The 60948-nt window shown below is 42.3% G+C and overlaps 2 protein-coding genes and 1 pseudogene across 2 annotated transcripts in view; 1 reads left to right on the top strand and 2 right to left on the bottom strand.

The window, feature by feature from the left end:
• Window positions 1–12652: 12652 nt before the first annotated feature.
• LOC139010987 (zinc finger protein 709-like) lies at window positions 12653–33313 on the bottom strand. The gene is made up of 4 exons (XM_070416130.1): window positions 33226–33313; window positions 15607–15733; window positions 15143–15203; window positions 12653–14700 (listed from the first exon to the last, which is right to left on the bottom strand). The coding sequence occupies exons 1-4, from the start codon at window positions 33226–33228 to the stop codon at window positions 13137–13139; spliced, it is 1755 nt and encodes a 584-aa protein (XP_070272231.1). The 5' UTR covers window positions 33229–33313; the 3' UTR covers window positions 12653–13136.
• LOC139009843 (proteasome subunit alpha type-3 pseudogene) lies at window positions 17626–18152 on the top strand (annotated as a pseudogene).
• A 13069-nt stretch (window positions 33314–46382) lies between the features above and the next one.
• The window catches only part of LOC139009842 (zinc finger protein 670-like), a 22297-nt gene continuing 7731 nt past the window's right edge, over window positions 46383–60948 (bottom strand). Inside the window, 4 exon segments of the mRNA XM_070413960.1 lie at window positions 46383–48174; window positions 48176–49169; window positions 49806–49866; window positions 50067–50193. Coding sequence (XP_070270061.1) covers window positions 47797–48174; window positions 48176–49169; window positions 49806–49866; window positions 50067–50193 — 1560 coding nt within the window. The 3' untranslated portion in view covers window positions 46383–47796.

The following is a 60948-nucleotide window of genomic DNA, read 5'->3' as shown; positions in this document are numbered from 1 at the left end:
TGATTTTTTTTACAGAGAGGAAGGGAGAGAGATAGAGAGTTAGAAACATCGATGAGAGAGAAACATCGACCAGCTGTCTCCTGCACATCTCCTACTGGGGATGTGCCCACAACCCAGGTACATGCCCTTGACCGGAATCGAACCTGGGACCTTTCAGTCCGCAGGACGACGCTCTATCCACTGAGCCAAACCGGTTTTGGCTAATTTTAACTTTGATGTAGGGAGTGGCTATAGGGTCAAGCCTTGGACTGACCTGTGGCAGGGCCACATACAAGTCCCAGCTTGGAGGGCAGAGCCCTCCTAGTACAATTAAGCTTGACCTTATAGTCCTCCCTTGTTCCCAGGTAGCTAATGGGCTGTGGGAGGTGCAGCAAGTGCTGCCAAAACAAGGCTTGAGTAATGAAATAGATTTGAAACTCGCAAGAACATTGTAAACATATTGACCACTCGCCTAGTGTTGCTTTCTGTGATCTGATTATAAAATAAAGCTTCAGCTCACAGGCTGGGTCACTGTTTCCTCATCCAGGCAGTGATCCACCTGGTCCCAACTGTATTCTCTTGTCTGTCTTTAATCCTTCACCATCCCTCCTCAGGTTCACCCCTGGCCGTGCTGGAGGCAGTTCACTTTTATACAAGGAAAACCACTCAAAAACGTAATCCTTTAAACATTAAAAGATATAATACTGCTGACTATCAAAAACTTTCAAATCTCTTTCTGATAGAAAACATAAAATACATTCTAATATATTTCACACTGAAGATATATACATAATGAGTACCATATTATAATGCATTAGGAGTTTGTAATTAACACCACCAAAATGAAGTAGAAATTCCAAAACTTTCCATGTTTTGACATGGTTTCCTAATTTCAATGAATACAGAAATTCAATTGCTTTTATCACATCCATTAAAATAGGAATTCATTTGCCTTAGGATTAGTATGACCTTTTAATTGTCAAACTTCTCTAGAGATAAAAACATACAAATAATGAACAAAAAGTGAAAAAAGCACCTGAGAACTTGCACCCATCTCACCCCTCAGGTTCTCTTGCCTAAATAGAACCAAATTTCTGTTTCACAGTTTTATTGCCTTAATCAACTTACATTTTAAACGCCCAAGTGCTAATGTAAAGTAAAATTAAAGAGCTGTAATATTCAATGGAGAAAAGAATCCAACAAAAATAAACCCAAATCTTGGCAAGAAAACACAGCAGTCTGCTTCCCTAAAATTCAGAAGAAAAACGCACACCAAGAAAATCGAACATGTTCCCAATGTGAATGAAAAAGAGCTCCGTAATAAATCTGACATAGCTCAGTGAGGAACACTCACCTCACAGGTTGGTCAGATCAAATTCCTACTGGGTAGGTGGGTCAGGTAGGGCCATCCAGCCTCAGCCTGTAACTCCCTCATACAAGATTTATCTTCGCCTTCGCAAGCCCTGTCCATTACTCTTGTGCATCCAGGCTAGCAGACCTTTGAAATGCCAGCGTTGTCTTTTTCAGACCCCTGAGGTGTAACCACCTTCAAGGGAGCACATAATTCAATCCTGGCTTTGCTGTCTTTCACCTTCATGTAATCTTCTGTATGTTCCCGCCTGAACGCCAAAGGTGTTAAAGGAACTGCAAGCTGTCATTCTTAGGAGAGCATTTTCTCAGTCTTTTGAGATCTTGCTCCCAGGCATATACTCTATTTGGACCAAATAAACTCTAATAAACTCTTTTTAAAATTTTCTACAGATGTGGACTTTTTGAGGGCTAGACACCCCTAGTTGAGACAGAAGCCCTAGAGCGAGTCAGTCCTTGGGGAAGGAGAGTGGGGACACCTGAGCAGCCACAGGATTGGACCCTGGGAGCTCCACACACCCTCCCCCTCACCTGTAAGCATGGAAGTGCCCCTTCCCCAGGCTTCCATTCCCACAGTGAGAAAACCAGAGACAGATTCAATTTAAATTCTGACCCAAATGAACCCCCAAACTCATAAACCACTTGTCCATGAGATAAAACACCTCATCATCAGACTTTCTCAATGTACACAAAGTATAATCTGAGGGCAAAACAACATAAAATCAAAAATTGTCCAAGCCTAAAAAGCCATAACCACAACCTCTGAAAGGGCATCACCACGGCCACCCTACCCCAACCCTCCCTGTGGTGCTCCCCATCCCCACCCCTCCTCGCACCCCCAGCTTTCCAGGGCTTCCTGGCTTTTCTCATGAATCTAACTTGAACGATTCAGCTTTGCAAGACTAAGCACTGAAAATATATTTTAAAACTCTGAAAATAAAACAAACCTCTGAAACTTACTATACATGCTCAGGAAGAAAGACTGAAAGAATGCTACAAAACTTGAATCTAATATTGCAATATTTTATTTTTACTAAGTACACAGCAGTTTGTGCCTGGTTGGAACCATTTTATACTGTCTTTAGAACTCTATTGATTGGGTGCATTTTACTTGTATTTTAAAAATGAGACTTAGCTGAAACTGGTTTGGCTCAGTGGATAGAGCGTCGGCCTGTGGACTGAAGGGTCCCGGGTTCGATTCCGGTCAAGGGCACGTACCTGGGTTGCGGGCACATCCCCAGTAGGAGGTGTGCAGGAGGCAGCCGATCGATGTTTCTCTCCCATCGATGTTTCTAATTCTCTATCTCTCTCCCTTCCTCTCTGTAAAAACTCAATAAAATATATTTTTTAAAAAAAAATGAGACTTAGATCAATAAATGTTTTCAAGTGACAAGTCCAGAGAGAGGCAGTGCTGACAGGAGAGAACACCCAGGAAAGTTTCCAAAGAGAAACCTCCACCCAAAACTTCCCATAGGATGTCTGTGCCCAGGGAAGATGGGGGGGATGGGGGGGGCCGGGGGGACGAGGGGGGAGAGAGACACGCGGATTTCAAACATCTTTCCAGTGGTTACTCTCAGCTTTCTTCTCATATAAAACAAATATAAATCCTTTAAAAACAGCATTTCATTACTCTATTAAATATTTCTACAACTATTAAAATATGAGGTCCGTTTGAAATGCACCTGAAGGGCTATTAAGTAGTTGATGCCGTGACTCAAAGAGGGATAGTTATTTGGCTTTGGGATTTCCTGAAGGGATCTAAAAATGTAGGGACTTCTTGCCAGTCCTATAAGAGCCAATTTCGGAGAATGGGGTCGGGGATTGGAGACCCTGCTTCCAAAAACTTTTGGAAAACTTAGGAGAAAACGCGCCCCTCGGAGGAGAAGGAAGGAACTGGGGAGCACAGACCACAGCTGCTCCACCGCACGAATCCCCGAAGACGAGTCACCTCCCCGTGGTCCCCGTGCCATCTGGGAGACGAGGGGCTGCGGGCGCAGAGCTGCCTGGCGAGGCTGCGGGGCCGAAGTCGCCTCGCGCAGTAACGGAACGGGACGCCAGGGTCCTTTCTAACGGCCCAGCCCCCAGGCCTCAGGTCCATGTCGGAGTGGACCGAGGTGGTAGCGGCGCCCCCGGGGGAGTAGGACCCGCAGACTCCGAACTTGACCGAGAAGAACCGGGTCCCTGCCACAGCCGATCCAACCATCTCCTCCCCCCCTCCCCCCCTTCTCCGCACCCGGCCCGCACACTCACCATTTCTAGGTGTCCTGGGTCTCCCCGAGTCCTTGCTACCGCTCCCACCACCTGTGCACATCACAGCACGACAGGGTAACCAGCAGGGCCACCGGGGAACGCACGGTCGCCAGCAGGGAAGGAGCAGAGTTCAAACGTCATAAGGGGGCCCGAGTCAGAAAGTCCACAGAGCGCATTGCGTGACCCCACCCACCTGTCCCAGCGGCGATCATGATTGAACAGAAATCAATGCACATCCCCTTCGTGCCTGATTGACAGGACCAAGAAGTACCTGACGGGAAGGAGTCCCCCCACCTCCGACCCCGCCAGGCCCATCTAGCCTAGGCCTCCAGGAGGCTCCCTCATCTGCCTCATGCTTGCGACACAGCTTTTTCCTGACTCTACTGTATTAGCCCAGCTATTTTATTTTATTTTATTTTATTTTATTTTATTTTATTTTATTGATTTTTTACAGAGAGGAAGGGAGAGAGATAGAGAGTTAGAAACATCGACCAGCTGCCTCCTGCACATCTCCTACTGGGGATGTGCCCGCAACTCAGGTACATGCCCTTGACCGGAATCGAACCTGGGACCCTTCAGTCCGCAGGCCGACGCTCTATCCACTGAGCCAAAACGGTTTCGGCGTAGCCCAGGTCTTTACGAACACGTGCGCGCAGGTAGGCATAGGGAACTCATGATTGAGTTTCCAAGTGGAGCTGGTATAAATAACAATGCTTATAAAATTAATGTACAAATATTTGTTCAAACACGTTTCCTTTTCTCATGGGCATATACCTAGAAGAGGAATTGATGAGTTATGTCATATTTCTAGCTTTAATTTTTGGGTCTGCCAGACTTTCAAAGTGGTTGCACCATTTTATATTTGCACCACCAGTGTATAAGGGTTCAAATGTCTCTCTCTCTCTCTCTCTCTCTCTCTATATATATATATATATATATACTCAACATTTATTATCTCACATTTTGATTCTAGCCATCCTAGTGATTGTGAATTGGTGTCTCATTGGGGTTTGACTTGAATTTTCTAATGACACTGATGTCAAGCATATTTTCATGTGCTCTAGGCCATTTGCATAACTTCCTTGGAAAATGTGTATTTCACCCTTAAACATTTTTTTTAGTATTTGACTTTATATTTAACTTATAAAGCGTCTTTAATCATTTTCTTTAAATATAACTAGCCACTTGGCCCAGCACCAATTTACACAAAGAATATTCTTTTCTCCATTCTTGGCCCTTGAGACTTAAAAAAAAATTTTTTTTTAAATTTATTTCAGAGAGGAAGGGAGAGGGAGAGATAGAAACATCAATGATGAGAGAGAATCATTGGTTGGCTGCCTCCTGCATGCCCCCCATTGGGGATCTAGCCGCAACCCAGGCATGTGCCCTTGACCGGAATTGAAGCCAGGACCCCTCAGTCCGTAGGCCGAGGCTTTATCCACTGAGCCAAACCAGCTGGGGCGGCCCTTGACACTTTTTAAAAATATCACTTGACCACAGATATGTGGGCTTGTTTATAAAGCTGTATGTCTATCATTGTGTTAGTACCACACTGTCTTGATTGCCATTGCTTTGTACAGTTTTGAAGTCAGAAAATGTTAATGCAACCAATTTGTTTTTCTTTTTCAAGAATGGTGTGGCTGTTCTGATTCTGGGGAATTCCATATAAATGTATTAACCTCCTTGCCAATTTCTGTAAGAAAATTATCTGGTATTATGAGAAGTGTACTGACTCTTCAAATCATTTTGAGCAGTACCATTACCATGAAGTTAAGTATCTTGATTCATGAAATTGAAAACTTTCCAGTAAGCTGAGATGGCTTTCAAAGTATTTATACCTATCTTTATTAATTTCTTTCAATGTTTGTATTTCTCATAGTATTTTTGGACTTTTTTGTTAAATGTATTTCTTAGTATTTGATTCCTGTGATGCTATTGTAAATGCATTTGTTTTCTTAGTTTCATTATATGAATATTCATTGTAGAAATAAAACTGATATTTATACTTTGACATTGCACAACTCAATTATTAGTTCTAATAGTGTTGTGTGTGTGTGTGTGTTTTAACTCCTTAGAGTTTTCTATATGCAAATGAGGGGACAAGGCAGGATAGTAAGAAGCTAGGAAAAGTTCCTTGGCAAGTAGAATGTAGAAACCCAGACAGCTGAAGAAACCGGGGAGCAATTTAAAGCCAGACACAGAGATAACATCTAGGCCTCAGTTGTATTTCAACTCCAGGCCCAGAAAAGCAGCAAAACCAGGTGGGCAATGACACCAGGGCCAGCTGCAATGATTAATGATCCCCTGCCATGGTGCTGACCAATCAGTGGGACCAGGACCCTGAAATGGTACACCTGGAAAACTGATGAATATTTTGCTGAAACCCTTCCCTGAGACCTCCCTTAAGCTTTCCACCTGCAAGAGAGAGATAAAGCCCTCAAGACAAGGGACCCAGGAGCACACCTGTATTTTTACCTTTCCCCTCTTCTTTTCCCACAGCTAGGTATCTCCTAAACCAGTAGTTCTCAACCTTGGCTGCACATTAGAATCACCTGGGAATCTTTTTAAAATCCTGATTTCTGGGCCTCATCCTTCGGAAATTCTGTTTCTTTGTTACTAATGTTGTGGCCCCAAGAAAGGAGATCTTGGGATGATGTTTTAGCGTAATTTGCATTCAGTATGGTAAACAAGAGGGCTTTAGGCAGGGACCTATTAGCTAGATACTTGTGTGTCCCACTGTTTCTGCGTTGCCTAGCAAGGATTTTTTCTTTTTAAGGTCAGAACTTTTTGTTTCGATCTTCATTTTTTAAAAATATATTTTATTGATTTTTTACAGAGAGGAAGGGAGAGGGATAGAGTTCGAAACATCGATGAGAGAGAAACATCGATCAGCTGCCTCCTGCACACCACCCACTGGGGATGTGCCCGCAACCAAGGTACATGCCCTTGACTGGAATCAAACCTGGGACCCTTCAGTCCGCAGGCCGAGGCTCTATCCACTGAGCCAAACCAGTTAGGGCACCTAGCAAGGATTTTCCTGCTCTTTGTGTTCTTTCTCAACCACCTGAAAATTGTCCATTCTCGCTTCTGAAATCCAATACCTTATTTCCCCCTTCTCCTTTGTACAAAGAAATGCCTTATACACCTAATATTGCCCCACTGCCTTTACGATTTCCATGCCTATGTAAATTCCCCATGTACATGCATTAAACTTGGATTTTCTCCTGTTCATCTGTCTCTGTTAGATTATTAGCCCAGTCTAGAAGAACTTCGAAAGTGGGAGGAAAAGGTATTAATAATTTTTTTAGCATCCACAATTTGGTGCACGGCTGGCTTTCTGGACTGCAGCAGCTGAGCGGTCATGAAAGTCTGACCACAGCGGGCCGAGGTGGTTACATTTCACCATGTCAGTTTCTTAGACCTGGTCTGCAGGGTTCGGTGGAAGTTAAAAGTGGTGAGCCTTTTTCTCTTTCTAAAATATTTATTGGCAACAGAGATTATTTATGAAGCTAACTTCTTGAGCTTTTATTTTATTAGTATTTTCAGTGATTCTTTCCTCCCAGAGATGGTTATTTTGTTTTTCTATGTCTATGTCTATTGTGTTGTTTTGTTATAAGAAGGAAATACTATAGGGATGGGACACAGACATAAATTTCCTATAAGCCTGATGTTCAAGCTGGCCTAACTGGCTGGGGAGTTAGGTGGTTTTCTTTGGACCAGCATCTGTTCAGACAAACGTTGCTGTCTTTCTTGTTAAGATTTTAAAAATAGCCCAGCCATGGTGGCTCAGTGGTTGAGCATCGACCTATGAACCAGGAAGTCACAGTTGGATTCCCAGTCAGGACATATGTCCAGGTTGCGGGCTTGATCCCCGATCATGCAGGAGGCAGCCAATGACACTCTTTTCATCATTGATGTTTCTCTCTCTCTCCCTTCCTTTCTAAAATTAATAAAAATATATTTTAAAATATATTTTTTTAGCCCTGGCCGGTTTGGCTTAGTGGATAGAGCGTCGGCCTGCAGACTGAGGGGTCCCGGGTTCGATTCCGGTCAAGGGCACATGCCTGGGTTGCGGGCTTGGTCCCCAGTGGGGGGCGTGCGGGAGGCAGCCAATCAATGATTCCCTCTCATCATTGATGTTTCTAGCTCTCTCTTCCTCTCCCTTCCTCCCTGAAATCAATAAAAAATTTTAAAAAATAAAATAAAATATGTTTTTTAAATAATATATTTTTAAAAATATATTCTATTGATTTTTTACAGAAAGGAAGGGAGAGAGACAGAGAGCCAGAAACATTGATGAGAGAGAAACATCGATCAGCTGCCTCCTGCACATCTCCCACTGGGGATGTGCCCGCAACCCAGGTACATGCCCTTGACCGGAATCGAACCTGGGACCCTTCAGTCCGCAGGCCGACGCTCCATCCACTGAGCCAAACCGGTGTCGGCTATTTAAAAATATTTTTAAAACATGTATTTTGATTTTTAGAGAAAGAGGGAGAGGAAGAAGAAATATCAATGTGACAGCGACATGTCTATTGGCTGATCGGCTGCCTTCTGCACGTCCCCTACTGGGAACCGAACTAGCATCCTGGGAATGTGCCTTAACCTCCTGGTGCATGGGATGATGCTCAACCAATAAAATCAATTTTAAAAACATGTATTTTTAAAATTGTATGAATTTGAATCATTCCCCTTTTTCTATAGATCAACTTAAGCTAAAGATTAGTTCATTTTGTTAATTTTTCCATTAAAAATTTCCACTTTTTATTTCATTGATGTTTTATGTGTTTTTCTAACTCTACATTTTATTAATTTCTGCTCTCATTTTTATTTGGTATTCTCCTTGCTTTGGAACCTCACCTTTTCAAGGTTGAAAGGTTAGGTTATTGACTTGAGATCTTTCTTCTTCACTAGAATAAGCATTAATGGCTATAAATATTTTTCTATGTTGTTTTAAATTCAAGTTATAAACCTGAAAACTTTAGGCATGATACAATGTCCTTTACAATCTCTAGTAATAGTTTTGGTTTTAAGTATCTTTTGCTGGATATTTTTATTGCCTCTTCACTTTTGGTCATTGCTGTTTACACATGTATCTTTCCCATGTTTTTACTTTTAATATATTTCTACCTTTGAAGCTACAGTGTGCTATACATAGCATATCTTTAGATCATGGTTTGGCTCCGTGGATAGAGCATCGGCCTGCAGACTGAAGGGTCCCAGGTTTGATTCTAGTCAAGGGCACATGCCCAGGTTGCGGGTTCAATTCTCAGTAGGCAGCCAATCAATGATTCTCTCATCATTGATGTTTCTCTCTCTCCCTCTCTGAAATCAATAAAAATATATATTTTTTAAATGTCACCATTTTAAAAAAAACATGTTTATTGATTTGAGAGAGGAAGGGAGAGAGAAACATTGATAGCCTGCCTACTACACACCCCCTACTGGGGTTCCAGCAACAACCGGGGCATGTGCCCTGCCCGGGAATCCAACCAGTGACCTTTGGGTGCATGGGACAATGCTCAACCAACTGAGCCACACTAGCCAGGGCCGGTTCTGCTTTAGTGCCAGGAACTGGTTCTGCCAGCAAAGGCTTGATAATGCTGTGGGGCAGCTTGGCCATCTTGTCAGATCCCAAGTTCAGCCTCTTGTCTAGTCTCTGGTCTGCTGGCTTCATGCATGAGTAGCGTCCCAGTCTCCACTTCCAGGGGACATTGCTGTGCCCTGTGTAAGGAGGCCCCTCAGGAAAGATAGTCCCTGCTCTGGGTGGACACAGGTGGGCTTCCCTCAGACTTGGCCCCTCCAAAAGAAACTTATACCCACCCTCCAAAAAAGCAGTCAGTAAAAAGGGAGAACATGATATTCATAACGATATTTCATAACCATATCTCTAAAAATGGTAAAACATAGTTCCAAATCATAACAATGACCACTAGTCCCCTCTTCATATTGATATCACTGATGGAGCTTTTTACAAGTTAAAGTTAACATCATTACATAGTTGTTACCTTCTAGAAAACAAGCATTATGAATGGCCATGACAGGATACAGTTTACCTCTTCACAGCAATCAATATAAAAAAAGGTCTCATTCCCTTGAATAGGAATCATACCCTCTTAACAGAATAATACTTGTTAACATTCTATTGCTTAAAACAGTGGTCACCAATCGGTGGTCCTCAGACCACTGGTGGCCTGTGAAGTCCGAAAGGTTGGCGACCGCTGGCTTAAAACAGTTAATAAAATGTGTATGAAATCTTTGTTTGACAGAAAATGCACATGGTTTTAATTACATGCACTAAAACATAAATGAAACCATTCTGAAGGATTAGTCACCTAAAAGTAACAGAAAATACCCAGCATTCCTGACAGGAGGGAGGTGCTTACTGTGCCATTGAAAGACCAGGTCAAGCCAACCACGGCACATTGCAGTAGAGAAACAAACTCCATGTTCTTTTGATCAATGCACCATTGTGAATGTCATGGGGAATCAACAAAACATACCCTCCAGCACTATTAACAGCATAAGATGTTTCCTATACAAAGTAGATCTTATACAGATATAACCTAAGGAAGAAAACAATCAGACATAGTCCCATGCATAAAGAGCTGAACTAGTTTACTGATGAACAAAAGAAAGCTTACAGAAAAAGCCACTCTGATGGATCTTTGATGTGAATCTTGTGAAGAAATCACTGGAAAACTACACCTCTAAGAAAATGGAAATCAAACAGATTGTAGTTGTTTTGAAGATACTCTTGACTGGAAGAGAAAAGAATTCAAGAAAATGAGCTGGGAAATGGTGCCCTATGTTAAAGCCCCTGTGTATCATTCTATTGCCATACTAGAGGCCTGGTGTACGACATTTGTGCACTTGGGTGTCGGGGCTGGGGTCTCTTCTCCACCTCCCCCACGGAGAGAGAGATGTGAACCAGTTTGTATAAATTAGGAGGCACTTTTGGGATTAAAGAAAAATGAACAGGACACAAAATTAGATTAAAAGTTTGGGCTGGGTGTGGCGTCTGCCCTCTCATGGAGGGACAGAGAGAGCCAGCACTAGAAGGAGTTTATTAAATACTCCAATTATAGGAAGTTACATCACATCTGGGTGGGCCTTGAGTTCCTGGTGACATCATGAGATCCATCCCCTTAACACTGGGTGGGAAAATCAGACTGAGTGGCGTCCAATCTCTTAACTGGGCCCGCCCTCAGGGCATGGCTATGCCTTTGCTCTTTCAGCTGACATCATTAAACCGAGTGTTCTTTGCCAGCGGCACTTAACACTGAGGGGGCGGGGGGGGAGGGGTCTCTGTGCCCTCTTACAGTCTGGGATCCCTTGGGGGATGTCCACCTGCCTGCTTAAGCCTGTTCCCTGGAGGCAGAAGAGGCTCCGGCCACTGCTGCTGCCCTCTCCAGCTGTGAACCTAGCCTCTAAGCGGTGTTCCCATTGTGGGAGTGCACTGACTACCAGGGGGCTGCTCTTGCATTGAGAATATGCCCCCTGGTGGTCAGTGCACGTCATAGCAACCAGTCATTCTGCCATTTGGTCAATTTGCATATTAGGGTTTTATTATATAGGATATGATGGCTCCACAATTGAATGCCTATTTTGCTTATGCCTTCCATACTCAGGCAAGTGAGGTTACTGGAAAAGTCTAATATGGAATCTCAGAGACTATAAATCCTGGAAAATCTAATTCCTAACATTACCTACAAAGCGATATTCCAAACATAGATTTTGGGTCATATCACAGGTCTCTCCTCTTAAACCAAAATATATCTAACATGCCAGTCAGGAAAAAAAGCACAAGATCAAATAACAAAGTAACAATTCACATGGAAATATAATCTTCATAAAATTGACACACATAAATATTTACTCCCCTGTTTATTGCTAAGGAACATGAGGAAAAAGCTCTTATACCCATCACCTCCCCCCCTCCCCACCCCCCCATCAAAAAAAAGCACTGTCAGTAATAAAGGGATATATGAGATATACATATATATACACACATATACATAAAGGGATATATGAGATATATACATATAGATATTAAATTTCACAAGGCCAGTAAAAAAATCCAAATACCAAAATAAAAAAAATATTGAATTCTAATTTTTTAATGCCATTTGAACAAAAAACAAATAAAACATCATTTAAAAATAAACTATTTCCATATTAAAAATACATTAGAATTCACACACTTTAAATCTAACAGGCTTCAAAAAGTCAATAGATAATATTACTAACTGACTTAGTAAAAAATCACCAGTTACTAATATGTAATATTGTAGAAAGTTATGTCCCAGAATTATTTCATTGTAATATTCATTTCTAAAAGAAATTACAGTTGACCCTTGAACAACACAGGCTTGAACTGCAAGGATCCACTTTTTAGCAGCAGTTCAAACACTTGTTTTTAAAGGATGAACTGCCATTTCAATTTGTGGTTGGGAAACCCATGGAGGACTGGCTTAAGTTCTACAAGGGTTTTGGAGTATGTGGGCAGTTGGTGCCCTTAATCCCTGAGTTGTTTAAGAATCAACAGTATTAGAAAACCACATCCTAATAACACACTTAAAGAAACTTGGTAAACAAAAATATTTATAATTTAAAAAATATACATATTTTTTAATGATTTTTTACAGAGAGGAAGGGAGGGGGTTAGAGAGTTAGAAACATCGCCGAAACCAGTTTGGCTCAGTGGATAGAGCGTCGGCCTGCGGACTGAAAGGTCCCAGGTTCGATTCCGGTCAAGGGTATGTACCTGGGTTGCGGGCACATCCCCAGTGGGAGATGTGCAGGAGGCAGCTGATCAATGTTTCTCTCTCATCGATGTTTCTAACTCTCTATCTCTCTCCCTTCTTCTCTGTAAAAAATCAATAAAATATATTAAAAAAAAAAAAAAAAAGAAACATCGATCAGCTGCCTCCTGCACACCCCCTACTGGAGATGTGCCCGCAACCAAGGTACATGCCCTTGACCGGAATCGAACCTGGGACCCTTGCGTCCGCAGGCCGACGCTCTATCCACTGAGCCAAACCAGTCAGGGCCAAAAATATTTATAATTTTCAAAACAACTCTTTAACCTTGAACATTTTCCAGAACATTATACAAACATTAATTTCCATCAGCCTTATCAGGTTATTTACATTTCTATTCCTTTCAGTGAGAGTTTTCAAATATAAAGATGTGGGCCCAGCCCAGCCAGCATAGCTCAGTGCTTGAGCATCAACCTATGAACCAGAAAGTCACAGTTTGATTCCCGGTCAGGGCATATGCCCGGATTGCAGGCTGGACCCCCCAGTGTGGGGCATGCAGGAGGCAGCCAATCAATGATTCTCTCCCATCATTGATGTTTCTGTCTCTCTCTCCCTTCCTCTCTGAAATCAATAAAAATACATTTAAAAAAAATATAGACCAATGAAACCTTTCTCACACTCTTTACATTCATGAGGTTTTATCCAGTGAGTCCTCTAATGCCTCCAGAAAGAAAAGGAATAACTGGTCTTTTCCACAATATTTACATTCACTAGGTTTTATTCGTGAATCCTCTTATGCCTTCGTAAGGATGAGCCATCAACGAAGGCTTTCCCACATTCTTCACATTTATACGGTTTGTTTCCATTGTGCCTTTTCACGTGCAGTTGAAGGTTTTTGTTACAATTGAAGGCTTTTCTACATTCTTTACATTTAAAGGGTTTCTCTCCAGTATGATTTCTTTCGTGTGTTTGTAAGTTACTGTGATCTTTATAGGTTTTACCACATTGTTTACATTCATATGGTTTTTCACCAGTGTGAGTTCTTTCATGTCTTTGTAACAAACTAAGGCAAGTGAATGCTTTCCCACATTCCTTACATTGGTAAGGTGTGTTTCCAGTGTGCATTTTCATGTGTCCTTTAAGGGAGCTGGGATAGCTGTAGGCTTTCCCACAGTGTTTACATTCATAGGACTTCTCTCCAGTGTGAAACTTCTTATGTATTTCTAAGGAGCTGTAGTATCTGAATGTCCTTCCACATTCCTTACATTCATAGGGTTTTTCTCCTGTGTGAGTCATTTTGTGTGGTTCTAAGGATCTGAAATACTTGAAGGACTTTCCACATATCCTACATTCATATGGTTTCTCTTCAGTGTGAGTTCTCTCATGTCTTCGAAGACAACTAGGATACATGAATGCTTTGCTACATTTTTCACATTGATAGGTCTTCTCTCCAGTGTGGTACCTTTCATGATTTCGATAGGATCTGATAAGAGTGAATGCTTTCCCACATTCCTTACATTGATACGGAGTATTTCCTGTGTGCATTTTCATGTGTCCTTTAAGGGAGCTGTGATAACTAAAAGCTTTACCACAGTGTTTACATTCATAGGACTTCTCTCCAGTGTGAAACCTTTTGTGTATTTCTAAGGAACTGTAATGTCTGAATGCTCTTCCACATTCCTTACATTTATAGGGTTTTTCTGCTGTGTGAGTCATTCTGTGTGGTTCTAGGGATTTGAAATATTTGAAGGCCTTTCCACATATCCTACACTCATATGGTTTCTCTGCACTGTGGGTTCTTTCATGTACGTGAAGTTGGCTGGGATGCCTGAATGTTTTACTACATGTTTCACAGTGATAGGCCTTCTCTCCAGAGTGGGTTCTCTCACCTGTCTGAAGAGAAGTTGAAGAACTAAAGGTTTTCGTACACACCTTACCATTATAAGGAGCATCTGCACTATGTTTGGTCATGTGTTTCTGAAGAATTTTGAGCCACATAAAGGTTTTCCCACATTCCTTACACTTATAGGGTTTCTCTCCATAGTGAGTTCTTTCATGATTTTCAAAGCACTGAAGATAACTAAAGGCTTTCCCACATACATTACATTTATATGGCTTCACTCCAAATCTCTGATACTCAGAGAAGTTTTGTCCATTGTGACAGCTGGTGTGACTACTATGGGATGAATGATCTGTGAAGGCTTTGTCAAACATTCTGCATTCACACCGTGTTCCTCCAGGAAGAGATTTCTTCTTCAGACTGAAATCAGGAATAAGGCTGATATTTTCTCCACACTGACTAACCATTTTCCCTTCACAGGTTCTCTCCAACATACGACTTCTGTAAAAAACAAGAAACACATCATGAATGGTTTTTTATTAGAGACTTTATATTGATCAGTAAAATATTTAAAGTATATTAGTATGATTTACACTGAAAGTGTAGGTTTTATGTTTATATAAAATTTAAAAATAAATAAATAAATAAATAAATAAAAATAAAAATAAATAAATAAATAAATAAAATTTAATATACTGAAGGCTCTGCAAGACAAGTTTAGCCTTGCTATTAATAAAACAGTGATATTCACATACGGGGTTTAATAATGCTGTTTCCTAATCTATTTTGCAAACACTGATCATTTATATAATATATAAGAAAGCAATTTGGTGAACATCTCTTAAGATGTAATATATTTAAAGAAGCTGTTGCTTTGGTTGCTTCTTCTTAAAATTTCAATGGTTTTTTTACATGAGACACTGCTTTCTCTTGTGTGACTCACCTTTGTTTTCTCCTCTGGTTTTTGTACTGATCTTCCATGTCAAGATCTTCCCATTTGCTACCTAAAGAAGCAGACCCAGAAAAATAATTCCAAAGTATTAGAAGTTATTTAAAAATTAGTACATTCTATTTCCATGATGAGCTGTAACTATTTGTCAATGTCATTCCTTCCCAAATGACACATCTTAGGAAATGCTGATGGGTAAAAAACACTTGTGCCTGGCTGGCGTGGCTCAGTGGTTGAGCATCAACCTATGAACCAGGAGGTCACGGTTTGATTCCTGGTCAGGGCACATGCCGTGTTGCGGGCTCGATCCCCAGTGTAGGGCCTGCAGGACACAGCCAATCAATGATTCTCTCTCTCATCATTGATGTTTCTCTCTCTCTCCCTCTCCCTTCCTCTCTGAAAAAACAAAGAAACTTGTGCTCTAATTTGAGCAAGTGAAGGGAATTCATCATCCTTACCTATGGAGGCCAGGTTCCGGAAGGTTTCCCTCATCACATCTCTGTAGAGTTTCTTCTGTGAAGACTCCAGTAAAGCCCACTCCTCCAGACTGAAGTTCACAGCCACATCCTCAAAGGATACCGAGTCCTAAAACAATCCATATATGTACAGAGTAAAGTTTGTGAAGTTGACAGCCTGAAAATCTACAATCCATTTATAAGAAGGTTACATATGATTCTATCAGCTCCAATAATTTATGTTATGACTTGATCAAAGAAACGTACTTTCCACACTTCCTCATAAATTTAACACCATCATGAACACATGGAAATTGCTTACACATTTTTACTATGAATACGTCACATCATTTCTCTAATAACAAGGTACAGAGCATGTTGAAAAATGACAAAAGTCTATACAAGTGAAACAAACATTATTATTATTTTTTTTGAAGGTTGTTTTTTTCTTTTTTTTTTTAATTTACTTATTTATTTTTTTATTTTTCGCTTAAAGTATTACAAAGGGTATTACATAAGTGTCCTTTTTTCCCCCCCGCCCTTGACAAGCCCCTGCCCTTGCAAACATTATTATTTTAATAACATCAATGCCTTGTAAGAAAAATCAATTCAGCTCCTTTCTTGTTATTCCCAATTGACAGCACTCCTAAGTCCGAATGTCAAATCCGCATTCGATGAATAAAATGGATTAAAGAACTAGAAGCTTTCCTATCACCAAACATAGAATACATGTGATCCTTGGGAATCCAAGTTTTATCAAGGTACAGCAGGCCATACCTTACGAAAGTCCTCCAGGACATTACAAATAATCAGATGCAATGAAAATATTCTATGGAGAAGCAGGGCCTTTTCCTTGTGTGATATTTACCAGTTTTAGTTCTTAGTTTCTCTCTCTGTATGATTTGATGAGCTAAAATGGTAGTAACAACAAGGACACACCCAGATATGCGTTGTTGAGTGAATTTGGCATTGTAGAAACATCATACACGAACTTCGCTGGTATGCATAGCCTACCACACACCTAGGCTACATGGTATAGATTGCTTGTTACTGTTTTGAATGCTGTCGGCAATTGTAACACAAGATATCTAGGCAATGCCTATCCTTCTGTCAATTCTTACTTCCCCCGTTGAATAAAGGAGCATGATAACTCAACCCTTGGGCATAGAAATCCCTCAGCTGATGAAACCACACATTGCCAACAGGGTATGAAAGGGCTATGACTTTCATAATTGGGGTTTTAGGGAAAGTAAGGCACCTCTCTCAAGCAGGCATGAAGAAGCTTGAGAGAGCATGAAAAGGTGCATGGACTTGTTTTACTGAGTTTAGAAAGGGAACTAAGGTGAGAGTTCATACACAAGGGTGGAGCTAGCGTGTAGTCAACTTCTTGCTACCCTAAAGGACAAAGTACGAAGGCTCTCCTGTAGCATCAGAGAGATGTAAAGACATGGGGGAAATAAATCATGAAGTATTAAAGCGGTCAGCAGTTAATCATCAGTGATTAATCATCAGTGATTGGAGTCAGAGACTTCAAGTTTCTGATCTGGAATTTAAGTAACCTAGAGGATGTCATTCTCTCAATCTCAGGAAAAAAAGCACAAAAACTGGAAATCATCTTCTATTCTTAGATCCATAAGATAATTTTGGTACCAGGGCAATCTGGTGATTCCAGAATTTGGAAAGAGAAAATGAACCCAGTATTTTGAAATCTGGCCCAAATATTTTGTTCTAAACACAACCAGTACTTTAAAAACAAACAAACAAAAACCTCTGTCTCAGTGAAGAATAACGCAAAAACAAGACAACAAATAAAACAGAAGGCAAGATCCATAAACCCTAGGTAAGCCTGCTTTAAACAAAAAATTTGAAAGCACATCATGGGAATACCTTTTTAAAAAAAAAAAAAAGGAATATAGAAACAAGCCAGTGCAGTACCAATTAATTTTCATAAAATTAATAACAGATAACAGTCAATGCAAACTTTATGAAGAAGGTTCCATAAAACGACTTTTAAATGATGGAATGGCAGGTTTGTCCTCAGATGCCCGTTCATTAGCAGACACTGCAAGAGAAGAAGCTTGCAACTTTAGATGTAACTTTGGCTAGAGCATTCCCCTAAACATCTTGCAGACAGAGTGGCCACGTATGGACATGCATATGGGCATACACACTTCACAGTGCTGTGAGAACTTCTGGCTGCGGTTTCATGTTAAAGTCTTACTGTGTGAATGATGGTGTGTGACTGACCCACCGGGTATTTCATATGGTCACTGGGGCTATGCTACTGGCAAAGCCAGACAAGCTGGAAGACAGAAATAGAAAAATTTCAGATGAACAGAATGCCTGCCGTGATATTGTTAAAGAAGTTACAAAAACAATTTCCATAGTACTTAATAAAGTTCATGATAAAGCTGAACTAGAGCTGAGTTGCGTTGGTGAAATGACTAAAGGATGACAAAAATTATCCCAAAAGATATAAAGGACGATGCAGAGAAATAGGCTAAAGAATCTTTAAGGAAGAAAATGAATCAGAAAATGATAATATGTAACATTTACTTCAGCATCTATTTTAAATTTGTAAAGCCGTCCCAAAGTAACTATTTAGCCCCTTGGACTATTACATACCCACGGAACAATGTTTTTTAATTTTTTTTGTCTTGTGAAAAAAAAAAAGTAACCAAGGCACCAGAGCCTCATATGTTTTGGGCAGTGGTCCATCTCCTTTTCGTAAGCTCCTTTTTCCACTGTATGTGTGTCCTAAATGTCAAAAGAACGTCCACCAAGGAGAATGACATACACGTAATGTTATACCTGTTCTCCTGGAGCAAGATAAATCCAGCTTATATCTGACCTGCAGACTGTGTGCTGTGATAATGGTGTTGAGGTTTCCTGAGAATAACCAGGTGAAGGTGTATCATGACCCTTCAAGGTGAAGCCCAACTGTGCTAAATGGCTGTTGAAATGGGCACTGAATAGAACACACTGTTAGCCAAATCTATGATAACAGAATCCGTACCAGTTAATGAGTAGGAGTCAGTAAATTTGATAATGTCAGGAACTAGAAATACAGGTTTATCTGGTATGAACACAACCTCAAGGTTTTAGTAATCCAGTGAGAAGTCATTCATTCTCTCCAGGTTTAAAAAGGCAAAATATTCAGCTGTTCAAAGTATAACTGGAGATAATGACTTCTTTCTAAAAGGTTATTTATTACAGTTTTCAATTCTTGAAGGCCCTTTTTAATTTACACTGGGTCACATTAACTAACATTACAAAGTGGTAAGGACCACAGAGTCAAATTTTGTAAAGCCAATTTGGAAGTGGTGAAGTTTCAATTTAATTAATTGGGTCAGAGCTTTCCTCATGACCATGGGTATTTTTGGAGAATGGGTGCTATGACCTTGAGTCAAAGGCAGACTTTTCATTTTTACATGAAGTATACTCCTTTCTCCTTTATATTATTTCAGCAATTCCCCTAAGATCAGGAAGTACCTTGCTTTAATTTATTGAGATCCCAGGTATAACTAACTTGAAACCAAATTGCATGAGAATTGCACGAAAGGTCGAATACCGCTGCATTACAGATAATGGGTAACAATCTGGAATTATTTTTAGAGACTCAAAGTCCAAAGAGTGACCTTTAATTTTTTTTATTTAATTCTTTCTGTGTATTTTGAATTTCCAATTATGTCAAATTCTGTACCATTGCAATGCTTTTTTCCTTTTGTTCTTTTGCTCAAGCTCTTACCTGTTTTATATTTTAGGTCACTATGAAAACATCAGAGGAATGAATGTGCAGTCTCTAAAGCATGGTACCCATTAACCTTTCCCTTCAGAGGGGCTCAAAGCAGTGCTATCAGGATTAGAGGCCTCGCCTATGAAATGATTGCTATATAGGACTTAAGGACCTGAGTCCAGTCTGAGTTAATCCCTTTGCTGTGCCACCGACAGGCTATAACTGTTGTCCCCACTAACCAGGGGGTCAGGATCTTTGTTGCAGTAGATGCAGAGCCAGCAGCAGCAGCAGAGGTACTTAAGGGTCCTGGTGAGCTCCCTGGTATTAGGAGAGTGAACTGGGCCCTCCGTCAATTGTCGATTGGCTGCTTTCCCCAATCTCTTCTCTTTCTCTCTAAAATAACGTCTCTTTAAGACAGCGGTTCTCAACCTGTGGGTCTCGACCCCTTTGAGGGTCGAACGACCCTTTCACAGGGGTCGCCTAAGACCATCGGAAAACACATATATAATTACACATTGTTTTGTGATTAATCACTATGCTTTAATTATGTTCAATTTGTAACAATGAAATTGGGGGTCACCACAACATGAGGAACTGTATGAAAGGGTCACAGCATTAGGAAGGTTGAGAACCACTGCTTTAAGATGTGACCATCAAATAGGCGCACCTTATTCATACCATACAATCTTTCTTTTTGCCATTAAGACTCCCCTCCTACTGTCAGGGCAACCCCAGTCTCTGTCACAGCCTACCTCTAAGGCAGTGGTTCTCAACCTTCTGGCCCTTTAAATACAGTTCCTCATGTTGTGACCCAACCATAAAATTATTTTTGTTGCTACTTCATAACTGTAATGTTGCTACTGTTATGAATCGTAATGTAAATATCTGGTATGCAGGATGGTCTTAGGCGACACCTGTGAAAGGGTCGTTCGACCGCCAAAGGGGTCGTGACCCACAGGTTGAGAACCGCTGCTCTAAGGGAAGACAGGATCCAACATAGACATCTGCCCAAGGTCTTTTAATAAGTATGCCATTCTAATAGTACTACTCCCAAAGATAGATCCGACCTTGCCACAGTGGCAGTCCTCATCAGCTTGCACTGCACTTCGTCCCAAGTGGTTCCAACAATGGTACAGACAACAGCTGGCCCTGGTTCTCATCACAGTCCCTTCCAAGTGACCCAGACCTGACACATGCAGCAGCCGACCTTTGCTGAAATACCACCCCTACCCAAGCAGCTCTAGACCCTGCACAATCTGCAGCTGGCCTCAGCCACAGCAGAGCCACTCTAAAGAGGCTTCAGAGCTGGCATATTTGGAAACCAGCTTTGTCTTACAGGAGTGCCACACCCAAGTTACCTCACAAATGGCACTGAGTGGGGGGACTCAGCCAGCACCCATCAAAGTGACTCCTACACCATGCGGCCAACCCCTGTACACAACTATCCAAACCAGCCATGACAAGTTTTAGGGGCTAGTCAGCATGAGAAAAAATCCCACCCATGGTAGTACCCACACCAATCCCCACCAAACTAAGACAGAAGGGCACAGAGAACCCACACAGAAGACACCTGCGGAATAACTGATTCTGGTGACCAATGGGGTTGTGCCATATAACATTTTCAACACAAAACCACTCTTAAAAAGGGAGACATAATTGATCTACATTATACACTGGAACAAACAGAAAGATAAGCGAAATGAGACAATGGAATACTTTCCAAATTAAAGAAAAGGACAAAATCCCAGAAAATGAACTAAATGAAGTAGAAACAGGCAATCTACTAGATAAAGAATCCAAAAGCAATGGCCATAAAACTACTCAACAAAATTATGGTAGATAGATGAACTCAGTGGAAATGCTCACAAAGAGATTAAAAAAAAAACCCCCCACACACACATAAGAAAATATTGAAAAGTACAATAACCAAAATAAAAAGAATACACTAGAGGAATTAACAGCAGATTAGATGATGCAGAAAAACAAATCAGCAATCTGGAAGACAAAATAGTAGAAATCACACAATCGGAAGAGTAAAAAAGTATAAAGAATGTTAAGGAACAAGGATAGTTTAAGAAACCTTTAAAACAACATCAAGCATACTAACATTTGCATTACAGGAGTTTCAGAAGGAGAAAGGAGAAAGAGACTGAATCTATATGAAGAAATATTGGCTGAAAACATCCCTAATTTGGTAAAGAAAACTGACATTTATGTTAGGAGGCAAAGAGATTTGTAAACAAGAGAAACCCAAAAAGACTCATAACAAGACACAACACAATTAAAATGCTAAAAGTCTGAATAAAAACAATCTCTCCCTGGTCCGTGTGGCTCAATTGGTTGAGTGTCGTCCTGTGCACTGAAAGGTTGGTGGTTCAGTTATCAGTCAGGCACATACCCAGGTTGCAGGTTCAATCCCAGGTCAGGGTGTGTATGGGAGGCAACCGATGGATGTTTCTCACATCGATGCTTCACTCTCTGTGTCCCTTTCCCTTTCCCCTCTCACTAAAACAAACAAACAAACAAAACAATAAAAAAAGACAAAAAAAACCAAACAAAACAGAATCTCCTTTCTTTTCGACAAGGCTTTGCTGCCAGAACAGTGTTGTGAGAACCACTGCTAAATCGAAGCCAAAATTAGAAAGAGCCCTAACTGGTTTGACTCAGTGTCCACCTGCGGACTGAAGGATCACGGGTTTGATTCCAGTCAAGGGCACATGCCAGTAGGGGGCGTGCAGGAGGCAGCCAATCAATGATTCCCATCATTGATATTTCTATCTCTTTCTCCCTCTCCCTTCCTGAAATCAATTTATATATTATATATACATACATATATATGTATGTATATATATATGTATATATACACACACACACACACACACACATATATATTTTTTTAAGTAAAAAACAAATTGGAAAGAAAAAAACTCATGTCAGCATCATCAGCATTAGACACGTTGATTTGGGTAAGTCTACCACTACTGACCATCTGATGTACAAATTTGGTGGGATGGACAAAAAAATCTGAGAAGGAGGCTGCTGAAACAGGTAAAGATTCTGTCAAGTATGCCCGAGTCTTGGATAAGCTGAAAGTTGAACGTGAATGTGGTATCACCACTAATATCTCCCTGTGGAAATTCGAGACCAGCAAGTATTATGTGACCATCATGGATGCCCCAGGACACAGACTTCATCAAAAGCATGATTACAGGCACATCTCAGGCTGACTGTGCCGTCCTGATTGTTGCTGCTGGGTTGGTGAACTTGAAGGACGTAACTTCAAAAATTGGGAGACAGGTGAGCATGCTCTTCTGACTTACACGCTAGGTGTGAAGCAACTAAGTGTTGGTGTTAACAAAATGAATTAAACCGAGCAGCCCTATAGTCAGAAAAGATACAAGGAAATCATTAAGGAAGTCAGTATCTACATCAGTGGTTCTCAACCTTGGCTGCACATTAGAATCACCTGGGAATCGTTTTAAAATCCTAATTTCTGGGCCTCATCCTCCGGAAATTCTGTTTCTTTGTTACTAATGTTGTGGCCCCACCCCATAACAAAGAAACAGAATTTCCAGAGGATAAGGCTCGGAAGTCAGGATTTTAAAACGATTCCCAGGTGATTCTAATGTGCAGCCAAGGTTGAGAACCACTGATCTACATCAATACAGTGGAAAACAACCCCAACAAAGTAGCATTTGTGCCAATTTCTGATTGGAATGGTAACAACATGCTGGAGCCAGGTCTAACAGGCCTTGGTTCAGGCTATGGGGAGTCACCCATAAAGATGGCAATGCCAGTGGAACCACATTACTTGAAGTACTGGATTGCATCCTACCACCAACTTGTCCAACTGACAAGCCCCTGCATCTACTGCTCCAGAATATCTACAAATTGTTGGTATCAGTACTGTCTCTGAGGGCCAAGCGGAGACTGGTGTTCTCAAACCTGGCACAGTGGTCACCTTTGCTCCAGTGAACACTATAACTCAGGGGTCCTCAAACTACGCCTGCGGGACACATGCGGCCCTCCGAAAATATTTATCCGGCCCGCCGGGTGTTTTTGCGCCGCTGCCTGTTGCTTAGCAGCCGACTTGTCCTGGGCCCACAGTGCGAATGTGTGGAATGTGCACCGCACTCTCCGACTCCCCTCCTTCTGTCTGTCTCTCGACTCCTCCTCTCAGTCTCAGGTGTGATCGGACGAGTCATGAGCTTGCCTGCGCAGAGCCTGCTGCTGCCTGAGGGCCGAGGTAAGAACAAGTTAGGATTTCTTTTTTTTGAAGTTAGGAGGTCTATTTTTTTTTTATTTTGCAGTTAGTAGGGCCTTTTTTTTTGAAGTTAGGAGAGCCTTTTTTTTTTGAAGTTTTGTTTTGTTTTTTTACTTCAAAATAAGATATGTGCAGTGTGCATAGGAATTTGTTCATAGTTTTTTTTTAAACTATAGTCCGGCCCTCCAACGGTCTGAGGGACAGTGAACTGGCCCCCTGTTTAAAAAGTTTGAGGACCCCTGCTATAACTGGTCTGTTGAAATGCACCATAAAACTGAGCAAAGCTCTTCTGGGGGACAATGTGGACTTCAATGTCAAGAATGTTTCTGTCACAGATGTTCACTGCAGCAATGTGGCTGGTGACAGAAAAACTGCCCACGAATGGAGTAGCTGGTTTCCAGCTCAGGTGATTATCCTGAACCATCCAGGCCAACTCAGTGCTGGGCATGCACCTGTGCAGGACTGTCACACAGCTCACACTGCTTGCAAATCTGCTCACCTGCACAAGACGAATCATCGTTCTGGAAAAAGCTGGAAGATGGCCCAATGTTTTTGAAATCTGGTGATGCTGCCATCGTGGATATGGTTCCTGGCAAGGCCATGTGTGTTGAGAGATTCTCTGACTATCCTCCTCTGGGCCATTTTGCTGTTCATGACATGAGACAGACAGTTGCTGTGGGTGTCAGAAAAGCAGTACACAAGAAAGGAGCTGGGCCCTAACCGGTTTGGCACAGTGGATAGAGCGTGGGCCTGCGGACTGAAGGGTCCCAGGTTCGATTCCGGTCAAGGGCATGTACCTTGGTTGCAGGCACATCCCCAGTAGGGGGTGTGCAGGAGGCAGCTGATAGATGTTTCTCTCTCATCAATGTTTCTAACGCTCTATCTTTCTCCCTTTCTCTCTGTAAAAAATCAATAAAATATATTTTTTTAAAAAAAGAAAGAAGGCAGCTGGAACTGGCAATCACAAAGACTGCCTTGAGGTTTCACAAGGCTAAATAAATATTATTCCCAATAACCTGCCACCTAGTCTTAATCGGTGGTGGAAGCACAGTCTCAGAACTGTTTGTCTCCATTGGCCATTTAAGATTAAAGTAACAGACTGGTTAATGATTACATCCTAAAACACTTCAGAAAGAAAGGAGTGTTTTGTGAAATATTTGGTGTGTTTTTCCCCCCGTGGCAGTTTTTAAATTTTTAGTTTTGAAAATCAGTACTTTTTGGTAGCAAGAGAAAAGCAGCCAGATATACACAGGTGAACACCCACATGACTATCAGCCAATTTTTCAGGAGAAACTTTGCAGTTCAGAAAATAATAGCATGATATATTTAAAAAGGTAAAAAGAGCCCTAATCGGTTTGGCTCAGTGGATACAGCATCAGCCTGTGGACTGAAGGGTCCCAGGTTCGATTTTGGTCAAGGGCACATGCCCAGGTTGCAGGCTCAATCCCCAGTAGGGGGCGTCAATGATTCTCTCTCATCACTGATGTTTCTTATCTCTCTCTCCCTCTCTGAAATAAAAAATATATATATGTTTTAACAAAAAGGTAAAAGGAAAAAAACCTACAATCAAGCATACTCCACCCAATAAGGTTATCATTCAGAATTAAAAGAGAGAGAAAAAAATTTCCCAGTCAGAAAAAAAAAATCTCACTAGTAAAAGTAAATAAATATTTAGTAAAAGTAGATCAACTAATTGTAAAATTACTATGATAGTTAAAGACAACAGTAGTAAAATCAGGATTATATAAAATAAATAAGAAAGAAACAATAGACAAAAACCTAAAATATGGCCGAAACCGGTTTGGCTCAGTGGATAGAGCGTCAGCTTGCGGACTGAAAGGTCCCAGGTTCGATTCCGGTCAAGGGCATGTACCTGGGTTGTGGGCACATCCCCAGTGGGAGATGTGCAGGAGGCAGCTGATCGATGTTTCTCTCTCATCGATGTTTCTAACTCTCTATCTCTCTCCCTTCCTCTCTGTAAAAAATCAATAAAATATATTTAAAAAAAAAAAACAAACAAAAAAACCTAAAATATGCCATCATAAATGTATTATGTAGAGAGTGTGTAATAAGTATAGTATTTTTAGAATGATTCAACTGAGGAAGCCATTAACTTAAAATGGACAACTTTAAACATAAGTTGTTATAAATGAAGCTCATGGTAACCACAACCAAAAAAATATAATAGATACAAAAAAATTTAAAGAGAAATGTATCCAAATATAACATTACAGAAACTTATCAATACCCAAGATAAAAAGGCCAAAAATGAAATACAAAAAACAACAACAAAATAACAATTAATACAATGGCAATAAGTACATGTGCCTATCAATAATTACTTTAAATGGAAACTGAACTAAATGCTCCAATAAAGATTTAGGGCAGTGGTCGGCAAACAGTGGCTCGCGAGCCACACGTGGCTCTTTGGCCCCTTGAGTGTGGCTCTTCCACAAAATACCACGTGCGGGCGAGCATGTACAGTGCGACTGAAACTTCGTGGCCCATGTGCAGAAGTTGGTATTTTGCGGAAGAGCCACACTCAAGGGGCCAAAGAGCCGCATGTGGCTCTTGAACCGCAGTTTGCCGACCACTGATTTAGGGTGACTAAAGGGATAGTAAAAAACAAGACACATTCATAAGCTGCCTACAAAGACTAACTTCAGATATAAAGACATAGACTAAAATGTAGGATGGAAAAAGGTATGTCATACAAATGAAAATGAAAAGAGAGCTAAGGTAGCAAGACAAAAAAAGACTTTAAAATTAAAGCCATAACAAAAGACAAAAGACATTACATAAAGATAAAAAGATCAATCAAACAGGATGATATAACACTGTACAAATCTATGCACCCAACATAGTAGCACCTAAATATAAAGCAAAAATTAATAGATATAATGGAAGATATAGGTACTATAATAATAACAGGAGGGGACTTCAATACCCCACTTACATCAATGGATAGATCATTCATACACAAAAACAAAAACAAAAAAGTTGGCTCAAAATGACATTTTATACAGGGGGACTTCATAGATACTGCAGAATATCCTACAGACAGCAGAACACACATTCAACTCTAATGCACATGAAACATTCTACAAATTAGATCACGTTAGTTCACAGAAATAGTCTCAATAAATTTAAGAAAACTAAAATCATATCAAACATCTTTTCTGACCATACATTATAAAATTAGAAATCAATTACAAGAAAAAAAACTAGAAAAAGCACAAATATGTGAAGGCAAAACAACATGCTCCTAAGAATATATCAAAATATATTTTTAAACAAATGGAAATAAAACTACGGTGTTCCAAAATCTATGAGACAAAGCTAATGTAGTTCTAAGAGGCAAGTTGATAGTTACACAGGCCCACATAAACAAGGAAAATCTCAAATAAACAATCTAAACAACAGGGAATTACAAAGATAACAACTAAAGCCCAGTGTAGTGGGAAGAAGAAAACAGTAAAGATCAGAGCAGAAATCAAGACCAAAAAAAAAAAAGAAACTAAGAGCTGGTTCTTTGAAAAGATAAACAAAAATGTTAAACCCTTAGTGGGATTTATCTAAAGACAGAGAGATCAAGAGAGACAGAGAGAAAAAGAGACAGGGTCCCCAAAATTCCAATTCGAAATGGAAGAGAAGTTACAACCAACATTAACAGAAACACAAAGTGTGTACTATGAACACAAAGTGTGTACCAACAAATGGGACAACCTAAAAGAAAAAGATAAATTCTTAGAAACATACAATTCTCCAAAAAAGAATCAGAATGACACAGACAATCGGAATGAACTGCTTACTGGAAACAATATTGAATCTGTAATAACAATTAAAAAAAAAAACTCCTCCAATGAATTCTACCAAACATTAAAGGAATACCTATACTTCTTAAACTATTTCAAAAAATTGAAAACAAAAAATTCAGCTGAATTCATTCTACAAAGACAGCAATACCCTGACATCAAAACCAAAGACACTATAAAAAAATCCACACAAATATTACAAACCAATATGCCTGAGGAACATAGATGCAAAATTCCTCAACACAATATAACCACACTAGATTTAACAATACATAAAAATATCCCTAGCTCTAACCGGTTTGGCTCAGTGGATAGAGTGTTGGCCTGCAGACTAAAAGGTCCCAGGTTTGCCGAAACCGGTTTGGCTCAGTGGATAGAGCGTCGGCCTGCGGACTGAAAGGTCCCGGGTTCGATTCCGGTCAAGGGCATGTATCTGGGTTGCGGGCACATCCCCAGTGGGAGATGTGCAGGAGGCAGCTGATCGATGTTTCTCTCTCATCGATGTTTCTGACTCTCTATCTCTCTCCCTTCCTCTCTGTAAAAAAGTCAATAAAATATATTTAAAAAAAAAAAAAAAAAAGGTCCCAGGTTTGATTCTGGTCAAGGGCATGTACCTTGGTTGCGGGCACATCCCCAGTAGGAGGTGTGTAGGAGGCAGCTGATCGGTGTTTCTCTCACATCGATGTTTCTAACTCTCTAGCCCTCTCCCTTCCTCTCTGTAAAAAATCAATAAAATATATTTTTTTAAAAAAATATTCCTAGCCAGTTTGGTTCAGTGGATAGAATCGGCCTGCAGACTTTAGGGTTCCAGGTTCAATTCCAGTCAGGGGCACATACCTCGGTTGCAGGCTCAATCCCTGGCCCTAGTTGGGGCACATGCAAGTGGCAATGAATCGATGTGTCTCTTTCACATTGATGTTTCTCTCTCTCCCTTCCTTTCTTTCTAAAATCAATAAAATCATTTCTTTAAGTTAAAGACTATAATACTGCAGACCATCAAAATCCTCCAAATCTTTTTCTGATAAAACAGACAAGATGCATTCTAATATATTTTACTCTGAAGATATTTATATGAGTGCCATATTATAATGCATGTGGGGTTTCTAATTAAACCCCTACCCTGAAATGAACTAGAAATTCCAAAGATTTCCATGTTTTGAGGTATTTTCCTAATATCAATGAATATACTAGAAATGCAATTGCTTTTCCGCACATCTATTAAAATGGGAATTCATTTGCTTTAGGATCCGTATTGTGGCAGCATAGTAAGAAGCTAGGAAAATTCCTGGGCAAGTAGAATAGGGAAACTGACACAAGAAAATTAAACAAGGCCAAACAACCAGCTTGTGAATCACAAGACCTTATCTTCCCCGACAAAGGACACCTGAAAGCTTATGGTTTCTACCTCCCTGTCCTAACCAGAGAACACACAGCTTAAATAACCCTGGTCAGGCAGATAGAGGACAAAGACCCAATCAATGCCATTTGTACCAGCTAAACCCAAGGACAAATGAAGTCAGGGGAACAAATAACAACCCCATTAAAGCCAGGCAGACCCAAAATAAAAGTAAAACAGACCAAAGAATAATCCCAAACTTTCCTATACAGTCATTTTGATGCATCAGCATGTTAAAAATATACAAGGAAAGCTGATGAATATTTTGCTGAAACCCTCCCCTAAGATTCTCACCTGCAGCAAAAAAAAACATTTTAAAAAGACAAAGACCCAGTGTGGGCTCACTCGAGAGCATGCCCATGCCCCTTCTCTGGCATGAACTTTTTATTTCCCCCTAAACTCCAAGGTTCCCCACAAGACTTGCATTCAGGGGAGCTTACCCCCTGATCCCGTCTCAAGGCCTTCTTGTCTCTGACTTCCCAGTAGGCTAAGGCAGCCCCACCTTGGCTCACCTCTCTCCTATAATGTTTCTAGACAGCCAAGGCAGAGCACCGCCTCGCCTTTCTCCTGTTGCTTCTGCTGCCCTAAGCCCTTCCTTTGTTTCGCTGTCCCTAGCTTTAATAAACATCCTCTCAAAATCACCTGGACTCATATTGTGAAATCTTTCCTGCACAAAGTCAAGAACGCACACACTACCGGCCAGCCTCAGACGCAGAACCACTCCGGGCCTGTCCCTATCCGTAACCATACGACCTTTTAATTGTCACACTTCTCTAGAGATAGAAACATACAAATGATGACCAAAAAATGGAAAAAGCACCTGAGACACCCATCTCCCATCTTTTGGTTCTCTTGCCTAAAGAGAACCAAAATTCCATTAATTACAGAATTTTCTTGCCTTTCATTGTGTCTCTCGATTAACTTACCTATTAAAAGCCCAAGCGCTAAGGTAAACTAGAAAAGAACTGTAATATTCAATGGAGAAAACATATCCATAGAAAAGAAACCTAATGTTGAAATCCAAAGAGAGCAGGCTGCTTCCCTAGAATTCAAAAGAAATGGCCACGTTAAGAAAATTGAACGTCAGTGTGAATGAAAGGGAAAAGGGGCTCCGTAATAAATCTGACAAAGCTCAGCGAAGGAAACTCACCTCACAGGGCGATCTAATCACAGATTCCTCACTGCGAAGGTCAGGAGGGTCATCCAGCCTCTGGCCTCATATCCCTACCACAATGCTTATTTACCTTAAGCAAGCCCAGTCCATTGTTCTAAACCCACCTTTGAAATTCGAGAAAGTCATCTATCTTCTTCAGACCCCCGGGGCCTTAACAAACCTCAAAGGAGCACATAATTTTGATCAGTGTCCTGTAACCCAGCCCTGGCCTTGCCATCTTTCACCTTCATCTAATCTTCTGTTTCCTCTTTAACTCCAAAGGTTTTAAAAGAACTGCAAACTGAAAATGTTCTCAGGAGCATTTCTCAGTCATTTTGTTACCAGAACAGGAACCTGGCTTTGAGCAGGTCTGCACAGGGCTGACTGGTACTGTGTGTGAGTTCTTGACTTTGTGTAGAAAAGATTTCACAATACGAGTCCAGGTGATTTATAGAGAATGTTTATTAAAGCTCGGAAGGGGGTGGGGGGGAGAGTGGGGTATGGGAGATATATATAATACTATCAACAATAAAAAGTATATTTAGCCCTGGCTGGTTTGGCTCAGTGGATAGAACGTCGGCCTGCAGACTGAAGAGTACCGGGTTCAACTCCAGCCAAGGGCACATGCCCAGGTTGCAGGCTCAATCCCCAGTGGGGGGCATGCAGGAGGCAGCCGATCAATGATTCTCCCTCTCATCATGTTTCTATCTCTCCCTCTCCCTTCCTCTCTGAAATCAATAAAGATATATATATTTTAAAGTATATTTTATTGATTTTTTACAGAAAGCAAGGAAGAGGGATAGAGAGTAAGAAACATCGATGAGAGAGAAACATCAATCAGCTGCCTCCTGCACACCCCCTACTGGGGATGTGCCCAAAACCAAGGTACATGCCCTTGACCGGAATCGAACCTGGGACCCTTCAGTCCGCAGGCCGACGCTCTATCCACTGAGCCAAACCGGTTAGAGCAAGATATATATATTTTTTAAGTATATTTAAAAATGAAAAAATAAAGCTGGGGACAGTGAAACAAGGAAGGACCTAGGATAGAAGTAACAGGAGAGGGACTAGGTAAGGAAATGAGCCTAGGCCAGGCTGCTTTGGCTCACTAAGAAGTCAGAGAAAAGGGGGCCTTGGGTCAGATGATTAGCCGGGGACCAGCTGCCTGACACCCTTAGAGTTTGGAAGAAAAGGGGGAAGGGACAGGCCTGGACATGTGTGCTCCTGGGAGGGAGCACTGCATGCTAGGTCCTTGGTGTTTAAAGGCTGGGAGTTTGGGGGAGGTCTTAGTGGAGGATCAATAGGCTATTCATCATCTTTATGTTGGTGCGCCAAAATGAGATGTATTCCCTTAACTTCATCTGTCCCTGGACGTCTGCTGTCTGTCTCCCTGAGTAGGGGGTGATTTAAGCTATTTATCCTCTGGTTGGGGAGAACTGTAAACCACTTACTCCCAAATGCGACAATTTTGTCGATTAACCAAGCCATCCACAACGTGTCATTGTTTGGTGCGGATTTTGGGCTGGAGGCATCATCAGACCATTCTTCTTCGAACATGCGGCTGCTCAGGCAATAACAGTTAATGGTGCTCGCTATCGCGACATGATAATCCATTTACCTGATATGCTATTCCATACATAACCCTATACTGTATACTTTATGAATCAATAAAAAATTTACAATTTTTAATTATAAACCTGTGTTTTCTATCAAAATTACTTCTTGCGTGAATTTTGGGACACCCTTTAGATGGCTACAAACTGCTTAACTATCTGTCTCAGTTTCCCTAATCTGTTTGCCCTGGCTTACTAGCCTGTCTCATTTTGAGATCTTGCTTCAAGGCCTATCCTGTATTTAGACCAAATAAATTCTAATAAACTCCGTTTAAATTTTCCTACAAATTTGGGCTTTTTTATGTCAACACCAGATTTGGAGCTTAGACAACCCCAGTTGAGACAAAACCCCTAGCGTTGGTCAGTCCGTGGGAAAGAAGGGGGACGGGGGGCGGGGGGGGGGGGGGGGGGGGGGGAGACACCTGAGCAGCCCCAGGACTGAACTCTCAGAGCTCCACACACCCTCCCCTCTTGTAAACATGGAACCGCTCCCACCCTCAGGCATCCATTCTCACAGTGAAGAAACTCAGAGCCTGATTTAGTTTAAGGTTCTAACCCAAATGGCCCCCAATTTCATGAACCATTTGTCCATGGGATAAAACACCTGATCTTCACACTTTCTCAGTGTACACAAACTATAATCTGAGGGCAAAACAACCACAAAACCCAAAAAATGCCTAAGCCTAAAAAGCCATAACTACAACCTCAGAAAGGGCACCATCACGGCCACCTTACCCCAACCCTCCCTGTGGTGCGCCCCATCCCCACCCCGCCTTGCACCCCCAGCTCTCCAGGGCTTCCCGGCTTTTCTCACGAATCTAACTTGAACAATTCCGCTTTGCAAGACTAAGCCCTGGAATTATATATTAAAACTCTGAAAATAACACACACGTCAGAAACTTACTATACATGCTCAGGAAGAGTGAGAGAATTCTACAAAAATAGAATGTAATACTGCAATATTTTATGTTTTGAGTTAACAACCTTCCTGCCTGTTTGGAACTATTTTATACTGTCTTCCAAGCTCTAGTGATTCAATGCATTTTTACTCCTGTTGAAAACAAATAATACTTAAATTAATAAATGTATTCAAGTGACAAACCCAGGAAAGGAGCAGTGATGCCAAGAGAGAACAACCATGACTTCCCATAGGACGTGTGGGCCCAGGAAAGGGGCTGGGGAAAGACCAAGGAGGAGTTCTTCCAGGTGGTTACTGTCGGCTTTCCCCTCATGTAAAGTAGCCACAACCAATATAAATCGTTAAAAAAAAAAAAAAGACTATTTTTTGAAAAGTCAAACTGTGACTCCAAGACAGACACTTGGCTTTGGGAATTCACTAGTAAGGAGGGATTTGGAAATTTAGAGATGTGTACCGCTCCTAGGAAGAGCCACTCGGGGGAACAGAATCTTGGATTTGAGAACTGCTTTCCAAACAGGTCGAAAACTCAGGAAAACACTGAACCCCAGGGGTTACAGGAGGACCACGGCTCCGCCCACTCGTGAATCCGGGAAGCCAGGGCGGAGCTGCGCCCAGCGCGGTCTCGCGTCCGCAGACTTCAGACTTGACCCCGGGGAGACGGGTCTTGCCCCGGATGGTTCCAGGGCCCCCGGTCCCCGTCCCGAACTCCGAGCCACGCACACTCACCATTTCCCAGCTTCTGGGGTCCCCTCGCGCGGTCCTTTCCGCTCCCGCGGCGGGTGCAACTCACAGCGGGACCGACGCCGCAGCAGATACCTGCCGCGGTCAGCGCAGGTGAGTCTCGACCCGGGTCAGCCACACAGGCCCCCGGGTTTGCTGAGAGCGACCCCGCCCACCTGCCCCGCGCCGCCCCTGATAGGGCAGTTCGCGAGGACCCGCCTCCCTCACTCCTGAGTGACAACCGAGGGAACAGCTCAGGTGGTTGAGCAGAACCAGCTTCCGCTGGTGGGCGGGACCATCCTCCAGGGACGTTTGCCTTTTTTTTTTTAAAACGCAACATACAAACTTATTTAACAAAAGTAAAAGGTAAAGTCAATCAGGCACTAATATTAGGAGAAAAAGCAACTAGAAGAAATTTTATGTAAAACACCTTACAGTAACCTGCCCCCAATTGCATTAACTGATCTGTTGCTGTGACGACACAGCTCATGCCCATGAATGGATGAACGATTTGAACACTTTTTCAAATATCCACTGAATACTAGCATATGTACATATATATTAAATTGGGGGAGGGAAGAATGTCATTGACGGTCCCCCGATATACTTTGGGGAGAGGTCGTCTAGAGAGAAAAATACGTGCTTCTGGCTCCTGAATCGCGTTATGAACCCAGCCTAGACTCTGCTGGACGCCAAGTGTCTTCAGACATCAGCGGGTTTGGAAAACTTGTTTGGAAAAGTTCTCCGGGTGACATGGCATCCCTGTGTTCATTGTGCTCGTGGAAGTATTGGTCCGAGCACTCGATCTGTTTGTGCGCCGTTCTGCTGGCAGGTGGGAGGTGCACGCGGCGGGGGGGGGGGGGGGGAGGGGGGGGGTGCGGGGGGGGGGCGAGGGGGCCGCAGGGAGAGCGGGTCAAACGTACACCCTCCCTCCAAGGCCTGGATTGTGCTATGATCAACCCCAGGGACATTTGCTTTAAACAAAACTTCCTGCTTCTAGGATATTGGTGTCTTCCCGCAGCTTATTCTGAACGGAGACACAGATGTGCAGAGGGAATTTCAAATTGTTGCCCGTCCTTGTCCTCAGCAAAAGGGCCGCCCAGGCTAAGTCAGACTGGGACCAGGGGGTCAGAGGTCCTCTCCGGGTCAGAGGTTGGCAAACATACTTTAAAAAGTTTACAAACACACTTAAAAAAACCTCACCATATGCAGTGGAGAGTTTGGCTCCATTTTCATGTTTATTGGCAGCATTTAGACTTCCACGCATCCCATCTCTATCTCTATACATGTGGTACTTTCGCTAAGGAGTCCCATGGCTTCCCAAACATTTGGATCTGGTGGCAAATTTGAACCCAGCAGAGCCACATGGGTCACATGGGTGCAGGGACTCTTCTATGTTCAATCATAAGCTTGAACTGTGCTCAATAAAACTCACAGGTGTACATTTTACAGTAGGAGGGAAAATTTTCTTATAGTTGTGTTTTTTAATTCTTTAAATATATTTTATTGATTTTTTACAGAGAGGAAGGGAGAGGGATAGAGAGTTAGAAACGTCGATGAGAAAGAAACATCGATCAGCTGCCTCCTGCACACTCCTACTGGGGATGTGCCGGCAACCAAGGTACATGCCCTTGATCTGAATCGAACCTGGGACCTTTCAATCCACAGGCCAACGCTCTATCCACTGAGCCAAACCAGTTAGGGCTATAGTTGTGTTTTAATCCCCACCTGAGGACATGCTTAGAGAGAGGAATGGAGGGAGGGAGAGAGGAAGAGAGAGAGAGAGAGAAAGAGAGAGAGAGAGAGAGAGAGAGAGAGAGAGAGAGAAACATGGATGTGAGAGAGAAACTTCAATTGGTTGCCTTCTGTATGTTCACCTATGGGGGATCAAACCCCAAACCCAATTATGTGCCCTGACCAGAATCCAACCCGCAAACTTTCAGTACGCAGGACAGCGCTCGATCAACTAAGGCACTCCAGTTGGGCTCTTTTTATAGTTTTTGAGTGTGTGCCTAGAGATTTTGTAATGTAAATGGCTATGATATCCATACGCAATTGAATTTCTATTTTCACCAACATAAAAAAAAACAATAAAAGATTTTGGGAAATTGGATGTATATGAAAACTCAATATACTTAACTCGTTGGTTCAAACTTCTAATTATTTATATATTTAAATAGCTTTATTGAAGTACAATAATCATGTTATATAATGCTTCCCTTTAATGTGTACAATTCAGTGGTTTTCAATATACTCACAGACAACATATCCAATTTGGCATATCCAATATGGAGAAAAATACGTGCTTCTGGCTCCTGAATCGCGTTATGAACCCAGCCTAGACTCTGCTGGACGCCAAGTGTCTTCAGACATCAGCGGGTTTGGAAAACTTGTTTGGAAAAGTTCTCCGGGTGACATGGCATCCCTGTGTTCAATATACTCACAGACAACATATTCAATATACTCACAGACAACATATCCAATTTGCCATATCCAATATGGCAAGGTTGCAGGTTCGATCCCCTGTCAGGACACATACAAGAGTCAACCAATTAATGCATAAATAAGTGGAACAACAAATCCATCTCTCTCCCCCACCTTCCTCTCTCTCTAAAATCAATAAAGATATATATATATATACATATATATATATATATATGATTCTCTGTCATTGATATTTCTATCTCGCCCTTCCTCGCCCTTCCTCTCTGAAATGAATAAAAAAATATACATATATTTTTAAAAAGCCTATATGTACAAGTTTTCATTTGGGCATATGTTTTGATTTCTTTGGGCATATACCTCGGGGTGAAATGCTGGGTCCGATGGTAATCCTAGCTTTAATTGTTGAGGACCTGCAGCCTGTTTCCTAAGTGGCTACTGCACCATTTTATATTCCTACCAGCAGTGGGTGAGGGGTCCAATTTCCATATTCCCCACAGAACAAATTATTATCTCACTCTCTTATTCCAGCCATCGTGGTGGTTGTGATGTTCTATTTCATTGGGGTTCTGACTTGGATTGGCTTGATAACTAGTGATTTCTAGCACCTTTTTGGTGTGTTCTTGCCCATTCCTACATCTTCCTTGGGAAAAATGTCTATTTACATCCTTTGACATCTTATTTATTTGTTTGTTTTTACAGAGTACAACAAAATCAATCACTTTATTTAAAAGAAACATTAAAAAATAAGTGTGCAAAATTAAATTTCATGGTCAAATACACATAAAAGGAACATGCATACTTTACATCGAAACCCACATAGAGTTAGTTGATTACATGACAGTAAAAGAACTGGTAAAACAGAAAAGTTGCTACCGCAGAGTTTAAATGTTTGTAACCTGAAATTAAAACCATAAATGAAATGCCCTGGCTGGTGTAATTCAGTGGTTAGAGTCTCGGCCAGCGTATCGAAGGGTCATGGGTTCAATTCCCAGTCAAGGGCACGTACCTGGGTTGCAGGTTCCATCCCTGGCCCCTGTCCAGGTGCATGTAGGAGGCAACCAATTGATGTGCCTCTCTCACATCAATGTGTTTCTTTTTCTCTCTCTCCCTCCTTTCATCCTTCCCTCTCTAAAAAAAATCAATTACAAAAATATCCTCAGGTGAGGATTAACAAAACAAAACAAAGCACTCACAAACAAACAAAAACCCCATATATTAGGTTTCTTTAAAGGGAATTTAAGAAAATCAAATATACATTGAGCTGATAACCTATTTTATTTTATTTTAAAATATATTTTTATTGATTTCAGAGAGAAAGCGAGAGGGAGAGAGAGACAGAAACATCAATGATGAGAAAGAATCATCGATCAGCTGCCTCCTGCACACCCCTTACTGGGGATCAAGCCCGCAACCCAGGCATGTGCCCTGACTGGGAATAGAATAGTGACCTCCTGGTTCATAGTTGATGCTCAACCACTGAGCCACACCAGCTGGGCCCATAACCTATTTTAGTTGCCAAATGTTTTTAAAAATGTTATGTGCCTTTCATTCTCAAAACGTTAGTGTGCAGCTCTTATAAATGTTGGGAAGAGAAAAAAGGGTGAGACATGGAAGTGGAAACTGACGTCTAATGCATCCTGTTCCACTTTGTTGAGATATCAAATGTTCCCTTCAAATCATCTAAATTAAGTAGGCTTTTTTTTTTTTTAATCCTCACCAGAGGATATTTTTTCCATTGATTGCTAGAGAGAATGGGTGGGAGGAGGGGGAAGAGAGAGACACATCGATTAGATTAGATTCATTGCTTCCCACACACGTCCCTACCATGACTAAGGAACCTGCAACCGAGGCAGGTGCCCTTGACTGGGAATCAAACCCGGGACCTGTTGGTCCATGAGCCAACGCTCTAATCACTGAGTAAAACAGGCCAGGGCTCTATGACTAATTTTTAAAGTCTATGCATTACTCTGTTCCTGGGAATTTCACCAGGGCGTCCTATTCACTGGGTAGGCCTGGCATTTGCCTCAATTCCAACAGCTCCAGCAGAAAGATAGAACACCAGCACGTGTGCATACACAGCCAAACCAGGCACAGAGAGGCACATGATGTGGGACGCACAAGGAAAATGCCCACCTGTGTTCTCTGACACAGCTGTGTCTCTTTTCTTCATGTTCAGAAAATTCCTTTCTGCTTTTCTAAGGCAATCTTGCTGGTATTATTCTGTTTCAATCTGGTTATAAGATAAGAACTAACATTTACACATCTGTTTATTTCCCCAATATAGACTCAGTGAAAATGATGGAATATGTTGCCAAAAACAAATTTTGATTTGTCCATCCTTTTCTCAACCCAGTCCCTAAGTTTGTATGGAGCCCCGACTGTAGGTGCAAGGAAGCGGGGAATCATGAAAGCTAGCGGCACAGGTGAACTACAGGTAACAAGCCAGCAGCCCACCCCCGGCTGCTCAGAGCCACTTGAGTGTCTACAGTGACTCAATGATTCTTCTTCTTCCTTTCATATTGGAAATGCAAAGCCTTGCTTTAGGAAACAGACAACCACATATGGCTTTGAGACTAAGGTCCGTCCCTCCAGCCCGTCACCCACAAGGCCCCAGGGGGCCAGCACCAGCCCCAGTAGTTTGAGGGTGTTGATTGCATTCCGGCTGAGAAGTCACTGTTGTCCTAGGTCAGTGATGGCGAACCTATGACATGCGTGTCAGAGGTGACACGCAAACTCATTTTTTTTGGTTGATTTTTCTTTGTTAAATGGCATTTAAATATATAAAATAAATATCAAAAATATACATCTTTGTTTTACTATGGTTGCAAATATCAAAAAATTTCTATATGTGACACGGCACCAGAGTTAAGGTTCGCCATCACTGTTAGGTCATTTCTAGAAACTGAGCACAGACATCCTGGATGCTCTGCCCCTCGGGTTGAACAGGAATTTGTAGTAGCTGCCCTCTTCACAAATTGCAATGACAGCATTTGGCTCCAGTCCAAAGGCACAACTGCATGGAGAGTCCGGGGGGACCTGAAACTTGGAAAAACTGCCCGTGGACTGAAGTATTTTGGAAGGAAACTTGGTGTTACCAAACTAGACTGTTTATTCCTTTCTGGATCTTCAACAGCAAAAATGTGCACTGTGCCGTGGTCACTGAGCACGCAGATGAGGGAGAGGTCCTGATTGAAGTTAATGCAATAAATGTTCGCTCCTTGAGATCCTCTTCTTAGTTCCTGGTTTAAATACACTGATGGCCCAGCCAGTCTATGAACCAGGAGGTCACAGTTTGATTCCTGGTCATGCAGGAGGCAGCTGATCAATGATTCTCTCTCATCATTGATGTTTCTATCTCCTACCTCTCCCTTCCTCTCTGAAATCAATAAAATAATGTGTGTGTGTGTGTTTTTTTTTTAAAGAAAACTAACTCCATCCAACAAAATTATCATTGAGAATTAAAGATTAATATGTTCCCAGACAAATAAAAAGAAAATCTCAACGATAAAAGCAAACATTTTGTACATGTAGTAGATTAACTAATTGCAAAGCTACTAGGATGGTTAAGACACAATAGTAAAATCAAGATTATCTAAATAATTAAGCGATAAACAAAAATATAAAATATATCACAAACATTATATGTAGGGAGAGTTTAATAATGTAGTGATTTTTGAAATGGTTTGGCACCAGGTGTTAGACTGGTGGAGTCAGACCAGACCTGGTTCAACAACCTCGGGACTTGAGTTCTGGCTAAGAAAGAATTCAGAGCCAAGACTCAAACTATAAAGAGAAAGTTTATTTAGAAAGTCAGAGTTAGAAGTAAGCCATGGCAGAAATAGGCTCAGGAAACAATTTAGAGCAGTGATGGCGAACCTTTTGAGCTCGGCGTGTCAGCATTTTGAAAAACCCTAACTTAACTCTGGTGCCGTGTCACATATATAAATTTTTTGATATTTGCAACCATAGTAAAACAAAGACATATTTTTGATATTTATTTTATATATTTAAATGCCATTTAACAAAGAAAAATCAACCAAAAAAAAGGGTTCGAGTGTCACCTCTGACATGCGTGTCATAGGTTCGCCATCACTGATTTAGAGTCAAAAGGAGGGCCCCTGGAGATGAGGAGAAAGGGAGGTAAAGGTAATGCACCTGGGGGAAGATGAGAGGGAGGGCGTGCTCCTGGGAGGGAGAGCTGGTTGGTCTTTCAGTCCTAAGAACTTTTAAGGGTGGAGACTTTAGGGGAGGTCACAGGGGAGCATCTCAATAGAATATTCAGCAGCTTTCCACTAGAGCAGCAGTTCTCAACTGTGGGTCGCGACCCCTTTCACAGGGGTCGCCTAAGACCATCGGAAAACACATATATAATGACATATTGTTTTTGTGATTAATCACTATGTTTTAATTATGTTCAATTTGTAACAATGAAAATACATCCTGCATTATCAGATATTTACATTACGATTCACAACAGTAGCAAAATTACAGTTATGAAGTAGCAACGAAAATAATTTTATGGTTGGGGGTCACCACAGCATGAGGAACTGTATTAAAGGGTTGCGGCATTAGGAAGGTTGAGAACCACTGCACTAGTGTCTCCTCAGGGTTGTGGTCTCCACTGATTGGTCGGCTCAAGGACAGGGGGTCATCAGTCAGTGCAGCTGGCCCTGATGTCATCCACGGCATTGCTTATGTGGTTTTGCTGCTTTTCTGGGCCTAGAGCTGAAGCACAACTGAGGCCTAGATGTATTTGATGCAGGTCAGAGTCTCATTGTCCTGGGGGCTTAATGCTTAAGGGCTGTTCTCTGGCCCCCGTATTTATTCTCCCTCTAAGGGTGTTATGCAAAGTGCTGAGGTCCCAGAAAAACCTCAGCTTATTGTTGGTGGGTTCCAAAGAAATAACCCAGAGGACTATCCATGAAAGACATGGGATTATTAGAATTTGTGTGTGCACTGGTGGTGGCCGACTGGTGAAGTTTACCATGGCACCAGCTGCTACCAGTGAAGTTGTCCGGCTAAGTCCCATCTGGCCTGCAGACAGGCCGCACCAGGGGCGGCTGGCTGGCGCAATTGTTTTGCTGCCCCAGACTTTCCCAGCACAAAGTTTTACAGAGCACAGAAAACAGAATAAAACAGAGAGGAGGAAGGGACTGTGAATATGCTGTGTGAGATCCAAACACCAGTTGTTTACAATTCTAAACTCACATCTAGAAGCACCTTCTCTTTGGCCTTTCTTCGTCTGAGGAACTGGCCAGGTTCCCAAGGTCTCACAGGCTGCTTACTGATGGCCTTCACTACATTTCCCACAGGGCGGGAGGGGGAATTGGAGCATGGGAAGGGCCCCATGTTCACATCTACCATACAAAGGGGATCTAACCCGCATGACTAGCCACATGTCAGTGATATGAAAGGTCAGGGGGTCTAAACCGAATGACCAGTGATATGGTAGGGTGTGGCTGCACGACCAAGGGTGATCCCGAGTGGGGGGGTGAAAGGATTAAGGACAGACAGACAAGAGAATAATAGCTGGGTCTCAGTGGGACGCTGCCTCCCTGATGAGGAGACAACAACAGCGCCCACAAGCCATGTCTTTATTTTATAGCAAATGCCACGAGGCAAAGTAGGGGCGTGATCACGTTATTTACAGCATTCTCGTGAGTTTCAACCCTACTCAACTACATACACCTGAACTCTAGCACAAGGCACGTGGGGCCAGGTGTTTGGACCATAGGTTCAAGCTTACAACCACAGCCGTTGGCTATAATTGTGCTGGGATGGCCCTGCCCTCCAGCTGGGGCTTGCACGTGGCAATGAGAGGACCCTGTCCTTTCATTAGTTTGAGGCTTGAACCTGGCCAAAACACTGTAGCCGTGCCCCACAGTAGGGGAGGAAAGATGACCCTAGTTTTGCCTGTTGCTAGGCGCCCATGGCTTTCTGCCCTGGTGACCTTCTGTACCTCACCCATCATCCTTGCTCTGCTCATGTGTAACTGCCTATCACACAAAAACCTGTTCAACCTGATCCTCACCTGCAAAGACAGAGTATGCAACCAGGTGGCAAAAAAACTGAATTTCAGAGAGCAGGAGCCCTGCTCAATGTAGACATCCGGGACAACCAGGGAGATGCCATCCTGGGCACCCGTGAGCTCTGCCAGTGCTCTCAGCACATGAAGGAGGGGCAGTGAGAGCAACAAGCTGCTGCAGGAGTTTGAGAAGGACGGCAAGACCTCCCTGCACACCCTCTGCTTCTACTGAATGACCCCAGGTCTTCCCAAAGCCACCTTCTTGCACTTCTTGTTAATACTCTTTCCTTCTTAACCCTTGTTTTTTTGGGAGTTTTGTTGTTGTTGTTGCTTATCCTCACCCAAGGAAATGTTCGTTATTTTTTAAAAATATATTTTTATTGATTTCAGAGAGGAAGGGAAAGGGAGAGAGAGAAACATGAATGATGAGAGAGAATCATCGATCGGCTGCCTCCTGCACACTCCCTACTGGGGAGCAAGCCCACAACCCAGGCATGTGCCCTTGACTGGAATTGAACCTGGGACCCACAGGCTGACGCTCTATCCACTGAGCCAAACCAGTTAGGGAGAAATGTTCGCTATAGACTTTAGAGAGAGAGGAAGGGAGAGGGAGAGAGAGAGAGAGAAACATCAATGTGAGAGGAGACCATCAATCAGCTGTATCCTGTTACCCCTTACAGGGGATCAAGCCCTGCAGCAATATAGAAAACCCTGCATTCCTGTGATTAACAGTAAAAATTCCCCATAAAGGTAAATATACAGACGTCACTTTTCTTCATTTTTTAAATTATTGAACATTTTGTATATAGATTATGTAGTCATAACTATATACAAATAAGTGTGGGATTGTGGTGATCTAGCAGAATGTGCCCATCACATAGGTTCTACATCTGCTGTGTCCCCCTCTCGGCTCACAGCCCCCTAGTGTTGCCTCAAAGACATTTTGCAGAGTGAGATGTGCTTGGATTTCTAAAAACGTTTCCAAGTTACCAGGACAAAGTAGGATTGAATTAATAACCAAAAAGCTGGAAATGGGCCATGGAGGCGATGGAAGGAAATGATGCACGTGGCTGAGGACGTCCCCAGGCAGAGTCCACTGGGAGGCACCTCTAAGATTCAGAGCCACAGTGCGTCCAGAGATCTGCCCGAGGAGCTGCTTAAACTCCAGGACAGGTTCTGGCAGTGGCTCACCCCGCTTCTGGTGATGTACATGAGATGAGCGCAGTGCCTTCTTAGAGGTTGTTTTCTCAATTAAGACAGGGCTGCAAGAAAGGCCTTTTGGCCCTAGCTGGTTTTGGCTCAGTGGATAGAGTGTCGCCTGGGGACTGAAGGGTCCCAGGTTTGATTTCGGCCAAGGGCACATGCCTGGGTTACAGGCTCGATCCCCAGTGGGGGGCGTGCAGGAGGCAGCCGATCAATGATTCTCTCTCATTGTTGATGTTTCTATCTCTCTATCCCTCTCCCTTCCTCTCTGAAATCAATAAAAAAAAATATATATATATATTTTAAAAAGGCCTTTTGGCCTGTGTCCTTCTTCCCCAGTTATTCGATTCCTCTTAACAAGGATTACACAGTGGTGGGAAGAATTGAACATACAAAATCAAGGTTCAGCAGAGTTTAACATTCTCCTAGTATAGAAAAGCCAACGTGTCATTCTGTTAAATATATATATGTAATATATGTATATATATATATATGTATATATATATAATTAAATATACATATATGAAATATTTTAAGTTACTTGTGAGCTTTCACCAATGTATACTACCACCAAAAGATAAGAAACAAAGAACACTTGAATAAAACCCCTTCTATACATAAGCTTATATCATTTTTTAAAAATTTACTTACTCTGTATAAAAACTTGTAGCTATTTTGTGTCCCAAAATTGTTAGAGAGTGGAAGGGAGGGGGAGAGACAGAGAGAGAAAAACAATCGATGTGAGAGAGATACATCGATTGGTTGCCTCCTGCATGCACCTTAACCGGGGCCAGGGATAGAGCTTACAACAGAGGTATGTGTCCTTGACCAGAATCCAACTCGGGACCTCTCCATCTGCGGGCCGATGTCTATCCACTGAGCCAAAACATATTTTGTGCTAGGGCCTCATACCTCCTTTATACCAAATTAGGCTATTACTGAAAATAATTCACTCTCTACAGCACACCTCAATTTTTCCTTGGATGGCTGTCTCTAAATATCCACAGCTCTTTTTGGTATTTCTGTGTGGGAAATACAGTAGACTTGCACAGGTAGCACCCTACTCACAGAATAAACTCAGGATGGGCTAGAATGATGCAGATCAACGTGTTTCCCAGTATGGGAGGACTCCATGGTTTAACGGTGCATACCTCGGGTCCATGGCAGCAAAATCAAAATGCCAAATACTTTGTCACTTAAAAATGTTAAAGGTAAATGAAAATCATCTGAAATGACATTAAACTTCAAAAGACACCACAAATATCTGTGGCCCAAATCAATAGAAAGTTCAAGTCCCAGACAACAATGTCCAAAGTTATGACTACATAATCTATACACAAAATGTTCAATAATTTAAAAAATGAAGAAAAGTGATGTCTGTATATTTATCTTTATGGGGAATCTTTACTGTTAATCACAGGAATACAGGGTTTTCTATATTGCTGCAGGGCTTGATCCCCTGTAAGAGGTACACAGGATACAGCTGATTGATGGTCTCCTCTCACATTGATGTTTCTCTTTCTCTCTCTCTCTCCCTTCCACTAGCAATCAATAAAAATATTTTTTAGAAAGAATGAAAAAAATTAGTTTCATGACAAAAATTGTAACTATAAAACAAATTTTCATCGAGGAAAAATACCTGAACATACATGCATGCACATGATAAAATTGTCTCATAATGTATAATAACCGAATTAAAAATTACAAACTTTATCTGAAATTCCATTATTATAATGGGACATGTTAATGTATCATCGCAGGAAGCACCATATTTGTTAGCATTCAATGGCTTTAAAAATGTTAATAAAATATTTCTCTGAAACTACAAAAATGTTCATTTGGCAAAAAAAAAATGCTCATACTTGTAATCACATGCAATCAAGAGTAACTGAAAACTAAATGAGAGATGACATTCAGCTATAAGTAGCAGAAAACACCCTCAGTTCTTCCTGGCACGAATTTGTGCACTGGACCCCTAGTGTTGACATAATCCAGAGGAAGATGCTTATTCTCACAAGACAGCCACTGCACACGCAACTGAGAAACAAATTTCCATGTTGGTTTTTACTGCACCACTGTACATGTCATGGTGAATCAGAAAAATATGCTCACCAGCACTATTTGTAAAAATATTTTTAATTGATTTCAGAGAGGAAGGGAGAGAGAGAAATATCAACGATGAGAGAGAATCATTGATTGGCTGCCTCCTGCACGCCCCCAATTGGGGATTGAACCCGAAACGCAGGCATGTGCTCTTGACCCGAATCAAACCCAGGACCCTTCAGTCTGCAGGCCGATGCTCTATCCACTGAGCCAAGCCAGCCAGGGCTCACCTGCACTATTAATACCATAAAACTGTTTCCTATACAAAATAGGCCTTAAGTTGAATAATCCAGAAGAGAGGGGCACCAGAAAATACTCGCAAGCATGGACGTCTGAAACTGTTTCCTGGTGTACACAGATGGCTTAAAATTAATCCACATTCTTGATAGACCTCTATGTCAGTGATGGCGAACCTATGACATGCGTGTCAGAGGTGACACGCGAACTCATTTTCTTGGTTGATTTTTCGTTGTTAAATGGCATTTAAATATATAAAATAAATATCAAAAATGTACATCTTTGTTTTACTATGGTTGCAAATATCAAAAAATTTCTATATGTGACACGGCACCAGAGTTAAGTTAGGGTTTTTCAAAATGCTGACACGCCGAGCTCAAAAGGTTCGCCACCACTGTTCTATGTGGATCTTGTGAAGACATCAGAGAAAACCACACCTCTAAGAAAATGAAAATTAAAGAGCTGGTGGTGGGTTTGAAGATACACTTGATTGAGGGTAAGAAATACAAAAAATCAGCTGGAGGATGGTGTCCTCGAAGTTACTATGTATCTGTCTCCCTCTGTATGGTGGTGGCTCCAATATCTGACAGAATGACTTCCTTGCTTTTGCCTCCCAAATCACATACAAGTGAGGCTATTGGTATATTTTAACATGGAACCACAGAGAAAATGAATCCTGAAAAAGCTACTTTCTACCACTATCAAAAGAGGGAATGGCTCCGAGATATTTTGTTCTATCACAGAACTCCTCTTTATTTTAAATCCTCATCTGAAGATATGTTTTTATTGATTTGAGAGAGAGATAGATAGAGAGAGAGAGAGAGAGAGGGAGAGAGAGCGAGCTATGAGAGAGAAACATCGACCAGTTGCCTCCTGCCTGGAATCAAACCTGCAATCCTTTTGGTGGACAGAATGGTACTCCAACCAACTGAGACATCCAGCCGGAGCAGGTCTCTCTTCTTAAGTCAACATCTACTTACCATATGTTGGTCAAGAGGAAAATGTGAAAGTTTAACAATAAAAATAATTCACATAAAACTTTATTCTTTCATAAACTTGACAGACAAAATTTACTCCAACTTTTTATAAGAGTGGGAAAATTAGGATCTTTTACCCCCGCCCCCCCAAAAAAAACACGTATTCAATAAGAAAGGGAGAATATATGTAATAGACCAGGAATATGCAGGAACTGTCACAAGGCCTGTAGGAAAAAATCAACTTAAACCAAACTGTCATTTTTTAATGGCCCTTTAATACATACAAAAATAAACATCCTAAAAAAATAAACCTAATTGCATATTAGAAATACACTTGATCTAACCCATAAATCTAACAGACTTCAAAATATAAAAAGACAATGTTACTGATTTAATAAAAAATCACTACCTCATCATGTTATGTACTATTCCTGAAAGAACTCGCAGAACTATCTCCCATCGGTATTCATTTCTGAAAATAATTTCAGTTGACCCTTGAACAACGTAAGTTTGAACTGCACAGTCCACTTATATTGGGGTTAAAATCTCTGTAAATAATTGAGAATCCATACATGCAGGGGCCCAGCTGAAGTTGTAGGTGGATTTTTTATGATGCAATTGGTCAATGCCCCTAACCTCCCCTCCCCCTTGTCCAAGTACCTACTTCAGTAAAAACCCAGTATTCAATGATGCACTATTTAGTAAGAAAAGAAAAAAGTTGGATGAACATAATTTACAATTTTATTACCAACCCTTTAATGTTGAAAATTTCTACAATATTATATATGAATTAATTTAATTCTCACCTAGGGATATTCTGGGGTTTTTAAAATTGATTTTAGAGAGAGAGAGAGAAAGAGAGGGAGGAGGAAGGGGACAGGGAGGAGGAGAGAGAGAGGGAGGGGGGGGAGGGAGAGGGGGAGAGGGGGAGAAGGACAGAAACATTGACATGAGAAAGACACATCCCTTTGGTTGCCTCCCTTACATGCCCCTACCAGGAATTGAACCAGAAACATGGGTATGGGCCCTGACTGGGCATCGAAACTACAATCCTTTAGTGAATGGGAATGACATTCCAACCAAGTGAGCCACATCAGTCAGGGCTATATTAATTACTTTTCATCAGGTATTCTTACATTATTTACATTTTTATATTTTTGGTGGAAGTTTTACAAGTAAGGATATGGGCCAATTGAAGCATTTCCCACACTAATTACATTCAAGAGATTTGACCCAGTGAGTCCTTTCACGTCTTCAGAAGAGAAATGACTGAAGGTTTTCCCACATGCCTCACATTTATGTAGTTTCTCTGCTGAGTACACTCTCATCTTGTGATTTTGAAGGATTTTGTTAAAAGTAAAGGCTTTTCTGCATACCTGACATTCATAGTTCTTATTCCAGTGTGAGTTCTTTCATGACATTGTAGGGAACTCTGTTCAATGAAGGCTTTACCACATTGTTTTCATTCGTAGTGTCTATTTCCAGTGGGAATTCTCTTATATCTTTGATGCAAACCAAGCAAGTGAATGCTTCCCCACATTCCTTACACTGACACGGTGTTATTTCAAGTATGCATTTTCACGTGTCTTAGAAGGGATTTTCGAGAAATGAAGGCTTTACCACAATGTTTACATTCAAAGGGCTTCTCTCCAGTGTGAGTCCTTTCATGTGTTTGTAAGGAACTGTAAGATATAAAGGCCTTTCCACATTGCTTACATCCATAGGATCTCTCCCCACTGTGAATTCTTTCATGTATTCGAAGATTACTGGGATATCTGAATGCTTTACTACATTTTTTACATACATAGGGTTCCTCTCCTTTGTGAGTCCTTTTGTGCATTTGTAAAGAACTGGAATATCTGAAGGATTTGTCACATTCGTTGCATTTGTAAGGTTTCTCTCCTGTGTGAGTTCTTTCATGTGTTTGTAAGTTACCAGAAGATCTGAAGGCTTTTCCACATTCTTTACATCCATAGGGTTTCTCTCCTGTGTGTGTCCTTTCATGTGTTTGTAAGGAATTGGAAAATCTAAAGGCTTTTTCACATTCTTTACACTTATACCGTTTTTCTGCAATATGAGTTCTTTCATGTTTTCGAAGGTAATTGGGAGCGCTGAATGCTTTACCACAATGCTTGCACTCATAGGGTTTCTCTCCAGTGTGAGACCTTTCATGTATTTGTAAGGACCTGTAATTACTGAAGGCCTTTCCACATTCCTTACATTCATAGGGTTTCTCTCCTTCGTGAGTTCTTCTGTGTGGTTGTAAGGCACCGTAAGATCGGAAGGCCTTTCCACATTCCTGACATTCATAGGGTTTCTCTTCAGTGTGAGTTGCTTCATGTATTCGAAGGTAACTGGGATACATGAATGCCTTACCGCATTTTTGGCATAGATAGGGTTTCTCTTCAGTGTGATTTCTTTCATGTCTCTGAAAACTTTTATAACATCTGAAGGCTTTCCCACAGTGTTTACATTGATAGGGCTTCTCTCCTGTGTGGGTTCTCTCACATATTTGCAGTGCAGCTGAAGAACTAAAGGTTTTCCCACAAACCTTACATTTATAAGGAGCATCGACAGTGTGTGTGAGCATGTGTCTTTGGAGGGCTTTGAGCCACATGAAGGTTTTCCCACATTCCTCACATTTATAGGGTTTCTCAACGTTGTGATTTTGTTCATGTTTTTCAAAACTCTGAAGATAACAGAAAGCTCGCCCACATATGTTACATTTATATGGCTTCTCTCCATACTTATGATACTCAGCTGGCTTGTGTCCAGTGTGACACCCGGAGTGCCTATTATTGGATGAATGATCCATGATGACTCTTCCACGCACACTGTATTTCCATGGTTTTACTGAAGGAAACATCTTCTTCTTCACATTAATATTGGGAATAAAGCTGAAGTTTTCTCCATACGGACTACTTTTTTCTCCTTTACAGAGCCTCTGTACCATATGAATTCTTGGGTGGCGGGGGGGGAAAGAAGCACATTATTAATAATTTATTAGTGATGCTATATATTTATTAGTAGCATATTTGAAGTATATTTTTATAATTTATAGCAAAATTGTAAGTATTCTACTTGATCAGTATTGTTTGAAATAGAACACACTGAAAACTCTAAAAGACAACTTTACCTTGCAATTATTAAAAGTGACATTCATATATATGGTTTATTAATCCTGTCTCCATGGGAACTAGTTTGCAAATTTGAACACTATGTCATATATAAGAAAGTAATTTGGTGAAAATTTCTGGGAAGTAATTAATTTGAAGCAGGGGTTCTTTTGTTTTCTTCTTCTTCTTTTTTTCTTTTTTGTTAATCCTCACCCAGAGATATTTTTCCATTGATCTTTTAGAAAATGTGGAAGAGAGAGGGAAAGACAGAGAGAAACATTGATGTGAGAGAAACACATTGATTGGTTGCCTCCTGCATGTGCCCTGAACAAGGGCCTGGGCTGGGGAGGAACCTGCAACCAAGGTACGTGCCCTTGACTAGAATCGAACCTGGGACCCTTTGGTCCGCAGGCCAACGCTTTATCCACTGAGCCAAACCAGCTAGAGCTGTGAGGCCCTGCTTTCTATTGTGTGACTCACCTTTGTTTACTCCCTGGGTTTTTATACTGATCTTCCATATCAATATCTTCCCATTTTTTACCTATAATGCAGACCCAGAGAAAACATTCCAAAGTATTAGAAATTATAGAAAATTTATTAGAATTTAGTTCTATAATTAGCTATGACCACGCCCAGTTTATTTACCAATGTCCTCCCTTCCCACATTAAACACCTAAATGTTGAAGGAGAAGAAATATTTGTCCTCTAAATGAGGAAGTGAAGGGAACTTGTCATCCTTACCTATTGAAATCAGGTTTCTGAAGGTTTCCAGCATCACCTCTCTGTAGAGTTTCTTCTGTGAAGGATCCAGTAAGGCCCACTCCTCCAGACTGAAGTTCACAGCCACATCCTCAAAAGACACTGAGTCCTAGAACACCCCAAATGTGTGTACAGTAGGATGAGTGAGACTGGTAGCACTGGACACCTAGACTCCATTTATAAGAAGGTAACATATGATTCTATCACCTCCAAACATTTATACTATGAACAAGTCATCAATAATTTACTCTCTATCAACACTTAATTTTTTATAAAATTAATGCCATCATATTATGGGCTCAATCCCCGATGGGGGGCGTGCAGGAGGTAGCAAGTAAAAATTATCAACACATTCTTACTGTGATCACATTACATCATATCTTTCTCTAATGTCAGGGTTCAGAGTATACTGGGAAACGACAGACATTTTACACTAATAAAACAATATTATTTTAAAACCATCTGCGGAACCAAGATGGTGGCGTAGGGAGTAGACCTGTGTGTGCTGCTCTCTCACAACATCATTGAAACTACCAACTATAAGACAAACAACCACCATTCAGAACCATGGGGAAGTTGGCCCAGTGGGAGTTCTACAACTGGAAGGAAAGAAAGAAGCGCAGTGAGACTGAGTAGGAGCTACAGAGCCGCCCAAAACAGAGGTACACAGTCGTGCGCCAGGTGGGCTGCAACTGGATGCACGGTTTTTTTTCAATCAGAAGCGGTTACAAACCCTCCAATCCTCTGGGCTTGCTTGGGGCAGGTCTCTGAGGCCCCAGACCCCACGGGAAGAGGTGGCATGGCCTTGCAGCGGTCGGAAAGCGAGGGAGGCTCTGGCGCGCAGCTGCTCACTGGCACTGGGGGATGCAAAGTCCCGGTGTTGGTGTCCCGAGGGGCTGTGGAAACGCTGCCATCGCTATTTGCTCCACCCCAGCGACTCCCTGAGAGCCGCCCTACTCAATTTACATTTCCATCCAGGTTGTGCCAGAGGCACAAGAGGAAACGCCTGTGCTTTTACAAACTCTCAAATCCACTGAGCTGGTTCGGGCAGAATCATGAGGCACAGACCCTACGGGGAGAGGTGGCATGGCCTTGCAGCCATCAGAAAGCGAGGGAGGCTCTGTCTCGCAGCTGCTCGCCGGCACTGGGGGACGCAAAGCCCCGGTGTCCCGGAGAGGCGAGGGGCTGCGGAGACGCTGCCATTGCTATTTGCTCCGCCATGGCGACTCCCTGAGATCCAGCCCTGATCAATTTACATCCCCATCCAAGCTGCACCAGGAGCACAAAAAGACCCACCTGCGCTTTTGCAGCCTAACCCAACAAATTGCAGACTTCAACTGCTCGCACCCATGGGAGACACACTCAAGAAGCAGACCCAGGAGAACCAAGATGGCGGCGTAAGGAAGAGACCTGTGTGTGCTGCCTCACACAACAACATCAAAACTACCAACTATAGGACAAACAGCTATCATACGGAACCATGGGAAAGCTGGCCCAGTGGAAGCTCTACAACTGGAAGGAAAGAAAGAAGAGCATTGAGAATGAGTAGGATGTGCAGAGACACCAAGTACAGAGCCCAACCCAACAAACTGCAGATTTCAACTCCTGGCATAGAAAGAAGAGCATTGAGACTGAGTAGGATGTGCAGAGGCACCAAGTATAGAGCCCAACCCAGCAGGCTGCAGATTTCTGCTCCTCGCATCCGGGAGGGACAGACTCGGGGGGCGGAGTTGGGTTCTGGGAAGGCTGGGGCCGGGCCCAGCTGGGCCGGCGATGTGGAACCGCTGCACCAGCAGGCGCACAAGCACGCCCACCAGTTCCAGTTTCACGTGGGACGCTGGGGGACGGCAGACAGGCAGTCTGTGCACTTGGTGGAGGGCGAAGTCAAAGGCAGGCGTGCTGGATGTTCAGCCACCAGGAACGCCTGGAGATTTTGTCTGGTGGGGAGCCGCCCGGCAGAGGACAGAGGGCCAAACTTCGGCCCTGGTGAGTTCGAGACTGCCCCGGTGAGGTCGGGATGGCCCCGGTGAGGTCGGGAAGGCCCCGGTGAGGTTGGGACGGCCCCAGTGAGGTTGGACAGCCCCGGTGAGGCCAAAATGGCCCAGGTGAGGTCGGAATGGCCCCGGTGAGGTCGGGACAGTCCCGGTGAGGTTGAAATGGCCCCGGTGAGGTCAGGACGGCCTGGTGAGGTTGAAATGGCCCTGGTGAGGTCGGGACGGCCCCGGTGAGGTCGGGACGGCCCCGGTGAGGTTGAAACGGCCCCGGTGAGGTTGAAACAGCCCCGGCGAGGTCGGGACGGCCCCGGTGAGGTTGAATCGGCCCCAGTGAGGTAGGGATGGCCCCAGTGAGGTTGAAATGGGCCCGGTGAGGTCAGGACGGCCTGGTGAGGTTGAAACAGCCCCAGTGAGGCCGAGACGGCCCCAGTGAGTTTGGGACTGCTCCAGTGAGGTTGGGACAGAAAATAGGGACCAGTATAGACTGATGAACAGGGGTAGATGCAGAGGCAGAACAACATTGAACAGACTGTCAAACTACAGTGGGAAGCCTAGGGAGGGTTTGGGGGGAGGTTAAGAGATCAACCGAAGGACTTATATGCATGCATATAAGAATAACCAATGGACACAAGACACTAGGGGGTAGGGACCGGGGGGAATGTCAAGGGGGGAAAAAAAGGAGACATATGTAATACTCTTTGTAATACTTCAAGAAATAAAAATTATTTTAAAAAAACAACAACAACAAAAACCCATCTGCCCTGACCGGTGTGGCTCTGTTGGTTGGGCATTGTTCCATGCACCAAAAGGTTGCTGGTTCGATTCCTAGTCAGGTCACATGCCTGGGTTATGGGCTCAATCCCCAATGGGGAGCGTGCAGGAGATAGCTGATTGATGTTCCACTCTCACATCGATGTTTCTCTTTCTCTCTCACTTTCCCTCCCTCTCTCTCTCCATTCCTCTCTCCCTAAAGAGCAATTATGTGTGTGTGTGTGTGTGTGTGTGTGTGTGTGTGTATAAATGTTTCAACCCTGGCCTGTGTGCTCAGCAGTTAGAGCATCAGCCTGTGCACTGAAGGATCACAGGTTCGATTCATGGTCAAGGGCACATACCTGGGAGGCAACCAATTGATGTATCTGTCTCACAACTGATGTTTCTCTCTCTCATCGATTCATTATGAAAAATATTCTTTGTATTTGTCTCCTTATTACCCATTTACCGAACCCCATGAAACCTCTTCTGCATGAGGTTTAAATAAGTAAAAACATAGTGAAAAACTGGAAGCTTTTCCTTCTGTTCCCATTACCAAAAACGAAGAGTCTAGGAGGCTTGTGGAAATCCTACATTTAGCAGAGCCCAGCTGGCCATGCTGTCTTAAAGTTCTAAAGACCATTAGGAGTACAGACATGCTTTGTTTATTGGGCTTTAATTTATTGCATTTGACAGATCTTGCATTTTCATCAATATGGAGATAAGACCCTCCACCAGCAATATGATAACACCTCCCTGAAGGCTCAGATGCTGGTGAGCTTTTTTTAAGCAATAAAGTATTTTTAAATTTTATTTATTGATTTTAGAGAGAGGAAGGGAGAAGCATCTGTTTTGTCATTATTCCACTTATTTATGCATTCATTTGTTGATTCTTGTATGTGCCCTGACTGGAGATCGAACCTGTAGCCTTGGTGTATTGGGACAATGTTCTAACCAACTGTGCTACCCAGCCAGGGCCGCTCAGTAAAGTTTTTTTTTTTTTAACTATGGCATGTACATTGACATTGGAGACATGGTATTGCACACTTAACAGATTAAAGTATCATGTAAATAGAACTTTATATACTGGGGAACCAAAAAAACTGTAGAATAATTATTGGCTCATGCACTTTACTGCGATGGTCTGCAATGAACCTGCAATATCTCCAAGGCATGCCTGCAATCCCAGGCAGCTGGCTGACTAAAACTATTCCTGTGGGGAAGCACTACTTTGACCTTGCGGAATAGTTATCACAGACTCGGTTCTTCCTTCTTCTTTCAGTACAATTTTATGACCTAGAAAGTTATTTGGAACTTAGAGCTCAGATATTAGGAAGAAGGCAGGACCACAAAACCCCTATGCGCGTGAGCATCAGGGCTGCCTCTGAGGCAGGATAGTAGGAAGCTAGGGGGAATCCTTGGCAAGTGGAATAAGGGAAACTGAGACAAAATAATTAAACAAGGCCAAACAAACTGAGCAATTTACAGGCAGCTAATGAATCACAAGGTTTTATCTTCCCTAACCAAGGACACTAAGGAGCAAATGGTTTGCAAATTCCAGACTGTCCAGGGATAGAATGGCCCCAATCCCGGTCCCTCTAGGGGCTTCACCCCTTTTGAGGCCTATAATGTAGGGACCACTACTCAAATAGCTGGTTCATGGCGCTCTCACCCTGGCCAAACTCCCGATTTCCTCTGATGAGCCCCAGAGATCACCGAGTATTAGCCTAGGCCAGGTCCCGCAGCAGAACGGCAGCGGCGGCTGCGACATCAGCCGTTACAGCCTTTCAGAGGCCGGTCTAATGCACCTGTAGCAACATTACTGGAGCTGAGGGTCCCTAAAAATGGGGAAAATAGAAGGGGGACGGGAGAAGGGAAGAGGGAAATGAGGAGGGTACAGGAAAGGGGGGAAGGATGGGGCGGGACACCGCGGGGAAGGCCAAGGGTTTACTGGCGGGATTCTGACGTTCCCATGGAAACGCATCCCTCCGCTTGTGATTGGTCCTTTACGCTCTTCAGTCCGTCCCCCACCCCCACCCCCCACGCCGCTGCTCCGGTGTTCCTGCCCAGCTCCTTTGTGCCGCGCAGAACGAGATGACGCATGCGCAAAGAGACCCAGCCGCCGCCTATATAAACCGGAACCCAGGCTCTTCCTCGTCGTGCCGCTGGGACCGTTGGTGTGCGAGGTCTGTGCAGCTTCTCATGTCACTCGGTTCCTGGGCTCTGCGAGCTGAACAAGCCGAGCTCGCGGGCCAGTCATCATGTCGCGCGCCGCGGGCGGTACGGAGGAGGTATGAGGGTAGGGCCGGTGACTGCCTGGACTCGGGGCGGGACTGCCTTGCGCTCGGAATATCCTACCGCGCATCTGCTCCCGTGCTTTCGATGCGTTTTCCCACCATACTAGGACGTGAAGAACTTTGTCCTAAGCCCAGCTCTTCAGAAATGTGCCGACTTGGCTGGCTTTAAGACCACGTTCAGTTCTTGATAAGACCACAAAATAATGTTTTGCACGGTCTTAAGGGTGTGCAAAGAATTCATTCTAACTTGGGTCAAGTTTTCCATAACGCGCGTTCTTCCGTTTGCATTTTTAAACAGAAACCAAGGTGTATGTTGGTAACCTGGGAACCGGTGCTGGCAAAGGAGAGTTAGAAGGGCTTTCAGTTACTACGGCCCCTTAAGAACTGTGTGGATTGCAAGAAATCCTCCGGGATTTGCCTTTGTGGATTTGAAGACCCTAGAGATGCAGAAGAGTGCGTGCGGAAAGGGGCTGGCACCTGAGAATGCGGCTGTCTTTTTGAATCGGGAGGGAGTCACCAGCTCCTGACTGCTCTGAACTCCAGTTCCGGGAAGTCTCTGGGGACCCAGGACTCGTACCGGGAGAAACTGGACTGCCTGGCAGCAGGCAGAACTCGGAACTTGAGGGCGGCTTTCCCTCAGAGGTGCTTGCAGCAATTACCAGGACACTGAGATGCCGGGCCCCTTAGGGCAGGGCTGAGGATCAGCCATAGCTGCTTGCTCTGCCCTGTTAAATCCCTGAGACCCCACCCCACCCAGGCTGCGGCAGAGGCTTTTGCATATAAATGCCCTGACCCTTTGCAATCTGAAAATTACCTAACAAATTGCAGCTGGGCCAGACAGACCCAGAACTTCCAAGAGCAGGCCCAAGGCCCCACAGCAGCTTACATTGCTTCACAGCTGGGCCTCATATGGGCACCTCCAAACCCCCTAAAAAGGAAGGGGAATCTGCAGATCTCTCCATAGCTCCTGCTGGGTAGCCTCAGGCAGAGGCTAAATTAGCACCTCCTTAGAGATCCAAGAGCCAGTGTACCCAGTGGTCAGAGTGGGACCATCCAGATTACAACTCCTCAGATCCATAAGGGTCACACTCAGGGGGCAGACTCAGTGAGCACCAAAGCCCCACTGAAGCAAGTCTTGCCCCATAAGGTTGTCTTCAGCACAGAAGTTCTCCCACTGTAGACACAGCTGATTCTCATAGCCAATTTGCCTGGAGGTCAAATCCTCCCAGTGTTAACTACAACAATCAAGGCTTAACTACAACAAGACTGTGCACAAAGCCCACAAGGGGGTGCACCAAGAGTGTCTACCTCAGGTAATTGGGACACTTAGCACAGAAAGCCACTCTATCAACACAGCAAAGCATAAAAAAATGCTGAGACAAAGAAACAGAACACAAATGACAGAAATGGAGGAAAGCAAACTACTGGATATAGAGTTCAAAACCATGGTTATAAGGTTTTTCAAGAATTTTCTGGAAACCGGCAATAAATTTAGTGAGACCCTGGAGGATATGAAAAAAGACCAACTAGAAATTAAGCATACACTGCCTGAAATAAAGAATAATATACAGAGATCTAACAGCAGACAAGAGGATCCTAAGAATCAAGTCAAAGATTTGAAATATGGGAAAAAAAACCAAGATGGCGGCATAGGTAAACACCGGAGTTTGCTGCTGCAAACAACCACTTCAAAAATACAACTAAAAGCGGAACGGACATCACCCAGAACCACAGGAAGGCTGGCTGAGGAGAGATTCTTCAACTAGAAGGAGAGAGAACAGCATACCGAGGCTCAGAGGAGGCGCAGTGTGGAAAATACAAAGGTGCGGAGGTGCGCGCGCGCAGAGCGGGCTGGTGGCTGAGGGCGCAGTTGTCGTTTTCAATCAGAAGGGAGTCTCAGACTCTGAGCTCCAGATCCGGGCGAGTCTCTAGGGACTCAGACTCAAACGGGAGAAGCGGGATTGTCTGGCATCAGTTGGAACGTGAGGGCAGCTTTCTCTCCGAGGTTTGCAGCGGTTGCTGGGGTTCTGAGAAGCAGAGCCTCTGGGAACGAGACTGAGAGCAGCCATAACTGCTCCCTCCACCCGCCCTGTTGATCCCCTGCGACCCGCCCCGCCCAAGCCCTGCGCAGAGCCATTTGCCGGATAGCCTCAGGCAAAGGCTAGATTAGCACCTCTCCAGAGGACAGAAGTTTTCCCACGGCAGACATAGCTGAGTCTCACAGCCAGTCGGCCTGGTGGTCAAATCCCTCTAGTATTAACTACAACAATCAAGGCTTAACTAGAACAAGACTGCGCACAAAGACCACTAGGGGGTGCACCAAGAAAGCATAAAAAATTCGGAGACAAGAAAACATGACAGAAATGGAGGATATAGAGCTAAAAAATGCAATTTTGAGGGCTTTCAATAATTTGCTAGAAACTGCCAATAAACTTGATGAGAGCCTCAAGAAAACTAATAAGACCCTCGATGTTGTGATAAAGAACCAACTAGAAATTAAGCATTCACTGACTGAAATAAAGAATATTATACAGACACCCAACAGCAGACCAGAGGAGCGCAAGAATCAAGTCAAAGATTTGAAATGCGAAGAAGCAAAAAACACCCAACGGGAAAAGTAAAATGAAAAAAGAATCCGAAAATACGAAGATAGTGTAAGGAGCCTCTGGGACAGCTTCAAGCGCACCAATATCAGAATTATAGGGGTGCCAGAAGATGAGAGAGAGCAAGATATTGAAAACCTATTTGAAGAAATAATGGCAGAAAACTTCCCCCACCTGGTGAGAGAAATGGACTTACAGGTCCAGGAAGCGCAGAGAACCCCAAACAAAAGGAATCCAAAGAGGACCACACCAAGACACATCATAATTAAAATGCCAAGAGCAAAAGACAAAGAGAGAATCTTAAAAGCAGCAAGAGAAAGAAAGTCAATTACCTACAAGGGAATACCCATACGACTGTCAGCTGATTTCTCAACAGAAACATTGCAGGCCAGAAGGGAATGGCAAGAAATATTCAAAGTGATGAATGCCAAGAACCTACAACCAAGATTACTTTATCCAGCAAAGCTATCATTCAGAATTGAAGGTCAGATAAAGAGCTTCACAGATAAGAAAAAGTTAAAGGAGTTCATCACCACTAAACCAGTATTATATGAAATGCTGAAAGGTATCCTTTAAGAAGAGGAAGAAGAAGAAAAAGGTAAAGATACAAATCATGAACAACAAACATGCATCTATCAACAAATGAATCTAAGAATCAAGTGAATAAATAACCTGATGTACAGAATGAACTGGTGATTATAATAGAATCAGGGACATAGAAAGGGAAGGGACTGACTATTCTTGCGAGGGGTAAGGGGAGTAGGAGATGCGTGAAGAGACTGGACAAAAATCGTGCACCTATGGATGAGGACAGTGGGTGGGGAGTGAGGGCGAAGGGTGGGGCGGGGAACTGGGAGGAGGGGAGTTATGGAGGGGGGGGAAGAGGAACAAATATAACTGAACAATAAAGATTTAATTTAAAAAAAAGAAAATATAAAATAATAATAATTTTTAAAAAAAGATTTGAAATATGAAGAAACAAAAAATACCCAACTGGAAAAGCAAAAAGAAAAAAGAATCCAAAAAATATGAAGATAGTGTAAGGAGCCTCTGGGACAGCTTCAAGCGTACCAACATCCGAATTATAGGGATGCCAGAAGAAGAGAGAGGGCAAGATATTGAAAACCTATTTGAAGAAATAATGACAGAAAACTTCCCCTACCTGGTGAAAGAAATAGACTTCCAAGTCCAGGAAGCGCAGAGAACCCCAAACAAAAGGAATCCAAAGAGGACCACACCAAGACACATCATAATTAAAATGCCAAGAGCAAAAGACAAAGAGAGAATCTTAAAAGCAGCAAGAGAAAAAAAGTCAGTTACCTACAGGGGAGTACCCATACAACTGTCAGCTGATTTCTCAACAGAAACTTTGCAGGCCAGACGGGAGTGGCAAGAAATATTCAAAGTGATAAATAGCAAGAACCTACAACCAAGATTACTTTATCCAGCAAAGCTATCATTCAGAATTGAAGGTCAGATAAAGAGCTTCACAGAGAAGGAAAAGCTAAAGGAGTTCATCACCACCAAACCAGCATTATATGAAATGCTGAAAGAAGAGGAAGAAGAAAAAGGTAAAGATAAAAATTATGAACAGCAAATACATATCTATCAACAAGTGAATCTAAAAATCAAGTGAATAAAAAATCTGATGAACAGAGTAAACAGGTGAATATAATAGAACCAGGGGCATGGAAAGGGAGTGGACTGACAATTCTTGGGGGGAAAGGGATGTGGAAGTGCAGGAAGAGACTGGACAAAAATCGTACACCTATGGATAAGGACAGTGGGAGGAGTAAGGGCAGAGGGTGGGGTGGGAACTGGGTGGAGGAGAGCTATGGGGGGAACAAAGAGGAACAACTGTAATAATCTGAACAATAAAGATTTAATTTTAAAAGAAAATCAATGGTAGAATATCTCGGGTGAGGATTAACAAAAAAGAAAGAAAGAAATTATATTCATCAGAAAGAATGTGAGTGATGGAGGTGGTCAATTAGAAGAAGAATAAATTAAGGTATAATTAATAGCTTTTATATTTCTTATCATACTTTATATAACATGACAGTTTATTTAAAATAATATAGATTTAAACTTAAAGTAATAATAAAGAGGTCCATTCTCCAAGAAGGCATAGCAATCTTCATGTGTATGTGCATAACAACGGACAAGCAAAATACATGGGGCAAAACTGATAGAATGCCAGGGGAAATGGATGAATCCACTGCTATCATTGCAGATTTCAACAGCCCATATCATGAGTAATAAATTCCAGGAAGCATAAAAACACCAAGCACTGAGAAGACCTCAACTGCGCCATGTAACAACTGGATCTCATTGTAATTTATAAAACACTTCATGCCATAAGAGTGGAGTACCCATTTTTCTCAAGTTCACATAGAACCTTCACCAAGACAGAACACATTCTGATACATAAAATACACCTTAACAAATCTAAAAAAATCGAAATTATACAAAATATGCTCTCACACCACGGGCATTCATCCAGAAATCACTAGCAGGACCATAGTTGGAAAACCCCCAAATATGTGAACATTTAACAACACAGATTCTAAATAATACATGAAATCAAAGAAGAACTCTCAAGAGAAAAACAATTATTTTGAACTACATGAAATAAAAGTAAAACTAATCAAAGGTTATGGGCTGCAGCGACAGCAATGCCCAAAGGGTAATTTATGACATCAAACAAATACACTAGAAAAAATATCTATACTTATTAACATAACATACAGTTACAAACACTAAAAAGAACTATTAAATCCAAAGTAAACAGAATTAAAGAAAAAATACATACATACTCTGGAATACTATCCAGCTGCTATTTGCAACAACATGAATGAACCTTGAGAATATTATGTTAAGTGAAATAAGTCAGTTAGAAAAACCTGATAACCATATGATTTCACTCATATGTGGGGTATAAAACTGGAACTCATAGACAACAGTATGGTAGTTACCAGAGGGAAGGGGGGTGGGGGAATAGTTAGGGTGAGAGGACCAAATATATGGTGATGGAAGATTTTTTTTTTCAGTGGTGGGCACACAATACAATATACAGATCATGTATCATAAAAATGTACACTTGAAACCTATATGATCTTATTAACCAATGTCACCCCCCAAAATTAATAATAAAATAACAGAAAAAATTAAAGTAATTGTGTGAAATCATTTTAAAAAAGAAAACAAAAGCGGGTTCTCA

Source organism: Myotis yumanensis, unplaced genomic scaffold (genome assembly GCF_028538775.1).
Source record: "Myotis yumanensis isolate MYYU_CA2020_CCGP unplaced genomic scaffold, mMyoYum1.0.hap1 SCAF_5, whole genome shotgun sequence".
Classification (NCBI taxonomy): domain Eukaryota; kingdom Metazoa; phylum Chordata; class Mammalia; order Chiroptera; family Vespertilionidae; genus Myotis; species Myotis yumanensis.
Note: the sequence above shows the minus strand (reverse complement) of the source record. Positions and strands in the feature narration are given on the sequence as shown.

Coding starts and splice junctions, on each gene's coding strand:
- LOC139010987 (XM_070416130.1), bottom strand. Junction 15,204..15,606: donor CCGGAACCTGGCCTCCATAG/GTAAGGATGATG, acceptor CTGCTTCTTTAG/GTAGCAAATGGGAAGATCTT. Junction 14,701..15,142: donor AACCAGAGGAGAAAACAAAG/GTGAGTCACACA, acceptor TGTTTTTTACAG/AAGTCGTATGTTGGAGAGAA.